Source organism: Henckelia pumila, chromosome 4 (assembly GCF_033568475.1).
Source record: "Henckelia pumila isolate YLH828 chromosome 4, ASM3356847v2, whole genome shotgun sequence".
Classification (NCBI taxonomy): domain Eukaryota; kingdom Viridiplantae; phylum Streptophyta; class Magnoliopsida; order Lamiales; family Gesneriaceae; genus Henckelia; species Henckelia pumila.
Genome location: NC_133123.1, coordinates 53,603,432 through 53,675,520, shown reverse-complemented (window position 1 = coordinate 53,675,520; position 72,089 = coordinate 53,603,432). Strand labels below are relative to the sequence as shown.

Below are 72,089 nucleotides of genomic sequence, written 5' to 3'. Positions count from 1 at the left end.
AAGAAACGCAAGAACACACGCATAAAACCCGCACTGTTCTCGTTTTTTTTTTTTTTTTTTTTCTGAAAATTTGTTGGAGAAATCTGATTCTCATGCACACACACACATAAACACTGATATGGCACATTAAAAACGAAAGAAAACATGCCTTGCACCGTTAAAAGAAGAGGTAGGAGCGTGTAGAACGAATCCGGGACGACGGAACGACGAACAACCTTGAAGCTTCGAAGAAAAACGTCTATGGAGCCTTCTTGGAGGCTGCTGATCGGTCGAAGAAGAATGAAGGAGAGGGGGTGGCGGCTGTGAGAGTGATTGGGTGAGGGGTTTGGGTAGGATAGGTTTAGGTTTTTAATTTAATTAAAAGTAGGTTTTTTAGGATAATTAAAATATCAATAAGGGTTTTTTAAATGTAAAATATATAACTTAAAAACTCTAATTAAGAAGTAAAATCTGATAACATAAATTAAAATCTCGAAATATATAATTAAGGGAATTTTAAAAATAATTAAAAGTCACTATTTTGGTTTATTTTGAATAAAACGGACTTCTAAAATTATATAAAATTAAATACTAAAAATATTGAGGAAATAAAACTCAAAATAATATTTTTGGGCTCTAAAAAGACTCATAAAATAATTTGGATAGAAAGTTGTCATATCGTCCGTCCACGGTCCCGTCTACGCGATCAAAAACAATTAATTTCCATAAATCGTGAAAATCACTAATTATGGGTTAAATTCTTAAAATAACTTAAAACATGCACAAATAATTTCACATAATTATTTAACCCATAAATCTAAAATTCTAAATAAATAAAATTCCTAATTATGCATGCGAATTTATGTATTTAAAATACCGGGTGTTACATAGAAAGGGGTTGATTTGAAGAGCTGGATCAGTTGTTCAAGAGAAGAATATTCAGATGAACATAGAATCAGCTTGATTTATATCAACTCCAGGACTTAGCAAGAAGTTGGTGAAGTTGCCAGAAGAAGTATTGAAATGTTTGGCAGGTAAGTAAACAGAATTGTTTCTTTCCGTATATGATAAAGAAGATAGAAAAGCAGACTTTGCAGAATAGAAGCATAACAACTGTAATGAGTTGATTTCAAGCCAGTAATAAAATAACGAAATCACGAACCGGTAGTACGAGACAGAGTTGAATTTTTATTCACGCCTCTATAATTGTGAAAAACTATGATCATCACCTTCACTATAACTTTCATAGCAGTATAGCTATGAAGCAAGAGATAGTGACAATAGCAACAAAGATCGATTTAGCCTAAAATCCAGCAGATGAAGAAATATAAGCATAGCTCCCATAGATGAAACAGATCAAGAGAAAATTTGAATGACAGATAATGTCATAGGCAATAAGCAAGTATAGAAAATGAGGCTCAAGTTGCACCAGATAATGAGATTGCAGGTAATTGAGTAATTGACTGAATCTGCTTATATCTTGATTGCATAGCATACATTTATAGATCAGTGATTTGTTATGCTACAATCCGTATCTGATGAGCCTTTATTCATCGTATTTGCTGAGATTTTGCCTTTGAGTAGATGGAACACATTTGTAAGATTAGTCATAGAAGATGAAATACAGAATTAAGGAAATAAGATTGAATGTGCTGATATCAGGAGTGAGATATTAAACTAGAATGCATTATTGATATGAATGCAATAATTGAGTATCATATAAGAATTGATTGATCCTGTGCAGTGATTCAGTTCGATCAGCAATAGAAATGAGTATTGATCTATTTGATATGAGTTTTAGAAAATAAACTTTATATTATTTCTGTACTGGTTATACCAAGAGGAAAACGTCGGAAGAATTTTAGTCGATGTACTGAATTAGTATAGAACTAACCTAGAATTGACAGATATGTCAGTGGTTAGAATATACAGAAATATTCAGAAGACATATTCCGAATTTTCTACGAAATGAAAGGAGTTCTATAGAAAGTGATGTCTAGTATGAAAGTCTGATGACAACTCGTATAGAAGAGCATTACTTGAACTGAAGAACTCCAGAAACAGCTAGAAGATTGAGTAGAAAAGAGTTATTTAGTACCGAAATGATGATTAATTCTATGACAATAAGTTAAGTCGAAAAGATTATATTCGACTATTGTTAGCTGAGAATTAATAAATGAACTCATGTCAATAGAGAATAAGAAAAATCAGTTACAGTTGAGCTTTCTCTTCAATTTTGCTGAAGCTATTACATCATAAAAATCATGATTCTTGAATTTCTTGCTATCGATTCTGAGGTTTTTGTATTCGACCTCGATCGAGTTTGATTGACTCTTATTCCTTTGCTAGAGTCTGATTTGATTTACTCGCTTTAAGTTTTGATATGCAAGCGAGTTGTTTTCACTGTGTAGATTTTGTCATTCAGAATATTTGATTTTGATGACCTTGACTTGAGCGAGTTCCTTTGATTTGAAATTTGAGAATTATTGATTATTTGATGTGTCTATTTAGTGTATCTTGAAGTATTTAGTTTGTAACTGATAGAAATTAAGATTCAGGCCATCATCAAGAATTATGGGTTTTAGATAATTGCTTGATTGATTGAGTACAGATCTGTACTTGTTGTATGTTTGTGCTTGAGTTTCGAGATAGATACTCAAATAATCAGAATTGTTGCAATCCAAGCTAAACTCGATTGGTTTGGAAAGATAAAAGCAACATGGATATTAGATCAAGCAATGATATGAGATAAGACAGCAGATCAGAACAGATAAATTTTGCGGTGAATAATCGTTTGAGTATGCCAGATATTCTAGATATGAAATATTAGATTCTGAAATAGACATATGAAAACAGATTGAATATCCATTCAGTTGTCTACACATGTATGACTTATGTAGTCATTACTTGGAAATGAGTATTGGTGAAAGAAATGTAAGCAGATACGATAGAATTGACATTACCAATACAAAAAATTCCAGTAAAAGAAGTAGAAAAGAAGAACCCAAGTGGTTTATGTAACATATTAGTTACATAAGAGCTGAAAGAAGATCAACTTTTCGAAAGAATTGAGTTCGAATCTACTCAAATTGTCATGATTTTGCGATTTAGACTGTAGTAGATGTCGACAGATTCAAGAATATGTTGTATTAGATATAATACAAACATAAAGAGACACTGGTTATGAATTTAACAAGATGATCAGATTATAGGAATTAGTGAAATCTATTGTCGAGATAGAGACTTTAGATTTGTTTTCTAGATTGTGGCATTGATTGTCAGATGTTCTGAGTGTTTGGTTGTATGAGATTTCATTATAACATCCTCCGATTAGTGGGATATCAGATGTGATTATCCAGATTTTCGAGTATATGCTCAGAACTATAGTACTAGATTCGGTATTAATTGATTGATTATGTGCCACTTGATTACCATAATACCTGTGACAGCTATCTGATAGATATAGAGACAATATTTTGATGATTGACTGATAAGGAAAATATAATTGTCTTTATATTGAAATGATATGTCAGAAGTATCAGCTATCAGACCAGATATGAGTCATGAAAAGATAGAGAATGTGAATATTGATTTGAACAGAATGAGAATAGAGCAGCATAGACAGAGCTAGCAAATGAGTAACAAATATAGATTTGAAGCCTGAACAGAATGATCAGCAAAGAAGTTCTTTCCCAAGCATCATTAGGTTCAGAAAGAGATTTCAGAAGCTATGTGTATTTGATCTAGCTTATTGATTAATACTCAATCTCGAATTGTCAGACAGATGACTTGTTATCCATATGCATTGGCTGAATAATATCAGCTAGAATATGTATGTGCATTCAATTCAGATAAAACCAAAGCATATCAGATTTTAAGAGAAGCCGACTAACTTATGCAGAGTTAGATCACGAGAAAGAGCAGCTTAGATATAAGTTGACTCAGTGATTATATGTTCATGTGAATAGATATGATTGCAGAAGCGATCAGAAAGAAGAATAAGATACTATAGAAGAGAAGATATCAGAATAAATATCTAAAGCTCACAGAATTGAAGTAAGTATTACTTCAGTCAGCTATACCGCTATCGAGAATCAGCAGTAAGATCGAATGCGATTTCGAGGACGAAATCATTCCTTAGAAATAGCTTTTTGATAGCCCTCCAACTTCACAACCCGCTCAATCAAGCAAAATTCCTAGATGGGTGGAGTAGGTGTTTTCATGAATATGTTAAAAATCACTCTTTTGCCTTCCACACCCATCGACAATTCACCTTTCTTCACTTCAATTTTGGCATCATCAGTGGCCAAGAACGGTCTTCCAAAAATCAATGGCGTGACATGATCTTCTGCCATATCCAGGATCACAAAATTGGACGAAAATATGAACTTATCAACCTTGATGAGGACATATTCTACCATACCACGTGGATACTTGATGCTTCTATCCGCCAACTGCAGAGTGATCAATGTCGATTTCATCTCTCCAAGCTCCAAGGCTCTGTAATAGAAAATGACATCAAATTAATACTGACCCCTAAATCTCATAAAGCAGTAGTAATATGATATCCACCAATTGAACAAGAGATAGTAAAACTCCCTGGATCCTTAAGCTTTTGTGGCATCTTCTTTTGAAGCACCGCACTGCACTCTTCAGTTAAGTTCACAACCTCGTTCTCTTGCAGCCTCCTTTTCTTGGACATCACCTCTTTGATAAACTTTGCGTAGTTCGGCATTTGCTCCAGAGCATCAGCAAAAGGGATGTTGACACGAATCTTCTTAAATATCTCCAAGAACTTTAAGAACTGTTCATCCAGAGTCTTTTTCTTGAACCTCTGTGGATACAAAAGTTCTGGCTTGTACATCGGTTTTTGCTCAAGGTCGATCTCCTTCTCCTCAACTTTCTTCTCTTCAACTGCAGTTTTTTCAGTTCTATCAAATGTCTGGCTCTCACAGTTGTCTTCTTCATTACCTGCTTGTTTCCCACTCCTTAAAGTGATAGCATTGCATTGCTCCTTGGGATTTATCTCAGTATTGCTTGGAAACTGGCCTCTGTTGTTATCTTTCAAAGCATTCGCCAGGTGCCCAATACTAGTTTCCATAGATTGCAGCACAGCGCCCATATTGGCCACATGAGTCTCCAACCTGTCAAGGCGAGACTCAGTCCTCGCCATCTTCTTGCTCGATTCCTACACAAAATTACTAACAACATCCTCCAAAGATGGCTTACCCTCACCCTTATTTGTATTGTACCCTGGAGGAGGATTCAACACATTTTTATTGTTAGCGTAAGAAAAATTTTCATGATTTTGCAAACCTGGGTGATAAGTATTGGGAACATGATTACCTCTATAGCCTTCATAACCTTTGTAGCCATTAGGATTGAGATAATTCACTTCCTCTGGGGGATGGGATCCTTCAATGGCAACTGAAACTCCAGCTGAATCTGCAACGTTCACCTTATTCAAAGGAGCTACTTGCGTCGTCAGTGCAAATAATTGAGCAGTGATAGAGGTAAGAGGGTCGACGCTATACACTCCCATAGGATTCTTGACATCTATACGCTCAGATGGCCATTGAAAGATATTAATCGTCATTTGTTCTAACATATCATAGGCTTGAACAGGGTCCTTAGCAAATATAGTGCCTCCAGCAGCAAAGTCCACCGACAATCGAATAGGCGCATTCAGTCCATTGTAAAACCACTTGATCTGCTCCCAATCTGCAAAATTGTGGTTAGGACAACATCTAAGTAAATCTTTGTACCTTTCACATGCTTCATAGAGCTGTTCAGAATACATCTGCCTGAAGGTTGTGATTTCGATTTTCAGTTGAGTGGATTTGGCCGGTGGAAAGTACTTCACAAGAAACTTGACCGCCATTTCCTCCCAAGTAGTGATGCTTCCTAGCGGCAACGACTGCAACAAGCTCCTTGCCTGATCCCTGAGAGAAAAAGGAAATAACAGTAAGCGAATAATATCCTCAGGAACACCATTCATCTTTACCATATCATTTATCTCTAAGAAAGTCCACAGGTGTAGATGAGGATCAGCATTTGCACTCCCATTAAACTGGTTCTGTTGAACCATGCTGATCAATGCCGATTTCAATTCAAAGTTGTTGGCATTTATCGTTCCTCAAGCGATTCCAGAGTAGTGAGCATGGATCTTCGGCCGGAACTGATCACTGATTGGCATCAAGGGAGCTTGATTTTATTCAAACATGTTATGTTGTTCTTTTTCTTCTCTCCTTGCTCTTCTCAAAGCACGTGCATTTTGTTTGATTTCTGGATCAAAAAGTAAAGAATTCGCACTTTGAGATCTTCGCATAAACTGCAATGAAGAACAAAAGATTGTTGCGTAATTTTGTGTCCGCAAGTGCACGGTGTCAAGTTTTAATATAGTGATAAATAGAGTATCGTTCCCACGAGGAGTAACGTGAAAATATTAAGTACTTGTAATTAAAATAGTCTTAACTTTATTTAGAAAATAAAAAAACAAAAGATTTGCAGAAAAATAAAAATAAGCAAAAGATTTTTTATAGCACGCACAAAACTTTCGGGAATTATCAATCAGATGAAAAATGGTCTAGAGGTTTAGATTTCACCTGGTTTCGACAAAAATTGCTCCTAAATAATTTATTTTCATGAATTCCTTTAAATTAATAACCAAGAACACTTAAGTGTATTATTCCCTCTTCCGAGTACCGAATAATATATATCAACTACAGTTCAATTCCAATATCCCTACTAAGAATCTAATTGCGGTGAATTGTGTAAAACGATGTTCTTTTTAAGTCTCTATTAAAGTTATGTACTCTTCCGAATTATATAAATAATTAACAGTGTTATTTATATTGGTCCTTTTCAAAATCGCCTCTGTCGAGTTCCAGATTTCAAATAAATATTACAATTCAATTAGTGATCAAGTAATTGAAAAGACAATCAAAACTAGAAAAAAAACAATTAATCTAGAGAAACTTAATTCAATAAAATCAAAAATTCATGAAAGCGTCTACACCAGGTTCCATCCAACCCCTAGACTAAGAAATTTAGTTCATAATCATATTCAAATAAAACCAAAACATATTCAGAAAAATAGACATCAATTCAAAAATTAATAATTCAAAGAAAAAAGACAAAGCCGAATATTCGATGACGTGTTCGGTCTATCGATCTTCAAACTCTGCTGATTGATGTTCTTCAGATTCCTTGCCCAAATTTCTCACGTTCAAATTCTCCAATATTTTCTTTAGGTTGTGGCGGCTGATGCCCTTTTTTTTATAAAAAAAATCCCTTTTATATGGCCTCCAAGTCTTCCAAGAAAAAGCCCATAAAAATCCCCGAGTTTTCTTGTATAAACAAACTCTCAACTTCAGAAAATCCCGTTGCGCAGGCACACAGGAGAGCTAGCACGGGCGCGCCTCACTCACGCACAACAATCTTTCAAAATCCCCTTCGTAGCGCGGGCACAGGTGGACTAGCGTGGGCGCGCATCAGTATCGAATTTCAGCATTTTTCTCACTTGTTCAAGTTTTGATTTCTTCTCTTTTTCCATCATTTTTGGCTTATTTTCACTTGAACTCATCAAATTCCATTATTTTCTACAATCACAAAAACAACAACAAACTCACACAATACTCCCAATAAATCACAAAATTCAAGTAAAATCATAAACAAATTAAGTGCACAAAATGCACTTATCAAGCATAATATACTAAGTATAAGTCAATTGTGCGATAGAGGTTATGAAGTCAAATTCACTCTCCCACACTGCACAATATCACTCACATCTGAAAAATTCATAAATTTCAAAGGATATAGAAGTAAAAGTGTTTACAAGGTTTCTTTAAATAATTTATCTTTGACAAATATAAAAAGCCTTGTATCCTTGAATGTTGATGACAACATTCTTTGGCATAGACGATTAGGTCATGTTGGTCCTAGTACCATTGAAAAACTTTTTAACCTTGATCTAGTTGTTGGTATGCCAAAGATCAATTTAAAATTAGATTCTGTTTGTGATGCGTGTCAGCTTGGAAAACACACAAAAGAATCTTTTAAAAGAAAAAAATTTGTATCTACTTCTATGCCCCTTGAACTTCTCCACCTATGTGGTCCCTCGAGGAAAGCTAGCCTAGGATGAATGTTTTATGCATTTGTTATTGTGAATGATTTCTCACGCTTCACGTGGACATTGTTTCTAGCCCACAAAAATGATTTCTTTGATTATTTTAAAACTTTTGTCAAACGTGTTGAAAATTAGAACAATCTTTCAATAAAACAGATCCGTAGTGACCATGAAACTGAATTTCAAAATGAAAATTTTACAAATTTTTGTGAAGAGAAAGGCATCGGTCACAATTTTTCTTGTCCTAGGACTCCTCAACAAAACGGTGTCGTTGAGAAGAAAAATAGGACACTTTTGGAGATTGCGAGGACCATGATATGTGAGCACTCGCTAACAAAATATTTTTGGACTGAAGCAATGAAAACTGCCTGTTACATCATCAATCGCGTATCAATAAGGTCATTTCTCAAGAAAACTCCATATGACTTATGGAGAGGAAGAAAGCCTAGCATTTCATATTTCGGGCTTTCGGATCAAAATTCTATATCCATAATAAGGGTAAGGACATTCTCGGTAAGTTTGATGCCAAGTCCGACAAGGGCATCTTTCTCGGGTATTCTACTTCAAGTAAGGCTTATAGAGTATTTAATAAACATGCTTTACTTGTTGAAGAATCTATGCATGTTGTATTTGATGCATCCATGTCTTTAGTTTCTCGTACCAATAACAATGATGTAGAGTTACTCGAAGAAGAGGTGACCTCTGCAAGCTTAAACGATGATGTCACTGCAAGTGAGGACACACCACTTCCAAATGAATGGATGGTTCACAAAGATCATCCTATGAATCTTATCATTGGAAGTTCTTTAAAGGGAGTAACCACTAGTTAATCTCTTAATAATATTTACAATCATCTTGCATTTGTTTCTCATGTTGAACCTAAGTGTATTGATGATGCTTTATTAGATGATGCCTAGATTATTGCTATGCGAGATGAACTAAATGAATTTAAATGTAATGATGTATGGTTTTTTGTTCCTAGACCGCATGATAGATCGATCATTGGTACTAAATGGGTCTTTAGGAATAAACTTGATGAGCATCGAACTATCACTAGAAATAAAGCTAGGCTTGTAGCAAAAGGATAAAGTCAAGAGCAAGGCATAGATTACAATGAAACATATGCTCCTGTTGCTAGACTTGAATCTATTCACATGTTGCTTGCCTTTTCATGCTCTAGAAATTTTAAATTATTTCAAATGGATGTTAAAAGTGCTTTTTTGAATGGTGATTTAAAAGAAGAGGTTTATATTGAACAACCTAATGACTTTATTGATCCTTTATTGTCTGATCATGTTTTAGACTACATAAAGATTTGTATGGTTTGAAACAAGCTTCTAGAGTTTGGTATGAAAAATTGTATACATTCCTTCTTTCAAATGGTTTTTCAAGAGGAAAGATTGACATTATGTTATTTACCAAAAATGTTAAAGATGATCTCTTGATTGTGCAAATCTATGTCGATGATATAATTTTTGGTTCTACTAACGAAACTCTTTGCCAAGAATTCTCCAAGATTATGAAAGATCACTTTGAGATGAGCATGATGAGAGAACTTAATTATTTTCTCGGATTGCAAATAAAACAGTGTAAGGATGGTTTCTTTGTAAACCAAGGCAAATACATTAAGGAGATTCTAAAGAAGTTTGGGATGGAGAACTCAAACCATCATCTACACCAATGAGCACATCAATCAGACTCGACAAGGATAAAAATGGTAAATCAGTAGATCAATCTTCCTTTCGTAGTATGATTGGCTCCTTAATTTATGTTACTGCTAGTAGACTTGACATTATGTTTAGTGTTTGCTTGTGTGCACGATTTCAATCATGTCAAAAAGAATCACATTTGTTTTCCTTAAAACGCATTTTTAAATATCTTTCGAACACTCCAAATCTCGACTTGTGGTATTCCAAAAATTCTTTCTTTGATTTAAAAGCTTACTGTGATGTCGACTTTGGTGGATATAAGGTGGACAGAAAAAGCACTAGACCTGTTTCTTTTTAGAAAACTGTTTAGTTTCTTGGTTTTCAAAGAAGCAAAATTGTGTTGCGTTGCTAATGACCGAAGCCAAATATATGGCTTCCGGTAGTTGCTGTGCGCAAATTCTTTGGATGAAGCATAAATTGCTCGACTATGGAATCTCTTTTTCAAAACATCCCTATTTTTTGTGATAACACTAGTGCCATATGTCTTACAAAGAATCCTATTCAACATTCGCACACCAAACATATTGATATTCTTCATCATTTTATTCATGACCACATCGAACGAAATGAAGTAGAACTTCAATATGTTGACACTAAAAATCAAATTTCCTATATTTTTACAAAACCACTAGATGAAAACACTTTTATTCGTTTGCGTGGGGAACTTGGCATGATCGAATTGTAATCACATTTAGCCATATTTTAAAATTTAATGTCATATTAAGGGGGAGCTTAATATCAAATTAGAGCAATTTAATTTTGTATAATACAAATTAATTGTATTTATTCAAAATCATAAGCTCACATTTATGTGTATTACTTGTTAAGAGTCTTATTATTTATAAAACTAAGAGGTAAAAATCCAAATTTTTTTCCCCTTCCAGAACGTTGCATCCGTTCTCTGCAAAGAACGTTGCTTCCGTTCCTAGCACTACCCGCCTTATTTTAAAATTTTTCATCAAAATTTACCGCGAATTTTTACCCGCCTAAACTAGATTGTTGCGTACTTTCGGTGAACGTTGCTTCCGTTCTCACTCAATCCCGCCTAATTTTTTTAAAAAATTTTAGTTCAAAATTCCCGCGAATATTTCCCGCCTAGTTAGATCGTTGCAAACGTTGTAAGTTTGTTGCTTCCGTTTGTAGCTATTCCCGCATTTTTTTCCCGCCTAGGTGCAACGTTGCGTCCGATGGTGCAACGTTGCGTCCGTTCGTGTTGATATCTATTTATATATTCCGAATCCCTTCAGATTTTTCACACCTAATTTATCCTTCTTTCTCTCTTTAGTTCGAAAAATTTCCTCCCAAATGCCTCTTAGACGTCAAGGCGATCCTTCCAATCCAAGGCAATGTACTCGTGCTCGTACCCAAACCCATATCCATAATCCTAACCTACCCGCTATATCTTGACCTATACCCATCGACTACCATGATAGGAAAATTCTTCCAGGTCGTATTCTTGATCGCACATATTTAGTGCAATCCCATCTCCGTGTGTTGGATTTCATTGATTTTCAATAGTAGGGAGCGTTTTTCCAGCCCTATGATCCGGATTTTATTTATACCTCTCGCATCCATGAGTTTTACGCCAATTTCGAACTTGAATTGGGCAGCGATGATATTTATGCTGTTGCAATTGTTCAAAATAGGTATATTCGCTTTTCTTCAGGCGATCTCTCTGCTTGGTTCTCTCTTCCTAGAGATGGACCCAGTTAGTTCTTCTCACTAAAATGGCCTGAAGACAATCCTGATTTTAGTCGAGCGGAAGCTCTTTCTGTTATTCTTGGTCGACCAGCCCATGGTGGTGATGATCGACCAACTCTCAAAATGCCCTGTCCAGATTTTCAAATTGTCCAAAAACTTATCACTTCTTCTATCGTCCCTCGCGCTGGAGACCACTCAAAGTGCAAATTTTTGTACCTTTATGTTCTTTTTCATATTGTCTCTTTGTGATCTTTTAACCTTCCTCGTTTTGTCATTCTTGTTATGCACTATATAGCAAAGAATTCAAAGAAAGTTAGCCTTCCTTTTGCTCGGTCTATTAACCGAATTTTGACTCATTTTGACATAGTTTTTGATGACTTGGACAAAACACCTATCACCGAAACACATACTCTTGATGATACCTCCATTCTTAAAATGAAGTTGTCATGGAATCCAGTATTCTCTCGATGGGTGCATGATCCTAGTCATGCTTTTGCTCGTTTTCATCTTCTTACTCATTTTCATATTCCTTTTTCATCCCCTTCCTCCGTATGTTCAAGATCAAGGATTTACTATTGGTTATACTGACCCGGATATTCCTTCTTCTTTTACGGTTCCTCCATCTTCTTCACCTATGTTTGATTATGGTTATTTTTACTAATCATTTTCAATGAAACTTTGCAGATTATATTTTCATTGACAAATAAAATATTGAAAGCTATTTCGTAGCTAAAAATGAGATTCTGAAGTATTGTAATGCTCAAATAACGGAAGAAACGAAGTCCAGATCGGTAGCAATGTTCTTATCTAAAACAAATCACAAAAATTACGGAAGTTGACGCCGACGGACGCAACGAACTGGAGAACGGACACAACGATCTCAGTCAAAAGCATGATCCAAAAATTAAGGAATAAATTCGTCCGACCAAAGATGCAGTACACCGAACGGACGCAACGATCTACCCAACGGACGCAACGATCTCAACCGAATTTGCACTCTAAATAGAAGCATTCCGAGGTCATTTGAAACCAAGAAACTCACCTTCGAGTCTCTCATCCTTCAAGAAATATTCGAGCAACCTTTCAAGCATTTGAAGCCTATTTTGAGTCCCTCAAAATATATTTGTATCGAGTTGTAATAAACGCTTGAAAGTTGTTGTTGTATTCACTCGAGTGTGAAGTCCGAGTTGTTTCGAGTTGTGAGGCTTACTTCTTCACTGATTCCAATTCCATCTTCCTGCTGAATGGGTGCAACGAGTGCCACCTCTAGATCATATTTTCCTGCATACTCACAATAATCGTGGGCCAAGTAATCCACAATATCAACAGAAAAAATGCAATCATCACTGTCGGGAAATTTCATGGAATCATAAATATTAAATTTTACAACCTCGCCATCAAATTCTTTAGTGAGTGTGCCATTGTGTACATCAATTTTAGTCATGGAAGTTTTCAAGAATGGTCTTCCTAACAAAATAGGACTATTATGATCACCATTTTCCATGTCTAGCACATAAAAATTTGCAGGAAATACCAATTCATTTACTTGCACTAGCACATCTTCTACTACTCCCCTAGGATATGCATTAGACCTATCAGCTAATTGAATAACAATTCATGTTTTGTTCGAAGGACCAAGTTTCAAGGATGCATAGATAGAATATGACATAATATTGATTGATGCTCCTAGATCTAACATGGCCTTCTCAAGTTTAACATTCCATATGGTACATGGGATAGAAAACATACCTGGATCCTTGCATTTTGCGGGCAATTTTCTTTGGATCACAGCAGATACGTTCTCACCAAGTTCCACTTTTTGACAACCCTTTAGTGTATGTTTCCTCTTTGCTGTGCACAGTTCTTTCAAGAACTTCGCGTATCAAGGCACCTGCTTAATAGCATCTAACAACGGAATATTCACCTCACATCTACGAAAAGTCTCATAAAGATCTTTTATCCCTTCATCTTTTCTAGACTCCTTAAGTGCTAAGGGAAAAGGGGAAACATTCTTATATTCAAAAAGTGGAGGGAACTTACCTCTTTGCACGTCTTCCTTGGTTGCTTCACCATCAGTCACCTTCGGTTCTTCTTGTGGCTTCTCCTTGGGTGAAGCCTCCACTTCTTTCTCCTTGATCTTCAACTCTTTCCCATTCCTTAGAGTGATTGCACTTGTGTTTTCTCTTGGGTTCGGAATTGGTTGAGAAGGTAAAGCATTGAAATGCTGTGCTTCTAGTTTATTAATGGCGGTGGCGAGCTGTCACATCTGGGTGTTCAAGTTTTGGATACTTGCTCTTGTTTCCTGTTGAAAAGCTACAGTATTAGTTGCAAGATCCTTAATGATATTTTCAAGAAACTCACCTGGTGTTGGTATCTGAGGTCGCTGTTGTTGTTGAGGGTACGGTGGCCTATAAGCTTGATTGTGCGGTGGTTCTTGAGGCCCCGATTGATTTTCTTGAGGGTTCCCATATCTTAAATTTGGATGATCATTCCAACCCAGATTGTATGTGTTGGAATAGGGATCATATTTCCGCTGTGGTGGTCCAGGAAATCCTCCAGTAGCATTGACTTGTTCCACCAATTCTTCTTGAAGTGTGGGACACATATCAGTAGCATGTCCCACAGCAGCACAAATCCCACATGATTTTGCAGTCTATCCATTCCCTACAGCCATCTGATGCACAAGAGATGTTAATTTAATTAATTGCTGCTCAAGGGAAGAGACATTTACCTCGGTGTTCTTCTTTGGTACATTCTCATTTCTGATGGTGCCAAATTGTTGAGAATTGGCAGCCATACTCTCTATCAAATTCCTTGCTTGTACCGGAGTTTTGTCCACAAAAACTCCTCCACTATCTGCGTCTAGCATACTCCTGTCATGATGTAACAAACCGTCATAGCAAAATTGTATCAATTGATTTTCACTTATCTGGTGCTGCGGACAGCTAGCACAAAGCTTCTTGAACCGCTCCCAGTACTCATGTAGTGATTCTCCAGAGTATTGCTTGATTCCATAGATTTCCTTCCGGATGTTCGCAGCTCTAGATGCTGGGAAATATTTCTCCAGAAAGATCCTTTTCATCTCTGTCCATGTTGTGATAGACCCAGAGGGCAAGTAGTATAGTCATTCCTTAGCAGCACTCTTCAAAGAGAAAGGAAAAGCTCTCAGCTGAATCTGCTCCTCTGTCACTCGATGGCGCTTCATACTCGTGCAAACCACATGGAATTCCATCAAGTGTTTATTCGGGTCCTCACCTGCAAGATCATGAAAGGAGGGTAATAAGTGAATTAATCCAGATTTAAGCTCAAAAGTAGCATTATTTTCTAGTGTAGGAAAAGTAATGCATAAAGGTTGTTGATTGGGATCAGGAGTGCCCAATTGTCTAAGACTTAGGTTCGCATTAGCAGCCATCTCTTCTTCAGGAAAAGCAGCTCGAGCAGCTGCTTCTTGTTGTTGCCTACGAATTTCTATCCTTCGCCTGTGCAAAGCTCTTTCAATCTCCGGATCGTAGAGAAAGTCTTCTTCAGCAAAATCACCTAAAAGCATGAACAAGATAAAACTAGAAACAAAGAAAAAAGAAGAGAGTGAGATAAAACAGAACAAAACAAAAAGAAAAAGAACACAATAAATAAGACACCGTTCCTCAGCAACGGCGCCAAAATTTGGCAGCGCTTAGTCGTGTCATACCCAAATTAACCCAACTCAGAATTAACAATGAAAAAATGCAGTAGTGCGAGTAGGGATCATTCCCACGAGGAAAGACAAATTTTATTGTGTTCTTAAAAATACTGAAAATAAATAAAAGGGGATTTTGAGATTTGAGATTAACTACTGAAAAGTTTAAGCAATTAAAATTTAAATTATCACTATCATGCAAGAATAACAATTCAACTAAAGAAATCAATAAGAGACGAGACTTGGTATCAGTCGACTACACCCTTGATATTCATTCATTCAATCATCGATTTCTTAAAAATAATTAATCCTATCAAATATTCATCATTGGAAATCAAATTCTTGTTTCACCTTAAGTTTAGCTTATTAGAAAACAGCATTCTAGATTAACCCTTACCATTAAATTAACCCGGATTCCAGCGATCTAGATTTAAATTTACGGTAGCATTCAAACTAGTAAAACTGACGAACCTAGACAACACAAACACCAGCGGTTATATTTAGCCTAGTCAATACTTGATCTTAGGATTTAATAAATTCAACAACAGAAAATATCAAACGTAGTTGCTTCGCAAATTAGTTAATTCAAACAATTACGGATTCGAATTCTAATTTAGCTATAGTTATGTAGCAAAATCCTAAGATGGCCAATCCTAAAATCTCGCATACAAACATAAAATCAAACATATCAAATATCGGTACTTAACAAGAATTAAACACTGCAAATCGAATCTCATGAATAAATTATATCAAGGTTTCGTCTCCCTCAACCAAGTATAAAAGTTTAGCTACAAAGATTCATCACAAAATCAATAAAAATTCAAAGAAGAGAAGAAAACTTGAAAGAGAGATGTAAAATAAAACCTAGCCGCCAAGAGAGAATGTCTAAAGTCTGATCAATCTCTCAAAAAAGGAATTCAAAAACCTAAAAAAACCTAGATTCCAAAATAACAAAGTTTCCAAAATTAAAATAAAATTCCCGAACAAGCTAGCGCACTCGAGCGCATGAGTACGTCCGCTCGAGCGCATCAAAATATGCGATCTCACTGTTTTGAAACTTCTCGGCCATGCTCGATCGCGCGAGTACATCCGCTTGAGCGCGTGGAAAATGGAGTGCCCACTGCCTTCATAATTCAGATGCCGCGCTCGATCCTATGAGTACGTGGGATCAAGCGCATGAAAATTCACCAAAAATCTGTCCTTTTCTTCTTCAACTTGAATTCTCCTACACATTAAATCCGGGAGTATGTTCTGAATGTAAATGCATGCAAAACACAAAACTAAGATAAAACATGAACAAAAACAAATAAATGCATGCAAACTACTAACAAAATAACAACAAAATATGCAAACAAAACACAAGTATCACACTCATCTGATCCTTCATTATTTTTTCTCTTGCCGGTACAATGAAAGGGATTTCTCCCTTACTGCTCGGCTAAGCACCCGGTTTTTAACCGATATTCCCTCCTCCTTAAAGGGATGGAAGACTCGGTACTTCTTTTTTAAACCCCAACTCCTCTCCCTTGCCATACCGGATTTCTCACCCGACTTCCCCCCCAACCTGAACTTCCCCGCAATTATACGATCGAGGAGCCCTATCTCCGGAGTCTGGAACTGGATAGGAAGAAATACTTCTCTTTCAGTGTCTTGCTTTTGAGTGAGACCTTGGAGTCTTATGCATTAAGAACCCCGGCTGAAGACCCCATCCTCCAGGTTGTTGACAAATATGCCTCCTCGGGTACTCAATCGGGTAACTTCTCTATCCTTCCTCCCACTTTTAATTATTTATATTTTGTTCACAAGTTATAACCTCTTTTTGTATCTTTGCAGAAGCACCTGAGATGACTCGAGAGGCTTTTGACAAACTCTTGGCAGATAGGCAGACCGCTAAGGAAAGGGTGACTGCCTTGGCCGAAATTAGGAAGAAGGCCCGAGAAGAGAAAGAGGGCCAGGCTTCTGCTCTGTGGAAGAAATCCGGGGGCCCAAACTTTGAGGGCCTCCTCGCCCTGATCGTGGTGCAACAGCCATAAACTACTCAACCAAAGCCAACATCGAAGGTTTCTACTTTTGAGGCTGGTTTAGTACAGTTCTTGGCTCCTCTGCTTGAGGCAACTACCCAGCTGTCCATGTCCTCTAAGGATTTTGAAGATACCTGCTCCATTACTCACCGCAAAAGGAAGGCCCCTTCTCCCTTGGAGGTTTCTGTCTTGAGCGACACTGAGTATCAGGCTCCCGAGGTCCACTCCTTGCATATCCAACAAGAAAAGACACGAGATAAGGTTGATTATTCTTGGGGGCCTCCTGACCGGCTATTTTTGGGCAGGGCCGCTTCTACCAACGTGGCTCTGCTGAAGAGCCTACTGTCTCCCGATGATCGGTCGTATCTGGACGAGAAGAGTATTAGAATAAAGGCGGCCGAAGGAATCTCCCATGTGTACACGGTAAGTCTATCTCTTGATTTTCCTTTCTTTGTACTTTCCTTTTATCTCATGATTTGTTCTTTCTATTTTTAGGGCTTGTGTATGGCGGATGCCCTGGAAGAGACCAGCACCGAACTTCGACTAGAGGGTGAGAATACTTGGGCTGTTAAAGCCTTATATGATCATACAAGGATCAAGCTTGCCCGGGTCCAAGCCACATATGCCTTAGAGGTGGAGTCTTTGAAGAAGGCTCAAGAGATCTCCCGGGCTGATTTGATCCGAGCTCAAGAAATATTCCAGGGGCGGCTGGATGAATCCTTGAGGAATTTGGCCGAGGAGTCCCTTTCTCTCCAGTACCAAGTGAGTGTAGCCAAGGGAGAGGCAAAAACGGCAAAATCAGAAGCTACCACAACTCGATCGAAAGCTGAAGCCCTTAAGGCTGAAGCGAGTCGTCTGTGGATGGTAGCTGATGACACTGTGACCGCTTTGGAATAGCGCATGAAGACTGAGGTGGAATGGAAAGAAACCTTCCTAGCCTTGAAGGAGTTCAAAGAAGTGGTTCTAGACAAATCCTTTGGATTCTTTTCTCATGGCTTCGATCTGTGCATTGCCTAGTTCAAGGAAGAAGGCCTATTGCCTTCGGACCGGGTAGGCTTCCGTGACATCAATAAAGCCATCACCTCCCTCCCCTCCGAAGCTGATAAAGAGGAGCACAAGAAAGAATAAGTGACTAAGACTCAACCCGAGCCCGGGTCATCTCCCAAAGAGACGATATCCGAAGAACCTATGGCGGCAGTAGATGAAATAGTAAAATAGGCTTTTCTTGTAAAAAAACTTTTTTATTTTTATTCAATGAATATTCCCTTTATTGTCTGCTTTGTCCTTTAAAGGGTATTGTTTTGTCAAACATGAGTGCTCGGGTATGGAAATTCCTTCATAAAACCACAATAATTGCTAAGGCATCTTATACCCTATATTAAAATACCAAGGATTATAGATTCTTTTTAGAAATGAATCCCACGGTAAATGCCAGGGTAGGGAATCTCCGGGGATTTTAAATATAAGTGCCCGGGCATTAATCCTCCAGGGCTTTAAGTTAATTTCTCGGGTAGGGAATCTTCTGGGCTTTTAATTAATTGTCAGGTTAGGGAACCTCTTGGGCTTTAAGTAATTGCCATGGAGGAGATTGCCATGAGCTTTTAAATAGATATGCCAAGGCTTAAAATATCTTGGACTTTTGCAATAATTTGACGAGAATATTTTTTACTTTGATAAATGCATTTTGTAGGCATTAGTTCGTGATATTTTTATGCTTATTTTGTGTGCATTTTTATTGTTTTGTATGTTTTTATGTGTTTTATTGCATTCATATGCATTTCACTCTTCGGATTTTATTTGTAGGAAAAAAGGAAATTAAAAGAGATTGAAGCGCTAAAGAATGGAGCTGTTAACGAAGGGCTCTAAAAGTTAGCACTACTTCTAGTGCTATCGCTCTAAAAGTTAGCACTAGATTTAGTGCTATCGCCCTAAAACAAGCGCTATAAACCTGAATAAAGAAGATGAAGTTGCGCTGTTGGTGAGAGGAGAAGTGCTATCGCGCATGGAGAAGAAAGGAACAGCACATGAAGATAGTGCAATCGTGCTAAAATTTGGCGCAATAAAGAGAGCAAACACGCAACAGTTAAGAGCAATGGCGCATGAAAAAATGAAACACGCGCGCGAGTGAGATCCATGGTGCGCGCGCGCAGAAGGAAATTCCAGAGAATCAAAGGTGGGTCACGCGCAGGCGAGCTCTTACCCCGCGCGCGCGCGAGTGTTTATGAAGTTATTGTTTTGTTGAACTGCACGCGCGCGAGATACCTCCCAAGAGCGCGCACGTGTCGCGAAGTTAGAATTTTTTGAGAAATTATATTTCAAGAAGGAATTTAATTGTACGGGATCGGGGGATTATAAATAGAAGTTTTTAATTATTTTGGGGGTTCCCTAGTTCCGAATCGAGACGTAGAGAGACGGAAGGCGGGAGGCTTGGGAGAATTCTTTTCTTTTCTTTTATTTTCTTTTGTCAATTCATGATTTAAACTTTGTTTGAATTATGAATTTGATTCTTGAGTAGTTTTTCTTTTTATTCGATCAAGACAATGTGATTGGGCCAGACAATTTACGTATAAAACTTGATGTGTTTATTTGAGATTTTCAGACTTGATTTTATTTTATTGATTGTTGAATTTATATTTTTCTTGTGAATTTTCTGGCCAGTTATTTGCTTGCATGTTAATTGATTCCAATTTGACAGAGGAGGTTTCGATTTTGATCACTTCGATTGTCAACATAGTGTAAAACTGACTAGAAATAGAATTCGGTTTCATTATGCGGTTTGGGTGTAAACTGAATTTTCACAGTTATTAATTCATTCAAATTTGATTAGAATTACGAAAGATTAATCCGTCAAATTTGAATAGGTTTGATTGTTCAAGAAATAGTCCTTTGAACAAATTAGAAAAATTCCCGTGAATTAAGATTAAGTCTGATGTTTTAGATCGACTACTCGTTACATGAATTGTCTGGTACCTACGTGAGTCCTTGATCGAACTTTTCCCATATTTGAATTAATCCAAATTTTCTTGCTGTGTTTTGCGTAATTTAAGTTTAATTGCAATTTTTAATTATTAGTTTAAAATATGAAATCACTATTTGTGATTAGTCTAGATTAATTAGAAATAAATATATTCTGGTAGTCATAATTATACAGTCCCTGTGGGTTCACATTCGAATTTTATTCACTATCTATAATTTGACCTGGTACGCTTGCCAGTTGATTTTTAATCATACCGATTTAGTCGGTCAAGTTTTTGGCGCCGTTGTCGGGACTGTTTTGATATCAAAATTTTTATTTCGCTTGAGATTAGACTGTTTTTTTTATTTTATTAAAATTCTGAATTTTTTTTATTTTTCTTTGTGATTTTCAGGTACTAGCTTGTTGTGCATGCATAACATTCGATCTAAGGAGCTTCTACCACTTGATTTGGAGATCGAACGCACGCTCAGCAAGATCCGGAAAGCAAGGAAGAATCTTAATCTAGTACTTGAAACAGAATCTGAATCAGAAGAAGAAATGGCGGACAACCGTACTGTTTGGGATCTGATTAGACCGCCAGTTGAAGGTTATGGATCTAGCATAGTTCTCCCCGCTGTTGAGGCGAAAAATTTTGAGCTGAAACCCTCTACTGTTCAGCTGATCCAATTGCAAGCAAGATTTGGGGGCACATCTGTGGAAGACCCCTACGCTCATCAGGAGCATTTTCTGTCGATCTGCGACATGTTCAAAGTTAATGGGGTAACATCTGATGCAGTGCGACTGCGGTTATTCCCATTCTCTCTACAAGGGGAAGCTACGGAGTGGTTAGATGATCTGCCTGCTGGTTCAATTACTACATGGGATACACTTGTTCAAACTTTTCTGAACAACTATTTCCCTCCTACGAAGATGGCGAAATTATTCTCAGATATTATTTCATTCAAACAGAAGGAGGGTGAATCTTTACATGCGGCATGGAACAGATTCAAGAAGATATTGAGGATGTGTCCTCAGCATAATTTATCTCAAATCCAGCAGACTCAGACGTTCTACAATGGAACCGATCAGTCGGTTCGATCTATGCTGGATGCTGCGGCTAATGGATGCGTATTCAGGAAGATGCCGACAGAAGTATGGGAGATCATAGGTAACATGACTGAAAGTAATATTGGGTGGCTGGATGTAAAGAAGGAGAAGAAGACTGGAGTTCTAGAGGTCGATGCTTTGATGGCCCTGAATGCGAAGATCGACGCTCTGACACACAAAGTGGCACTTATGAAAGCAGCTCCAGTAAATCATGCACAAGGGAATCTGCAAGAAGAGCATCAGTTGTTTGAAGTTGAAGTAGCTAATTTTGCAGGAAATCAAGAACGACAGCCATACAACTCCTACAACAACTATAATCAGAACTGGCAGCCCAAGCAAGAGGAGAAGAAGCCGAGTTTTGAGGAAATCATGATGAAGTATGTGGCTGGTACAGAAGCTCGGCTACAAAATCAAGAAGCTATGCTACAGAAGTTGGAGACTCAGGTGGCTCAGATAGCAACCCAACTCTCTACTCGTCCTATTGGAGCGTTGCCTAGCAACACTGAACCAAATCCCAGAGGCGTGAATGCTATCATGGTCGTGACTCGAGCACAGTATGAGGAGCAGCAGAGGGACGAGGAAAAGATTAAGGAGGGGTCGAAACAGTCAGAAATCAAAGAGGATATGTGTGCTGAAAATTCCTCCAAGACAGGTAAGAAAGGTAAGACTTCAAAATTTGAAGTTAATGATAATGTTGATATTTCTACCTTACCTTTTCCCCTTAGAGCTAAGCAACTGTTATTTGATTATCAATTTAAAATGTTTCTTGAAATTTTCAAGAAACTACATATTAACATACCTTTTTCAAATGTTTTAGCTCAGATGCCTAATTATGCAAAATTTCTGAAGGATTTATTGAGGAACAAGAAGAAATTGAATGATCTGACGTAGTTTACAATGAATGAGGAATGCACGGCGGTGCTGAAAGATAAATTTCCACAAAAATCTCAAGATCCAGGGAGTTTTTCTATACCCTGTCAAATTGGAAGTTTATCATTTGATAATGTTCTGTGTGATTTAGGATCGAGCATAAATTTAATGACTTATTCTTTTGCTCGAAAATTAGGTATAGAAAATATTAAACATGCTGCTATATATCTCAAATTTGCTGATGGATCTATTAAATATCCAAGAGGAGTAGTAGAGAATGTCCTGTCAAGATAGACAAGTTGATTTATCCTGTAGATTTTGTTATTCTTGACATGGATGAGGATTATGAGGTGCCTATGATTCTAGGGCGTCCGTTTCTGGCTGCTAGTAGGGCTCTAGTTGACGTTGAGAAGGGAGAGTTAGTATTGAGACTGAATGATGAGCGAGTGGTTTTTAATATGCTTAAGTCGGCTACTAAGAGCCCAACTTTAAAATCTTGCTCTGCTGTTTATTTAGTTGATGATATGCATGATGTTGGTGCATGTCTGCAGGTCCAGATCGCTGCAGGAGTTAGTCCCTTGCACAATTTCTTTAATGGTGTGGCATGCAAGTGCAGGACTGACCTGAGTTTTTCACAGACGGTGGATAAACCACCTTGAATTTTGCCACTCAAGAGACGAGTATAGTCGGGCTATAGACTATAAATTTAGCGCTGACTGGGAGGCAACCCAATGTTTTTGTTTTTGCATTTTATTTTGTTTTTGGTTTTTATTTTTTTTTATTTAAGTTTTGTTTCTTTCCCAAGACAGTTGGTCGTGCCTGCTGATATGTCTTGACTGCTGATACCGTCCCAACGGATACCGTCAAGAAGGAAGAGGATGAATCGAAAAATAGGGGAGTGTTATTTTTGTTTTCATTGTGTTTTTGTTTATCCTGCATTTGTGTGTTTGTTGCATTCTGTTCATCTTTCTGAAGCATTGAGGGCAATGTTTTGGATAAGTAGGGGGGTGGGTAGACTAGTTATTGCATTATTGTTGGTTGTGCTTGTTTTTCATCTGTCGTGTTTCGTATTTGTTTGCATCTAGTCTATTTTTGTTGTTGTTTGTTTTGTCTTGCATGAGTAGGATGAGTCATAATAGCCAATGATGATGAAATTCATTTGAAAAAAAATTGAATTTTTGAAAAAAAATATTGCTCTTGACTGGACATGAGAAACTGTAGGTTGAACCGTGAATATTTATAAGCACTTATGTTAGACCAGTGGAGTGTAACGAAAGATTTGATGAAGTTTCTGTCTGTTTGACCATTGCACGGCAATAGGTGGTTTGTGGATCTTGATTGTGTTCTATGAATTTTGATGAGGCTCTAGTTTACACTTATGATCTTGGGTGCACCTAGAAAATTTTTTTACAACTCCATCTGAGCTTGGACAATGATTGAAATCCTAATTATTGCTCCATATCTAAGTATGCGGGTAACATGGGGTTGATGCTCCATCCAGGCTATAGACGAGGGGAAAAAAAATAAAAAAAATAAAAAAAAAAAGAGAAAATTTTTTAATCCTATCTTATAGCTAAGTTTGCGGGTAATTATTGAGGCTAAAGCAATACAGGGTGCAAAATCCGGAGGGGTGTAATTCATTATCTCAAAGGAGGTGGGTTTATTCTAGAGGTCGTTGGAAGGAATGAGCACTTGAAGAGTGAAACTTGCACTGATTTGTCATAGGTTGCTAAGCAGTTTTGAAACAAATTCGGTCTAAGTTGTATGAAACTGTAATGAAATTTCACACACACACGTTCACGTTAAACCGAAGGTGTATTATGAAAAGTTGAGAGCGGGTGTGATTTTGTTTATGTGATTGAACTTCTCGGAGGCTGTGCACTCTTATGAATTGTCCTTACTTATGTCGTTGTTTGCATATTGTTTTTGCATGTCTTCGAGGGCGAGCAAGGTTTAAGTATGGGGGTATTGATAAGTTCATTTTGTAGGCATTAGTTCGTGATATTTTTATGCTTATTTTGTGTGCATTTTTATTGTTTTGTATGTTTTTATGTGTTTTATTGCATTCATGTGCATTTCACTCTTCGGATTTTATTTGTAGGAAAAAAAAAATTAAAAGAGATTGAAGCGCTAAAGAATGGAGCTGTTAACGAAGGGCTCTAAAAGTTAGCACTACTTCTAGTGCTATCGCTCTAAAAGTTAGCACTAGATTTAGTGCTATCGCCCTAAAACAAGCGCTATAAACCTGAAGAAAGAAGATGAAGTTGCGCTGTTGGTGAGAGGAGAAGCGATATCGCGCATGGAGAAGAAAGGAACAGCGCATGAAGATAGTGCAATCATGCTAAAAGTTGGCGCAATAAAGAGAGCAAACGCGCAACAGTTAAGAGCAATCGCGCATGAAGAAATGAAACACGTGCGCGAGCGAGATACATGTTGCGCGCACGCAGAAGGAAATTACATAGAATCTAAGGTTGGTCGCGCGCAGGCGAGCTCCTACCTCGCGTGCGCGCGAGTGTTTATGAAGTTACTGTTTTGTTGAACTGCGCACGCGCGAGATACTTTCCAGGCGCGCGCGCGTGTCGCGAAGTCAGAATTTTCTGAGAAATTATATTTCGAGAAGGAATTTAATTTTACGGGATCGGTGGATTATAAATAGAAGTTTTTAATTATTTTGGGGGTTCGCTAGTTCCGAATCGAGACGTAGAGAGACGCAAGGCGACAGGCTTGGGAGAATTCTTTTTTTATTTTATTTTATTTTCTTTTGTCAATTCATGATTTAAACTTTGTTTGAATTATGAATTTGATTCTTGAGTAGTTTTTCTTTTTATTCGATCAAGGCCATGTGATTGGGCCAGACAATTTATGTATAAAACTTGATGTGTTTATTTGAGATTTTCAGACTTGATTTTATTTTGTTGATTGTTGAATTTATATTTGTCTTGTGAATTTCCTGGCCAGTTATTTTCTTGCATGTTAATTGATTCCAATTCGACAGAGGAGGTTTCGATTTTGATCACTTCGATAGTCAACATAGTGTAAAACTGACTAGAAATAGAATTTGGTTTCATTATGCGATTTGGGTGTAAAATGAATTTTCACAGTTATTAATGCATTCAAATTTGATTAGAATTATGAAAGATTAATCCGTCAAATTTGAATAGGTTTGATTGTTATAGAAATAGTCCTTTGAAAAAATTAGGAAAATTCTCGTGAATTAAGATTAAGTCTGGTGTTTTAGATCGACTGCTCGTTACATGAATTTTCTGGTACTTACGTGAGTCCTTGATAAAACGTTTCCCATATTTGAATTAATCCAAATTTTCCAGTTGTGTTTTGTGTAATTTAAGTTTAATTGCAATTTTTAATTATTAGTTTAAAATCTGAAATCACTATTTGTGATTAGTCTAGATTAAGTAGAAATAAATATATTCTGGTAGTCATAATTATACAGTCCTTTGGGTTCAACATTCGAATTTTATTCACTATCTATAATTTGACCTGGTACGCTTGCCAATTGATTTTTAATCATATCGATTTAGCCGATCAGACTTCATTCAAAATTCTGAACAATACATGTACAAAGAGTTTCTTCAAAAATAATACTTCTTCAAATATACAGTGTTCCATGGCCTTTGGAGAACCCGGCCTTGATTATCTTCTATATGCCAAGCATTGCTTCCTGTCTTCCGCACCACTTTGTACGACCCTTCCCACTTTGCTTCCAATTTCCCAACTTCTCCAGCTGGATTGACTTTCTTCAGAACCATGTCCCTTATCTAAAACTTCGGTGTCGGACTCTTCGATTATAGGCCTTCATGACCCGGTCCCGGTAAGCTTCCATTCTGATGGCAGCTCTTTCCCTCTTCTCCTCTACTAAGTCCAACTCCTGTGCCCAGGAACTGGATTCAGCCCCTTGATAAGCTTGAATTCTCGGAGAAGCTTGTCCAATTTCCACCGGAAGTATTGCCTCTGACCCGTACACCAGGCTAAAAAGTGTCTTCTTAGTGGCTGCCTGTGGAGTAGTTTGATATGTCCACAAGATACACGGTACCTCCTCCACCCAATCCTTACCAATTCCATGCAAACAAGTCTAGAGAGATCGAATGATGGTCCGGTTAGTAACCCCTGCCTGTCCATTGCTCTAAGGATAAGCCACCGAAGTAAACGATTGAGTGATTCCCATTTCTGTACACCAATCCTTCATCTTCCTCCCCTGAAATTGTCTACCATTATCTGAGATGAGTTTCCTGGGGAGCCCAAAACGACAGACAATGTTCTTTCATACAAACTTCAATACCTTCTCCTCTTTGATTTTGGCCAAGGGCTCAGCCTCCACCCGCTTGGAGAAGTAATCCACTGCCACCAGCACGAATTTCTTTGGGCTTGGGCCATAGGAAAAGGTCCCACAATGTCCAACTGCCACTGATCGAAGGGACAGGCTGCCCAAATTGGCTGCATATCTGATGTTGGGCATCGAGAGAAGTTCCCGAATCTCTGACATCCTTCACATGCTAGGGCTATTCGCAACTCATCACCCTGTACAGTTGGCCACCAATATCCTGCCAACAAGACTTTCCTGGCCAAGCTCGCGCCCTCTCCATGATCTCCGCAACAACCCTCATGGACTTCCCAAAGCACATACTCCGTTTCATCCTCCGCCAAGCACCAAGCAATGGACCCTGATAAGAACTTCGGTACAAAACTTCATTTAACAAAGTAAAGCGAGGTACCTGCCTTTTGAGTTTTCGACTCTGCTGCAACCCTTCAAGGAGCTCACCTGTTAGGAGATAATGTACAATTGGGGCCATCCAAGTTCCCACTCGTGGATCAAGGACCCGGGTTTCCACTGCTGATACCAATTCAATTTGTCCAATAACTCACGGGCCAATAACTTTAGTCAGAGTTGTTGTAACGCCCCAAATTATCTTAATTCACTTTATTTGAGATAATCAGAGATTATAGAGTTCAAGAGCCGACTTGATTTTGATCAGGGTCTATTTTTCAAATTTCGGAATTTTTAGGGACTAAAATGCAAATTTTGGTTTTGTTAGATATTTAAGATAACTTTGACTCTTTCTACCCTCACTTCTCCTTCCCCAACGTCTCCTCCCCCCATTTAAGGCGCCTCAAAGCTTTCCCAAGCTTTGTGATTTCAGTTTTCGGTCGATCCGTCCGTTAGAATTTATTTCTGAAGGCAGATTAGCGATAACGACAGCGAGAACTTCGTTCTATCTTAAGTATTTCTCAGATCAGTTATACTTCTAGTTAGAATCGAATGAGTTTCGGATATGTTTCTCTCGAGATAGTTCTTATCATTTATTCTCAGACAAAATCGAAATAGAACGTCGTTCGGATTTGTTTTGAATTTATTGGTGTTTTTTGAAATATTGGATTTTGAGATGTGTTGGAATTGTATTGGAATAGTTGAATGATGATTGGTATGAGTTTTTGGGATTGATTTTATGTTGTCTGCATTTTCGATTTATCAGAATATAACCGTTGTGCCGTCAGTTTGGGTTTTGTTTATCGTTTTCGTTTGATTGGATCGAACCGAGTTTGAATTGTTGTTTGAAGGTCGTTATTGATCTTGTGACTTCTTCTACAGATTTGTTTGAAGGCCATTGAGTTGCGAGATTTCATATTTGAATCGTTCTGAAGATTAACCGGTATAGTATCGATTTCTTGTCGTTTGAAGAAGATTTGAGGGAGTCATTGAATGAGTATATTGTTGTTGTTTCCTGGTTTGGAGCATCGACGTCTTGAAAAGAGGTATAAGATGACTTAGAATTTAATGGAACAATTAACTCAAATCCTACTTGATTCGAGTGTTCCGGAGAAATCACATACTTGCATGTTATTTGATTACTTGGATTATTGAATAAGTTATGCTTTGCATTTTCATTCATATTGATCCATTTGAATTAATTAATTTTGATTTAGAGATCTGAGAATTATAGTAGGGGGCATTGACAGGCGATTTACTGCAATGACCGACTTAATCCTCTATAGTTGCTCCAGAGTCTAGAGGATTTAATTATACACTATCCACCCCGAGTGGAGGGTCGGTGCGATTTGTGTGATAGTTCATCCTCGGGATCCCAATAGAGGAAGAGAAGAGCTGATTACCTTCTGATTATCCAAACTTGATAATAACAGATTTTAAAGTCATGAATTTCATTTTAGATTCCTTCTTGAAGTACATGATTGAGATTTGTGTATCATTCTTGAGATTATATATCATTAGTTGATATATTGAATGATATTGCATGTTTGTCTCTTTTACTAGGAATATTATTCTCAACAGATTATTCGGTTGTTTTCATGTCTTTGTATGTGTGCTTGGAGACAGGTGGGGTAGGACCGAGACAGAGATCACATGGCTAGGTGGTCGAGTTGATAGAGTGAGGCCTTGGTGTTTTAGAAGTCGAATATGTAATCGAACTTAGATTGTTTTCGAACTCGTTATGTTTTGTATTGATTAAACTAGACTGTATCATGTTCTACTAGTTTGAGATTGTATAACTCTAGAACTACCTAGCATTGGTTTATGCATGTCGATTGGAGTGATTTATGCATGTTGTATATTGATATTTGAAGTGTTGTGTTGCATGATGAGGAGAGCATCTCTGTTTTCTTTTCTGCAGAACTGTGCCGCTCGATCGGTTGATTATTACCGATCGAGCGAGCACCCCTGAGCTGAGGCATAGAGTTGGGAATTTTGTGTTCGCTCGATCGGTAAGATATTACCAATCGAGCGGGGGCCTTTGAATTTTTCGGAAAGTGCTTGGGTTATTGTTTGGCCGCTCGATCGGTAAGATTTTACGGATCGAGCGAGCTCTGTTCTTCAATAAAAAATATATATATATTCGTTCTAATTGCTTTTAATCTTGGATCTTGTTTGCTTATTTATTGTTTAATCCGAGATTAGATGTTTAGAACCGAGGTCCCACATTAAGTGGTATCAAAACGATAAGTTCTTGGTTGAACTAGAAGTGAGTGGGGTAGATCGAGTCCGCTTAAATTGGCTCCTCGCATGTGTTTGAGTTATTTATTTGATTGATTATTACATGCGAGCATGCTTTATTATTTGAGAATTAATTGAATTACATGATTATGTGATTTAAATTTATAAAGCATGATCTACTTGAGATATAACTATTTTGTATTCGGCGGGTATCCGGAATTCTGAGAGGTTGAAGGGGCACCGAATTGTAGCAATTGAGATATCTTGTGTTCTAACCTTTGATTATCAGATGGGTCCTCGTCGAGTAATTAAAAGAAACCCACCGCTAGTTACTTCTCCGAACGAGCAAGTTAGTACAGTAACTGATCAGATGGATGCCACATCGACGCCTATGAAAACCTTGCTGAAGAGGTTTCAGTCATTTAACCCGCCATTGTTGCAGGGCACAGAGAATCCCGTTGACTGTGAGAGCTGGTTGGACGACATTGATCAGTTGTGTAGTACCTAAAATCCAATCTACTAATTCGCATATATATTAAATTAAATAAATGTTATGGTTATTATTTTTTTAGTTTAATTGATTTAAATTAATTATTTGAGTTATGTGTTATTAGAATATTATTTATTTATTCAAATGATTTTATTGTACCAATTATTTAAGTAATGTTTTTAATTGTTTATGTTTACTTGTTTAAATGATTTTAAGTGCTTAGATTATTTATTTAAAACCTTTTATCTGCCCAAAAATCATTTTAAGGTTTTTATTTCCACACGTGTATTTATTTATATGACTTTTAATCGTTCGTTTAGTTTGTTTAAATTATTTTAATCGCTCTGCTATAATTTAAGTATTCTAATTATGGTCGTGACATCAAAATATTTAAAGTGTTGATTTTAATTGCTTGTATTTAATTGCTTACCAACACTTAATTTACCACAGAAATATCTCAAGTATTTTGTAATGAGTGATAACGTGCTTTATGTGCTTATGTGGATTATATGATTGCATTCACTCATTTACAATTTTTCATAGCACATTGAGCCTTGACTCCTTTGATTGTTATTGATATTGATTTTGATATCTTGAGATGTATTGAGTAATCATGGAGCGAGTGAGGCCGGACGTGTAGCTCCTGTCGCCCTCAATGCTACGTGTGTGGATTAGCAGTGATGATTCGAGGTCTGCTGTGTTCCTGGCACGCGTGGCCACTGAGATTATTGTGATACAACTATTTGGACTCCATTTGGTACCCCTTATTCCATTGATACCTGTCACACATTACATTGCATTTCATTGCATTGTACTTGATTTTATTAATGTCAGTTATATTTGTCGTAATTTTTCTAGTTCGTCGTACTGGGGTCCGACCCCTATTTTTTTTTTTATGCTGTGGTTGTTTGTGATTCCATAGAAGGTTATCCAGGGGGATTTGACGCATCTGGTGGAGCATCATCTAGTGGTACCCAGTGAGACGAGCGTGGAGTCGAGTTCCCAGATATATGTATATATCAGTTTGGCGAATTTTATATTTGCTGGGGTGATGCCCAGTGTATCTGTATCGATAGTTTTGGACTTTGATTTGGATTGTTATTTGTGTGATCAAGCCTTGCCGGCTCTGCATGTTTTTAGTCCTGGCCAGTGCGGCTATAGGTTTGTAAATTGGAGTTGTGACTCTATTTTCGAGTATATATTGCTGGTTGTGTTATACAGGTTTTTGGGATGTCCTATTTACGAATAGGTCATGCCGAATTTTCTGTAGGCCCAAAACGCAAATTTTTAACTCGTTTTCGCTATTTACATTAATTAATCCTGGTTGTTTGCTCATTAAATATTAAATCAGGACACGAGCAATAACTCCCCCAGATGCATCTTGTGCCTGATCCTGAGTCAGTGCGGCTATAGGTCTGTAAATTGGAGTTGTGACTCTATTTTTGAGTATATATTGCTGGTTGTGTTATACAGGTTTTTGGGATGTCCTATTTACGAATAGGTCATGCCAAATTTTCTGTAGGCCCAAAAAACAAATTTTTAACTCGTTTTCGCTGCTTACATTAATTAATCCTTGTTGTTTGCTCATTAAATATTAAATCAAGACACGGTCCCTTTCATTTGGTATCAGAGCAAGGGGTATCTGTCGATCCTACTAAAGTTGAAGTTGTTCTTAATTGGTCTAGACCAACCAATGTCTCTGAGATTCGTATTTTTTTGGGTCTGGCTGGATATTACAGGCGTTTTATTAAGGGATTTTCTGATATAGAAAGGTCTATGACTATATTGACGCAAAAAGATCAACGTTTTGTGTGGACTGAGGAATGTGAAGCTAGTTTTCATACTTTGAAAGAAAAATTGACTACGGCTCCAGTACTAGCATTACCTTCAGGCTCAGCTGGATTTGTTGTATGTACAGATGCTTCTTTGAATGGACTGGGTTGTGTTTTGATGCAAAATGGACGCGTGATTGCGTATGCATCTCGTCAATTGAAACCACATGAGTTGAAATAACTCAAACCGGGTCAAGATTTAACCCCGAATGAATAAAAATAAGACACACATTAAAGCAATACATATATAATTAAATTGATATGGATATATATATTCAGACCATTTCTCTCTCCTCCAGATTTTTCCATCATATTTGTCATCTTCTTCTTATTTGTTTTCAAAATTTTCCCAACACTTTAAATGCTCGTATCTTCTTCATTTTTGGCTGGATTTCAAAAGTAAATATAGTTTCGGAATCCTCGCGACGTAAGTTTTCTTTTGATACCAATTTCGCAAGGTTTCGTTGTCGTCTCGAAAACCCAATTCTGACCAGCCGCCGCCGTTCTCCGCCCCTGCTGCCGTCGTTCGCCGCCTAGGATAGAAGGAACATTGTTTGAGTTGTTTGGACCTTTAATTCAAAGCTTGGAGGTATTTTCAGTAGCTAGGGTTTCGAATTTTGGGTATTTCGATTCAATTGACATCCGATAACTGATATTTGATTTATTATTGGTTGTAGGTATTATATCGGAGTCGATTGAAGGTATTGACTATTTTTCAGAAATTATTTGGGATTAATTTCGAATTTCTAGATTTTTAATATTGGGAATTTTTGAATTTTAGTGTTGATTATTCATTAATGGAGTGTTTAGATGCTCTAGAAAATATAAATGCGAATTTTCGAAATTTGTAGGAATTTTCGGAAAAATTCATATTGTTTTAATTTCAGTATTTCGACATTTTAGAGTCGTATATTCGATATTTGGTCATTGATAGGATGTTTTAATATGAAATATGAATTTTAGTATTTATGAGCAATTTTTCTGGAATTACAAATTCTGAAAATTTGGGATTGGAATATCCGAGAAATACTTGAGATATTTTCTGTGGTAAATTAAGTGTTGGTTGAGGTACGTATGAACTGTTTATATTACGACGCCTATAATGACATGTAATGATATTAAGTATTTTGTAATGAGTGATAACGTGTTTTATGTGCTTATGTGAATTATATGATTGCATTCACTCATTTACATTGATTGTTAAGGTGCAAAATTAAGAATAATCCTTATTTTCTTTTAATAAATTAAAATAAATTTCAAATATATTTTTATTGGAAATATTAAGGTATATTCGTCAAATAAGCATGTTAACAATTTTACATAGCACGTTGAGCCTGGACTCCTTTGATTGCTATTGATATTGATCTCTTGAGATGTATTGAGTCATCATGGAGCGAGTGACATTGTTTAGTGCACTCCTGAGATAGCATGAGGCACGGACAGGTAGCTCCTGTCGCCCTCCGATGCTACGTACGACACTCCTGATGATAGCATGAGGCTAGACGGGTCGCTCCTGTCACCCTCCGATGCTACGTGTATGGATTAGCAGTGATGATTCGAGGTCTGCTGCGTTCCTCACACGGGTGGCCACTGAGATTATTGTGATACGATTATTTGGACTCCATTTGGTATCCCTTATTCCATTGATACCTGTCACACATTACATTGCATTTCATTGCATTGTACTTGATTTTATTCATGTCAGTTATATTTGTCGTAATTTTTATAGTTCGTCGTACTGGGGTCCGACCCCTGTTTTTTTTTTTATGTTGTGGTTGTTTGTGATTCCATAGCAGGTTATCCAGGGGGATTTGATGCATCTGGTGGAGCGTCATCTAGTGGTACCCAGTGAGACGAGCGTGGAGTCAAGTTCCCAGATATATATATATATAAGTTTGGCGAGTTTTATATTTGTCGGGGTGATGCCCTGTGTATCTGTATCGATAGTTTTGGACTTTGTTTTTTATTGTTATTTGTGTGATCGAGCCTTGCCGGCTCTACCTGTGTTTAGTCCTGGCCATTGCGGCTATAGGTTTGTAAATTGGAGTTGTGACTCTATTTTCTAGTATATATTGCTGGTTGTGTTATACATGTTTTTGGGATGTCCTATTTACGAATAGGTCATGCCGAATTTTTTGTAGGCCCAAAACGCAAATTTTTAACTCGTTTTCGCTGTTTACATTAATTAATCCTGGTTGTTTGCTCATTTAATATTAAATCAGGACACGGGCCCTTTCATTTACGGTGATAGTGGATTTTGGCGGTAAATTCCAATATTTTATTTTAAAAGTTAAGTAGGGATGAAGGAGGAAATTAGAGGAGAGTTTGAAAGTTAGAAGTTTTCGGGCATTAGAAATCATTTTTTTATCGCATTCTTGGGATTATTCTTTAACTTTTTAAAAAATAAAATTTTCTTAAACCCGGATAAGTAAAACCCAATATAATATTTTAATTTGGGATTTTTAAATTTAGAAATTTTATAAGTGTAAGTTTAGTAGGCAAAAAGTTGTAGTACTTTAAAGTTGTACTTTTAAAGCAACACTCACACCTACTATTATATAATTACACCAATGCATACACACACATATACACCTAACACTTAATTTATAACACAAAATAAACTTAAACCCTAGCACACAACACAACACACTAGCCGCCCCTTTCCCATTTCCTTTCTCTCCATTTCCTCCAAGTTTCGGCCACCCCTTCACCTAGCTTTCCGGTCGCCTCCGTTCCTCCTCCCACTGCGATGCGATCATGGATGGCTTGCATGCTGATCAAGTGCCTAAGGATCCGTTGGAGATACTACGAGGACCGGTTACGAGAGGCCGAGCTCAGAAGTTTAAGGAAGCATTTCAATCTTTGTTGCTGAAAACACAAGAGGGCGTTGGATTTCTTGATATTCAATTTGGAGGAAGTTATAATCTTATTGAGGTCAAAAAAGGTCAAGAAAGTGAAGAAATTGAAGATCCTTCTCGAAGCCAAGGCGCGCCCGCGCACCAGACTCGCGCGCCCGCGCCATTATTTTTTGGAGAAGAAGCGCGCCCGCGCCTTATGATCGCACGCCCATGCTTTCGGATGCCAAATTGACGATGTTTTGCGAACTCTCGGCGCGCCCGCGCTACCTTATCGCGCGCCCGCGCCATGTCCTTTTACATGCACCGAAGGTGTTTGTGTGTGTGTTCGGGATTTTTATTATTTTGGATTTACTTTGTTTATTTTAGGTCTTTTATTCCTACTAGGAAACTTTAGGAGATATCTTTGATATCTTTTTGATTTATTTTGCGTTATCTTTCAATATTTTGGGTTGTAATATAAATACTACAACATTCATTATTTTAAGAATAACTAAGATTTTCAGATTATTGATTATTCAATACAAAATTCTCTTTAGAATTTTATCAAAGCTTTTGCTTTACCCAAAATCAAACTTATCAAAGTTTCATAGCTTTGTGGCATTTGTCAATCTATTTTCATTTGGGTTGTCAAAGACAGGTTCCTTTGAAGGTCTAATTGAATTTTTGATTGTTTTCTATCATGAATTCTCTGTTGCTAGTTACAGGTTCAACTAGAGGTGGAGATTCCAAAATCTGTTACTTGTTTCAAAGTCGGGACAAAATTATTGAATTCTTTGTTATCGAATTGAGGTGCGATTCGTTGAAATCGTGTTGCCTTTCATACATAAGATTCATATCATTTGGTATCAAAGCAAAGGTTTGAAACAAGTAAGTTTTCACATCTTTGTGACTATTTGTTCTTCGTGTTCTTTGCGTTCTTCATCCTTCTTCAAGTTATCTCGAAAAAGCTTCAAAAAAAAAAAATAATAATAGAAGAAGAAAGATAACTTGTGGACAATTTTCATTCTTGTTCATCCTTGGATGCAAGCCAAAATTCGAGCATCCCTAAATTTATTCTTCTTGTTTTTGTCAATCTTCGAGAGTCGATCTTCAAGCGTCTAAAAGTTGTGAACTTGAGAGTTTGATTCACTTTTAAACAAAGAAAAAGCCTACATAAATTAAGTGGAAAGAAAAAGAGTGTTGGAGTGATTCGTTTGGAGTGATCTGTGAGAACTTGTGTGAGGAATTTTACTACTAACCTTTTTCTTGCAGGTACCATGAATCCTAATAAAGATGCTAGTGAAAGTGTGAACCAAGGAATTTCCAAGGTTCAAATGGATGCGTTGTTGGGTCAATTTACTAGGGTGATGAGGTCGGAGTTGGAACCTCTTCATGAGCGGATGAGTAGATTGGAGGAGAGTAGTGGTAGTGGAAAAAAAAATAAAGATAGGAAGGGAAATAATTTTGAAGGAGATGAGGAGAGTTTTGATGAGAATTGGGATGGAGGGAGAAGAGTACATGAGGTTAGACATAGGCGAGAAGCGGTACGAGGAAAACATACGGAGTCCAGTAAGGAGGATAGAAATATTAGTAGTATTAAGATGAAAATTCCAGCGTTTCATGGGAAGTCTGACGCGGAGGCGTATTTGGAATGGGAGAAGCGTGTGGAGTTTGTGTTTGATTGTCATCACTATTCTGACCTTAAGAAAGTGAGGTTGGCAGTGGTTGAGTTTGTAGACTATGCGTTAATTTGGTGGGATCAATTAGTGACCACTAGAAGAAGGTGTGGAGAGCCGACTATTGAGACGTGGGAGGAGATGAAGCGTGTCATGAAGAAGCGGTTTGTAGCTAACTATTATTATCGTGACATGTACAGGCGATTACAAACTCTGAAGCAAGGTCCAAGAAGCATGGAGGATTACTACAAGGAGTAGGAAACCACGATGATCCGGGCCAATATTGAGGAGGATAATGAAGCTACAATGGCCAGATTTTTATGCGGTTTGAATAGAGAAATCCAAGATCAAGTGGAGCTTCGCCACTGTTTTGATTTGGATGAGATGGTGCAGACAGCCATGAAGGTGGAGCAGCAGCTCAAGAGGAGAGGAGCTGGTCGACTTCCTACCGGTGGAGGATCGTCAACTCCTTGGCGTCCAAGCGTTGCAAAACGGGAGGACAACAAGTCGGTGTCCAAGCCAAAATTTGACACCAAATTGGAGGCACCAAAACAAGTGGGTAAAGGTACACCTGAAACTACTAATACTCGTTCTAGGGATATTAAATGTTTTAGATGTCAAGGACTTGGTCATATTGCCAGTCAGTGTCCTAATAAAAAAATTATGATTATGAATGCTGGTGGTGAGATTGAGTCGGACAGTGAGGATGAGAAATATGAAAGTATGCCTGCGTTGGAGGATCCTGATGAAGAGGGATATGATGCGGTGGTTGGAGAATTGCTAGTGACCAGGAGAGTGTTGAATGTACAACAAAAGGAGGAGGAAGAAACTCAAAGGGAGAATTTATTCCATACTAGATGCTTTGTGAATAACAAAGTATGTAGTGTTATTATTGATAGTGGGAGTTGCACTAATGTAGCGAGTTATGAGCTGGTGGAAAAGTTGAGTTTTCTTGTTATAAAGCATCCTCAACCTTATAAATTGCAGTGGTTTAATGATAGCTCGGAGGTGAGAGTGCATAACCAGGTGGTAGTACCGTTTTCCATTGGTAAATATGTAGATAAAGTGTTGTGTGATGTGGTGCCTATGCAAGCTTTTCATATTTTGTTGGGTAGGCCGTGGCAATTTGATAGAAAGGTGATACATGACGGTTTTAAAAATCGTTATTCTTTTACCTTGAAAAAGGAGCCTATTGTATTGTTACTGATAACTCCAAAGCAAGTGTTAAAGGACCATTTGAAAAAGAAAAATAAAGAAGAGGCCGAAAAAAAGAGTGAACAAAAAAGTGAGATGACCTAAGGAAAAAATATTGAGAGAAAAAAAGATGAAAAAAAAATTGAGAGGAAAGAGGCCGATAAAAAAATATTTATGGCCCAAAAGAGTGAGTTGCGAGAGATTTTACATGAGCACACTCCACTTGTGTTGATTTTCTATAAGGAGTTTCTCCTTAACACAAGTGATATAGCCGAAAATCTTCCGAGCAATGTTGTTTCTCTTTTGCAGGAATTTGAAGATCTATTTCCGAAGGATTTGTCTCAAGGATTACCACCTTTGAGGGGGATTGAACATCAAATTGATTTTGTGCCCGAAAGTGCGTTGCCAAACTGTCCAGCGTATAGGAGCAACCCGGAGGAAACAAAAGAGATGCAAAGACAGGTAAGTGAACTTTTAGATAAAGGCTTTGTGCGTGAGTCCATGTCACCGTGTGCTGTGCCTGTTTTGTTAGTTTCTAAGAAAGATGGTTCATGGAGAATGTGTGTGGATTGTAGAGCCATTAATAACATTACCATCAAGTATAGACATCCTATTCCTAGACTAGATGTTATGTTGGATGAGTTTCATGGTTCTAGCGTCTTTAGTAAAATTGATTTAAAAAGTGGTTACCATCAAATTATGATGAAATAAGGTGATGAGTGGAAAACTGCTTTTAAAACCAAATACGGCTTGTATGAGTGGTTGGTTATGCCCTTTGGACTAACTAATGCACCTAGCACATTTATGAGATTGATGAACCATGTGTTGCGTGCTTATATTGGAAAATTTGTTGTGATATATTTTGATGATATCTTGGTATATAGCAAAAATTTGGATGAGCATCTCGAACATTTGAGAATTGTGCTAATCACACTAAAAGCTGAACAATTGTATGCTAACTTGAAGAAGTGTGTGTTTTGTACAAAAGAACTTGTGTTTCTTGGTTTTGTTGTGAGTTCCCAAGTTGTCAGAGTTGATGAGGACACTTATGCAATTCGAGATTGGCCAACGCCTACTTCTATTGGTCAAGTTCAAAGTTTTCATGGTCTTGCAAGTTTCTATAGGAGATTTGTGAAAGATTTTAGTACTTTGGCGGCACCTATGACTGCAGTGATCAAGAAGAACATTTCATTCCATTGGGGCGAGGAGCAAGAGAAGTCTTTTAATATTATCAAGCATAAATTAATTAATGCTCCTTTACTTGTTTTACCTGATTTTACGTACTAACACTTTTGAAATTGAATGTGATGCGTCAGGTGTAGGAATTGGAGGTGTTTTGATGCAAGGAGGGCGACCGATTGCTTACTTTAGTGAGAAGCTTAGTGGGGCGTCTTTGAATTATCCTACCTACGACAAGGAGTTTTATGCGTTGGTCAGGGTACTTGAGACATGGCAACACTATTTGAGGCCAAAGGAATTTGTGATTCATACGGATCATGAATCATTGAAGCATCTCAAAGGACAACACAAGCTAAACAAGAGGCATGCTAAGGGGGTGGCGTTTGTGGAAACTTTTCCCTACGTTATCAAATACAAGCAAGGGAAGGAAAATGTGATAGCGGATGCTCTATCACGAAGGTATGTACTTTTATCTACTCTAGATTCTAAATTCTTAGGATTTGAGTATGTGAAAGAGTTATATACTAGTGATCTTGATTTTGGCGAGATATATGCGTCATGTTTTCATGGTCCAAAAGATAAATTCTTCATGCATGATGGGTATTTGTTTAAGGAGGATAAGTTATGTATTCCTAAGTCATCTATTCGTGAATTACTTGTTAAGGATTCACATGGGGGTGGTTTAATGGGGAATTTTGGAGTGGCTAAAACTTATGAAACTTTGCATGAACATTTTTATTGGCCACATATGAAGCATGATGTTGAGAAAATTTGCGAAAGATGTGTGACTTGTAGGAAAGCAAAGTCTAGACAACAACCACATGGTTTGTATACTCCACTTCCCGTTCCTAATGAACCGTGGGTAGATATTTCTATGGATTTTGTTTTAGGACTACCGAGGTCTAAGAAGGGGAGGGATTCAATTTTTGTTGTGGTTGATAGATTTTCTAAGATGGCTCATTTTATTGCTTGTCATAAATCTGATGATGCTTCTCATGTTGCTGAATTGTTCTTTAATGAAGTTGTTAGATTGCATGGCATGCCTAGGAGTATTGTGTCTGATAGAGATACTCGTTTCTTGAGCTACTTTTGGAAAACATTATGGTGCAAACTTGGTACTAAACTACTGTTTTCGACTACATGTCATCCTCAAACGGATGTTCAAACTGAAGTTGTTAATAGAACGTTAGGAACTTTGTTGCGTGCTATAATTAAAAAGAATTTGAAGAGTTGGGAAGAATGTTTGCCATTTGTTGAGTTTGCATATAATCGTAGTGTGCATTCTACTACAAATTTTTCAATATTTGAAATTGTGTATGGTTTTAATCCTTTAACCCCGTTGGATTTGCTGTCTTTGCCTATGAGTGAAAGAGTTAACATGGATGGTAAGAAAAAGGCGGAATTTGTGAGAAATTTGCATGAAAAAGTGAAGGCGAACATTGAGAAAAAGAATTTGCAGTATACAAAGAAAGCAAATAAGGGAAAGAAGAGAGTTGTGTTTGAACCAGGAGATTGGGTGTGGTTGCATTTGAGGTAAGAGCGGTTTCCTGAAAAACGGTGCTCAAAGCTTCTACCTAGAGGCGATGGACCATTTCAAGTATTGGAGCGCATCAACGACAACGCTTACAAATTAGATTTGCCAGGTGAGTATAATGTCAGTGCTACTTTTAATGTTTCTGATTTATCTCCGTTTGATGTAGGTGATGATGAAGATTTGAGGACAAATCCTTTTCAAGAATGGAAGGATGATGCGATCATGGATGGCTCGCATGCTGATCAAGTGCCTGAGGATCCGTTGGAGATACTACGAGGACCGGTTACGAGAGACCGAGCTCAGAAGTTTAAGGAAGCATTTCAATATTTGTTGCTGAAAACAAAAGAGGGCGTTGGATTTCTTGATATTCAATTTGGAGGAAGTTATAATCTTATTGAGGTCAAAAGAGGTCAAGAAAGTGAAGAAATTGAAGACCCTGCTCGAAGCCAAGGCGCGCCCGCGCCCGCGCCATTATGTTGCGGAGAAGAAGCGCGCCCGCGCTTACGGATGCCAAATTGACGATGTTTTGCGAGCTCTCGGCGCGCCCGCTCTACCTTATCGCGCGCCCACGCCCTTGTTTGCGCAACTTCGGCGCGCCCGCGCCATGTCCTTTTACTTGCACCGAATGTGTTTGTGTGTGTGTTCGGGATTTTTAATATTTTGGATTTACTTTGTTTATTTTAGGTCTTTTATTCCTACTAGGAAACTTTAGGAGATATCTTTGATATCTTTTTGATTTATTTTGTGTTATCTTTCAATATTTTTGGTTGTAATATAAATACTACAACATTCATTATTTTAAGAATAACTAAGATTTTTAGATTATTGATTATTCAATATAAAATTCTCTTTAGAATTTTATCAAAGCTTTTGCTTTACCCAAAATCAACTTATCAAAGTTTCATAGCTTTGTGGCGTTTGTCAATCGATTTTCAATTGGGTTGTCAAAGACAGGTTCTTTTGAAGGTCTAATTGAATTTTTGATTGTTTTCTATCGTGAATTCTCTGTTGCTAGTTACAGGTTCAACTAGAGTGGAGATTCCAAAATTTGTTACTTGTTTCAAAGTCGGGACAACATTATTGAATTCTTTGTTATCGAATTGAGGTGCGATTCGTTGAAATCGTATTGCCTTTCATACATAAGATTCATATCACACCGTTGTCGTCGCCGAAAGTCCTCCATGGAAGGTCACCTCTAGCTGCTGGCCGATTTTCAGCTTGTGTCCCATCTATTTTCTATGAGTTTTGGTCAAGTGAGGCAAGTATAGACTTTTCTTGGGCATTCAAGCTAGCAATTATGTTCTTGTGCTAAACCTTTTTTTAAAAATTTCGAAATGCCTATGTTTATATGACATGTTGGGTTCGAATTTCTCAAGTTTTCAGCCAAGTTTATTGTAAAAATTCGAAATATGCATATGTTGAAAGAGTGGGTGCCCTGCTAGCCAACTTGTGGCTAAGGGCCTTTTTGACTCTATTTGTAAACGATCTATGTTTAATATAATTTACACTCTTTATTGGAATTTACTTTATCTTTTATCATATTGTTATGTTGTGACATGCTATACGACGTTTAGATAAAGACCTTGAATATACCAAAGTGCATGCAAGATGTGATAGTGGATATGGATGACTATCATGAAACACATCTTGTAATCACTGTATATTCTAAACCAGTTCCTAGTCAATTGAGCCGTCCGCAATAAGGATAAGGATCGCTCAAGATTGAGACTAGCATTTGCGATGCCAAGTACCACGTTTCATTGGTATGGAACATGGAGATGTTCGAAGCATTCAAATGGATATTCATTGGATGAATGATCGAACCACCCTATTCGGACTTTCCAAGTGGTTTTCACTAATTGAGTGGAAAAGTTCGTGGTTTTGGTTGTACATAATTAGTCCTTACTACTTGAAACATCATGGAGACTCTATATGCTAGTACTATACTTTGACTTGTTTACCGACTCTATGAAGGTCATCAGGTATCGGGATTGGGTACAGTTACGACACATACAGGAGTCAATGATTTGTTGTCAAGGATTCACCACACGCTTGCGAGTGCGGATATCCTATGCGATATGAGGAGATATTAGTGTGACAAATCTCTGGTCAGAGTACATGATGTGCTTTAGGTTACTTGGTTTCCTAGTTGCACATGCGATGTCACTATTTGATCTTCAAGATGCATTGCATAGTTATCGAATCTTGAACAACTCTCGATATACCAATGGTTGTTGATTCGATCAGGATATATGGATGAAGGGACTGTACTTTACGCTAACCGAAACCCACTGGTTTTTGCAGGAACTATCAGTGATACCTAGGGAATCATGGGGGGATGTTGCTAGGCGCTCTTACCATGATTCGATGGGCAAGTCGGAAATTGTTGTTTCGAGTCACAAAGGAGTTGTGGGCCCACGTCTAGCTGTATCCCTGAACCATTGAGGGTTACACAAGTAATAGATTTCTAATCCCCATTGAGATAATTAAATTTAATGAGTTAAATTTAGTGAATGAGAAGTAGGACTTCTTATTAATGAGTAGATGAAGTGAGATTTCCTAAAATGACATATGGATGCTATTTTTGGAAACCACTGAATTCGGATTCAGAAAATTTATCTTGACTTTAAAATATGCAGAAAAGGTTTTTGTACATATTGGATAAATTGGTTTATCAATTTGAGTCACGATGAATTTTATATTAATTTCTGAATATGCGGGCTTTGCTTGTTAGGCTTAAACTTATGACTAATGGGCCCTAAGCTGTTAGCAGCCCATATTATAAATAAGTTATTGCAGTACAGAAATTGAATATATAGCTCATAATTTTCAAAACGCTAGAGAGTTTTCTCTCCAAGGTGGCTGACCTCTCCCCTCCTCTGTGTTCGAAATTTTCAGTCTGCAAATTTTTGAATTTGCAGTTTGGTTTAACAGATCAAATCTGTTAATTCTCTTCGTAGAAACTTCTAATAGACTTTTTAGTGCAGTTTGTCAGAGGGTTTTAGAATTCTATTCGTGGACCTAATTCAGGAGTTGATCGATCGAGTCATCAGTTCTTGGGATATACAAGAAGAGCAGATTTATCTGTTGGCGTCCATAACCTCAAGTTGAGACTTGAGAGGTAAAATTTATATATGGAACGATTCCATAACATGGGTATCAAATCCTAACGATTAAATTATGCAAATAAAATAATAATAACAATTAATATTTTACCTCTTCAAGCTATGGCTTGATTATGGACTCCAACAGATTAAATCTGCTCTTGTTGTAAATCCCAAGAACTGATGACTTGCTTGATCAATCTCCGGAATTAGGTCCACGAACAGAAAACTAAAACCCTCTGATTGATTGCACTATAAATCAATCAAATGTTTATCGAAGAGATTAAAAAGATTTGATCTGTCAATTCAGAATGTAATTTTTCATAAAAATCACAGACTGAATTCTCTCAAAAAGGGAGAAGGGATTTCGAAAATTCTCTTGAGACACTCTCTCAAATTTTCGAAAATTCCTTTTAATATTTAGATGTGATTTTCGAAAATTGCAAGATGGAATTGTGTTGTTTTCGAAAATTACACACATATATATATAATTTCTAGACTGGATTAAGTTATATGTCTATTGGGACACTAACTCCTTAGGGCCCATAATCCATAACTTAAGCCCAACAAGCCAAGCCTGTTATTATAGAAATTAATATAAAATTCATCATGACTCCGATTGATAAACTGATTTCACCAATGTGCACAGAAACCATTTCTGCACCTTTTAAAGTCAAGATAATTTTTCTGAATCCGAATTTAGTGATTTCCAAAAATGCCCATCCCTATGTCATTTTAGAAAATTCCACTTCCTTTAGTTTAGAAGTCCAACTTCTCTTTCATTAAATTTAACTATCTCAACGGGGATTAGTAATCCATTACTTGTGTGACCCTAAATGGTTCAGGGATACAGCTAGTCGTTGGCTCACAACTCCTTGTGACTCGTAACAACAATTTCCGACTTACCCATCGAATCATGGTAAGAGCTCCTAGCAACATCGCCCCATGATTCACTAGGTATCACTGATAGTGCCTGCAAGAACCAGTAGGTTTTGGTTAGCGTACAGTACGGTCCCTTCATCCATATATCCCGATCGAATCAACAACTATTGGTACATCGAGAGTCGTTCGAGATTCGATAACTATGCAATGCATCTTGAAGATCAAATAGTGACATCGCATGTGCTACTAGGAAATCAAGTAACCTAAATCACATCGAGTACTCTGGCCAGAGATTTGTCACACTAATATCTTCTCAGATCGCATAGGATATCCACACTCGCAAGCGTGTGGTGAATCCTTGACAACAAAGAATCGACTCCTATATGTGTCGTAACTGTACCCAATCCCGACACCTGATGACCCTCATAGAGTCGGTAAATGAGTCAAAGTACAGTACTAGCATATAGAGTCTCCATGATGTTTCAAGTAATAAGGACTAATGGTGTATAACCAAAACCGCGGACTTATCCACTCAATTAATAATAACCACTTGGAAAGTCCGAATAGGGTAGTTCGATCATTCATCATATGAATATCCATTTGCATGCTTTGAACATCTCTATGTTCCATACCAATGAAACGTGGTACTCGACATCGCAAATGCTAGTCTCAATCTCGAGCGATCCTTATCCTTATTTGCAGACGGCTCAATTGACTAGAAACTATTTAGAATATACAATGCTCATAAGATGTGTCTCATGATAGTGATCTCTCTTTATTCACTATCTCATCTTACTTACACTATAGTATATTCAAGGTCTTTATCCAAACATCGTATAATACGTCACAACATAATAACATGATAAAAGATAAAGTAAATGCCATTATAAAAAGTGTAAATTATATTAAACAAAAGATTGTTTATACAGAGAGTCATAAAATTCCTTTATGTGTTTGGATCTTTGATGAGACCTTGGTTCCTTTACCTGAGCAACGGCACCAGTGTTGTCACAGTACACCGGGACTGGACCAATAGTTTCAGGAATTACACCCAACTCTTTGACGAAATTTCTCATCCAAATGGCCTCTTTTGCAGCAGCTGATGCTGCAATGTATTCTGCCTCAGTGGTGGAATCTGCTGTGGTGTTCTTCTTGGAACTATTCCAAGAGACAGCACCGCCATTGAGCATGAATACAAATCCAAAGGTTGACTTCGAGTCATCCACATCACTTTGGAAGCTAGAGTCGTTATAGCCTTCCAATTTCAATTCTCTTCCTCCATAAACCATTAATATATTCTTAGTCCTTCTCAAGTACTTTAGAATATCCTTCACAGCTTTCCAATGCATTTGACCGGGATTGGCCTGATATCTGCTCGTGACACTCAGAGCAAAGGCTACATCCGGTCTGGTAGATATCATCTCATACATGATACTACCTATGGCTGATGCATATGGTATGTGTGTCATTTTCTCTATCTCTTCGTTAGTCTTGGGAGACATAGACTTGGATAGAGAAACTCCATGACACATAGGTAGATGTCGTCTCTTGGACTCATCCATAGAAAACCTTTTCAATATGGTGTCGATGTAGGTTGCTTTAGTGAGTCCTATCATTCACTTAGATCTATCTCTATAGATCTGTATTCCTAGAATATAGGACGCCTCACCCAAATCCTTCATCGAGAATCTACCTGATAATCATATCTTTGTTGACTGCAACATCCCTACATCATTCCCAATGAGTAGGATGTCATCAACATAAAGTACTAAGAATGTCACAGCATCCTTAACTACTTTCTTGTACAAGCATGGTTCCTCCGGGTTCTTGATGAAACCAAAATTCTTTACTATTTCATCAAATTTTGGTTCCAACTTCTTGATGCTTGTTTGAGACCATAAATTGATCTCTGAAGCTTGCATACCTTATGCTCGCTTCCCATGGATGTGAATCCCTTGGGCTGCATCATATAGATTTCTTCCTTAATGTTTCCATTAAGAAATGCAGTCTTCACATCCATTTGTCATATCTCATAGTCATACCAAGCTGCTATGGAAATAAGGATTCTTATGGACTTGAACATTGCGACTGGTAAAAAGGTTTCATCATAGTCAACTCCTTGTCTTTGAGTATAACCTTTTGCGACCAATCGTGCCTTGTAGGTCAGTACCTTACCATCAGGCCCAAGTTTTCTCTTGTAGATCCATTTACACCCTATTGGAACAATTCCATCGGAAGGATCTACTAAAGACCAAACTTGGTTTGTATGCATCGAGTCTATTTTCGACTGCATAGCTTCAAGTCATAAGTTCGAATTCGCATCAGAAATTTTTTCCTTGAAGTTTCTTGGATCACATCCAATGTCGGGTTCATTTTGATCCCCTTCAAGAAGTAGACCATATCGAATAGGAGGTCTAGAAGTCCTCTCAGATCTTCTAGAAAGAGGCGTGTCGTTTAATGGTTCCTGAGGTGTGGGATAGTTATTTTGTATCTCGGGTTCTTCTCGAATTTCTTCGAGTTCCATCATCTTGCCTTTCTTATCAAGTAAGAACTCCTTCTCCATGAAGGTGGCGTGGCATTCCTCAAAACAAACACTTTTGTTTCAGTAGGATGATAGAAATAATATCCGATTAAGTTTTTCGGATACCCTACAAAATAACATAAGGTGGATCGACTATCAAACTTATCTCCCACTGTCCGCTTGAAAGAGTGGGTGCCCGGTGAGCCAACTTGTGGCTAAGGGCTTTTATGACTCTATGTATAAACAATTTTTTGTTTAATATAATTTACACTTTTATAATGGCATTTACTTTATCTTTTATCATATTATTATGTTGTGACATACTATAAGATGTTTAGATGAAGACCTTGAATATACTATAATGTATGTAAGATGTGGTAGCACATGGGGATGGCTATCATGAAACACAACTTAAAGTCACTGTATATTCTAAACAGTTCCTAGTCAATTGAGCCGTCCGTTAATAAGGATAAGGATCGCTCGAGATTGAGACTAGCGTTTGCGATGCCGAGTATCACGTTTAATTGGTATGGAACATAGAGATGTTCAAAGCATGCAAATGGATATTCATATGATGAATAATTGAACTACCCTATCCGGACTTTCCAAGTAGTTATCACTTATCGAGTGGATAAAGTCCGCGGTTTTGGTTGTACACCATTAGTCCTTACTACTTGAAAAATCATTGAGACTCTATATGCTAGTACTTTACTTTGAATCATTTACCGACTCTATTGGGGTCATCAGGTGTCGGGATTGGGTACAGTTACGACACATATAGGAGTCGATGCTTTGTTGTCAAGGATTCACCACATACTTGCGAGTGTGGATATCCTATGCAATCTGAGGAGATATTAGTGTGACAAATCTCTGGCCAGAGTACATGATGTGTTTTAGGTTACTTGGTTTCCTAGTAGCACATGCGATGTCACTATTTGATCTTCAAGATGTATTGCATAGTTATCGAATCTCGAACGACTCTCGATTTACCAATGGTTGTTGATTCGATCGGGATATATGGATGAAGGGACCGTACTGTGCTAACCAAAATCTATTGGTTCTTGAAGGCACTATCAGTGATACCTAGGGAATCATGGGGCGATGTTGCTAGGCGCTCTTACCATGATTCGATGGGCAAGTCGGAAATTGTTGTTCCGAGTCACAAGGAGTTGTGAGCCCACGGCTAGCTGTATCCCTGAACCATTGAGGCTCACACGAGTAATGGATTTCTAATTTTCGTTGAGATAATTAAATTTAAAAAGTTAAATTCAGTGAATAAAGAAGTGGGACTTCTTATTTAAAAGTAGAGGGAGTAAGATTTCCTAAAATGACATAGTGATGGACATTTTTGGAAACCACTGAATTCGGATTCAGAAAATTTATCTTGACTTTAAAAGATGCAGAAATGGTTTCTGTGCACATTGGTGAAATTGGTTTATCAATCTGAGTCACGATGAATTTTATATTAATTTTTGAACATGCGGGCTTTGCTTGTCAGGCTTGAACTTATGACTAATGGGCCCTAAACTGTTAGCAGCCCACATTATAAATAAGTTATTGCAGTACAGAAATTAAATAACATAGGTCATAATTTTCGAAAACCCTAGAGCACTCTCTCTAGAGAATTCGGCCGCCCCCCTCCCCTACTGTGTTCGAAAATTCAGTCTGTGAATTTTTGAATTTTCAGACTGATTTAACAGATCATATCTGTTCTATCTCTTCGTAGAAACTTTTGATAGACTTTCTAGTGCAGTCTATCAAAGGGATTAAATTTCTGTTCGTAGACCTGATTGAAGAATTGTTCGTTCATCAGTTCCTGGGATATACAACAAGAGCAGTTTAATCTGTTGGTGTCCATAATCTCGCTTCGAGATTTTAAGGTAAAATTTATATTGTTTAAATTTTATATTATCAATTTTAATCGTAGGAATTTGATACCCATATGGAATCGTTCCATATAAAATTTTAAAACTTCCGCTGCACCGGGTATCACTTTCTTTTTTGATCCGGAGAACGACCGTGTTCCAACAGTGGTATCAAAGCCAGGTTGCTCTCGGATCATACGATTAAAATTTTATCAAAATTGTACCATGCCTCAATTTTCAAATAATAAATAAAAAAAAAAATTTTTTTTTTTGGGGTGGGGCTGCCGGCTGCCCAGAAGGGCAGCGGGCAGCCGCCGCCCGCCGGCCGGCGCGCAGGGCTAGGGCAACAGTTGCCCTAGCCCATCACCCAGCTGGGCCGCGTAAGGCGGCCCAGCAGCCTGGCGGTTGGGCCAGGGCAAATGTTGCCCTAGCCCAGCGCGCAACTGGGCCACAGGTGGCGGCCCAGTAGCCCAGCGCTCGGCTGGGCCGAAAGCTAGGCTGGGCTATGGCCAAGCCTAGCAGGGCAGGGCGGGCTGCCCGGGATTGTCCCGGGCAGCCCCAAAAATTAAATTTAAATTTTTTTTATATTTTATAATTTTAGAAATTATAAATTTTAGACCAATTGAAAATTGTTTGGATTAGTCCATGAGGCAATGGGTCAAAATTGTTTGAGCCCAAAATTTTAAGAAAATTAATTTTTGGATAAATTTTGAATTTTGGAAATTTATAAATTTAATTCAATAAATTAAATCTTTAATTAATAATTTTGGTACAATTGATAATAAAATATGATTTTATGTATAAAATTGGATTTTATATTTAAAATATGATTTTATAGATAAACTAGATAAAATATGATTTTGTATATAAAATAAGATTTTATATGTGAAATATGATTTTATCTATTTAAATTTATTGCCACTGCATGTTATCCAATTAAATTAATGTGGAATTAAATATTATTGGATAAGGATGATCGATTGCCATGACCAATATTATAGGTGTATGTTAGGTTGTTTATATTTGGCTTTATTATTGATTGTTGGGTTTTATTAATGGGTCTGGTTTATGGCCCAAATTTGATTTTATCATTTGTAATAAAAGTGGGCCTGGTTTATGACCCGTTCCCACCCCTATAATATATCCCTTTATTTGTCATAGTAATTTATTGTAAATTCACTAGAAATAGTGGGAGATTTTGAAGATGGAGGTGGGACCAACAAGCAATGATAAAGACTGAAGAAATGTAAATTGGAAGCACAATGTAATAGGATTGCATTGAATACTTGCATATTACCTAGGATTGGACTTAGACTCGTGATTGGCAACTACGGGTCGATTAGTAATGGAATCGATCATCCTAAAATATAATATATGATATTATCGTTGTATGCATGTTTAGACTAAATTGTATGAATCCCGCAAGCATACAAATTTTAAATGATGAGACAAATTTTCAAAATTAAAATCCCTCATTTTAAATATGATTTAAAATTTATATTAAGATAAATAAAGGAAATTTAAATATTGTTTAAATGTTCCTACCTTCCATCAACGATCAATGTATGAGATGCTACCCGCGGATACGGTCCGGCTCATATTATTGGGAGGGCCCGTTCGTTGGAAAGCTGTACATTGGATCGACACATGTTGTAAATTGGATGGAACTCCCATGGGATTGACTCATATTATTGAGGATCCACATGGCGACCGTCCATCACAACTTAATATTTATGGGTCATCTTGACATGTCACAATAAACGGCGTCATATTATTGGGCCCTTATTGGACATGAGGTAAAAACATGGAGGTTGCTTTGGAAGCAATTGGGCTCTACCTTTTGAAAATTATGGTTGGTTGATATTATTCGAGACTATAGTTTGTCAATTGGACTCCATGTTCCCACTAAAGAAAATGTTTCTCATTTTTACTAGAGGGTAGTGAAATCGTTAAAATAGTGGGAGTGAGATTCATAAAATAAATTTCGCCTATTTTATGTCTTAGTAAATTAATTAAACAATCACTGATTATTGTCTGTTTCTTTTCAGTATTTCATTAAGATGAATTCGCGCAATCCACTATTCTCTATTCACGCAAACTATACGGAATGGTTCCGTAAGTTGAAGATTGTCTTGACCTCGGAGAAGATGTTCTACGTGTTAGAAAAATCTCCTCCGAAGGAAGCACCAGCTGATATAAGTCCGAAAGAGTTGGCCAAACTTGATAAATGGTGGGACCATGATATCAAGGCCAAATGCTATATACAAGCTTCGATGTCTGATGAACTCCAGAGGTGATTTGAGGATACCGTGAATGCTGCTGACATTCACGTACAACTCAAGGAACTTTTTGGGGCTCAATCGAGAGCTGAAAGGTTCGCTACTGTAAAAGAGTTAATGACGTGTTGCATGCGTGAAGGGACTTCGGTCCGTGATCATGGGGTACACGTGATTTGGCTCATTCAGAAGTTGGTAACGCTTGAATTGGTATTGGAGCATGAACTCAATGTGGACTTATTACTTCTCTCTCTTCCTTCATCGTTTGACGGTTTTGTGGTGAATTTCAATATGAACAAGATAGAGGCCTCCCTTGAAGAGATGGTCAATATGCTTGTAACTTATGAAGCCACTTTGAAGAAGGATAAACCGATTCTCTTGGTGGGCTTCTCTTCTTCTGCTAAGAAGGGGCCAAGTACAAAGGGTAAGAAACGTTCTGCCCCATCCAAGAAAACCGGACCCGAGAAGAAGAACAAGACAAAGGCTTCAAACATGGAAAAGTCCAAGGATGTTTGCCATCACAGCAAGAAACCCGGTCATTGGAAACGTAACTGCAAGGAATATCTAGAGCAGTTGCGAACTGCAAAGGGTATGTTTTATATTGAAATAAATGTTTCACTTAATACTACTTCTTGGGTATTGGATACCGGATGTGGATCTCACATTTGCAATGATTTGCAGGTGATGACAAGAAGTCGCAAGCTTAGAATGGGTGAGACCCAGCTGAGGCTCAGAAATTGTTCTAGAGTTGAAGCCAAAGCTGTGGGAGACGTTTATTTAATTTTGCAGAACGATTTTAAGTTACTTTTGAGAGATGTTTTATTTGTTCCAGACTTGATTAAAAACATTATTTCTGTTTCTATGCTTGATAGAGATGGTTTTTCTTGCAATTTTGTGAATGGGATTTGCAATATTTACAAGAATGAATGTTTGATTGGAAATGGACAACTTGAAAACGATCTATATAACTTAAAATTAAAAGACGTTCCAATAAATTATGTTGATAAACCGGTAACAACGAACAAAAGGAAAATCGATAGTCAAAACCGGCAAACCTTTGGCATGCTAGGCTAGGTCATATTTCCTCAAGGAGGATGAACAAGCTAGTGGGAGAGGGCATGTTTGATATGTCTGATATTAACTCTCTACCTACTTGTGAGTCCTGGCTGAAAGGAAAAATGACTAAATCTCCTTTCAAAGGAAAACCTGAGCGTAGTCAAAATCTATTGGATTTGATCCATACGGATGTTTGCGGACCATTTAGTATTGGTACAAAATTTGGTCACACCTACTTCATTACATTTACTGATAATTATTCTAGGTATGGGTACTTATATTTGATGAAATATAAGTCTGAATCATTTGAAAAGTTCAAAGAATTCAAGGCTGAAGTAGAAAACAAACTAGGTAAGAGGATTAAAGCACTTCGATCGGATCGAGGTGGAGAATACTTGAGTACCGAATTTTTGAGCTATCTAAAAGAGAATGGGATTCTCTCTCAGTGGACTCCTTCTATGACATCTCAGCTTAATGGTGTTTCGGAGCATCGCAATCGAACTTTGTTGGACATGGTTCGATCCATGATGAGCTTCACTGAGCTCCCACCTTCGTTTTGGGGCTATGCTCTTGAAACGGCGGTATTGTTGTTGAACAACGTCCACACTAAAGCAGTGAACAAAACACCATACGAGTTATGGAATGGCAAAGCTCCTAAGTATTCGTACTTGAGGATTTGGGGATGTCCTGCTTACGTGAAGCAGACAGTGGGAGATAATTTGGATAGTCGATCCACCTTATGTTATTTTGTAGGGTATCCGAAGAATTCAATCGGATATTATTTCTATCATCCTACTGAAACAAAAGTGTTTGTTTCAAGGAATGCCACCTTCTTGGAGAAGGAGTTCTTATTGGATAAGAAAGGCAAGATGATGGAACTCGAAGAAATTCGAGAAGAACCCGAGATACAAAATAATGATCCTACACCTCAGGAACCATTGATTGACACGCCTATTACTAGAAGATCCGAGAGGACTTCTAGGCCTCCTATTAGATATTGTTTTCTTCTTGAAGGGGATCAAAGTGAACCCGACATTGGATGTGATCCAAGAAACTTCAAAGAAGCAATTTATGATGCAGATTCGAATTTATGGCTGGAAGCTATGCAGTCGGAAATAGATTCTATGCATACAAACCAAGTTTGGACTTTAGTAGATCCTCCCGATGGAATTGTTCCAATAGGGTGTAAATGGATCTATAAAAGAAAACTTGGGCCTGATGGAAAGGTACTGACCTACAAGGCACGATTGGTGGCAAAAGGTTATACTCAAAGACAAGGAGTTAACTATGATGAAACTTTCTCACCAGTCGCAATGTTCAAGTCCATAAGAATTCTTATTGCCATAGCAGTATGGTATGACTATGAGATATGGCAAATGGATGTGAAGACTGCATTTCTTAATGGAAACATTAAGGAAGAAATCTATATGATGCAGCCCGAGGGATTCACATCCATGGGAAGCGAGCATAAGGTATGCAAGCTTCAGAGATCGATCTATGGTCTCAAACAAGCATCAAGAAGTTGGAACCAGAAATTTGATGAAACAATAAAGGATTTTGGTTTCATCAAGAAACCGGAGGAACCGTGCGTGTACAAAAAGTAGTTAAGGATGCTGTGACATTCTTAGTACTTTATGTTGATGACATCTTACTCATTGGGAATGATGTAGGGATGTTGCAGTCAACAAAGATATGGTTATCAGGTAGATTCTCGATGAAGGATTTGGGTGAGGCGTCCTATATTCTAGGGATACAGATCTATAGAGATAGATCTAAGAGAATGATAGGACTTACTCAAGCTACTTACATCGACACTATATTGAAAAGGTTTTCAATGGATGAGTCCAAGAGAGGACATCTACCTATGTGTCATGGAGTCTCTTTATCCAAGTCTATGTGTCCTAAGACTGACGAAGAGATAGAGAAAATGACACACATACCATATGCGTCAGCCATAGGGAGTATCATGTATGGGATGATATCCACCAGACCGGATGTGGCATTTGCTCTAAGTGTCACGAGCAGATATCAAGCCAATCCTGGTCAAATGCATTGGAAAGCCGTGAAGGATATTCTTAAGTATTTGAGAAGAACTAAGAATGTATTCATGGTTTATGGAGGAAGAGAACTGAAATTGAAAGGCTATACCGACTCTAGCTTCCAAAGTGACGTGGATGAGTCGAAGTCAACCTATGGATTTGTGTTCATGCTCAATGGGGGTGCTGTCTCTTGGAAGAGTTCCAAGCAGGACACCACAGCGGATTCCACCACTGAGGCAGAATACATTGCGGCATCAGCTGCTGCTAAAGAGGCCGTTTGGATGAGGAATTTCGTCCAAGAGTTGGCGTTATTCCTGAAGCTGTTGGTCCAGTCCCGGTGTACTGTGACAACACGGGTGCCGTTGCTCAGGCAAAGGAACCAAGGTCTCATCAAAGATCCAAACACGTACTGAGGAAATACCACATCATCCGGGAGATCGTGGAAAGAGGAGACATCACTGTCGAGAGAGTGGCCTCTGTAGACAATATCGGTTATCCACTTACTAAGCCCTTGCCAGGACCATTATTTGACAAACATCGCAAAGCAATGGGACTACGTAGTATGACTAGTTGGCTTTAGGGCAAGTGGGAGATTGAAAGAGTGGGTGCCCGGTGAGCCAACTTGTGGCTAAGGGGTTTTATGACTCTATGTATAAACAATTTTTTGTTTAATATAATTTACACTTTTATAATGGCATTTATTTTATCTTTTATCATATTATTATGTTGTGACATACTATAAGATGTTTAGATGAAGACCTTGAATATACTATAATGTATGTAAGATGTGGTAGCACATGGGGATGGCTATCATGAAACACATCTTAAAGTCACTGTATATTCTAAACAGTTTCTAGTCAATTGAGCCATCCGTTAATAAGGATAAGGATCGCTCGAGATTGAGACTAGTGTTTGCGATGCCGAGTACCACGTTTCATTGGTATGGAACATAGTGATGTTCAAAGCATGCAAATGGATATTCATATGATGAATGATTGAACTACCCTATCTGGACTTTCCAAGTGGTTATCACTTATCGAGTGGATAAAGTCCGCGGTTTTGGTTGTACACCATTAGTCCTTACTACTTGAAACATCATTGAGACTCTATATGCTAGTACTTTACTTTGACTCGTTTACCGACTCTATTGGGGTCATCAGGTGTCGGGATTGGGTACATTTACGACACATAGAGGAGTCGATGCTTTGTTGTCAAGGATTCACCACATACTTGCGAGTGTGGATATCCTATGCAATCTGAGGAGATATTAGTGTGACGAATCTCTGGCCAGAGTACATGATGTGTTTTAGGTTACTTGGTTTCCTAGTAGCACATGCGATGTCACTATTTGATCTTCAAGATGTATTGCATAGTTATCGAATCTCGAACGACTCTCGATTTACCAATGGTTGTTGATTCGATCGGGATATATGGATGAAGGGACCGTACTGTACGCTAACCAAAATCTATTGGTTCTTGCAGACATTATCAGTGACACCTAGGGAATCATGGGGCGATGTTGCTAGGCGCTCTTACCATGATTCAATGGGCAAGTCGGAAATTGTTGTTCCGAGTCACAAGAAGTTGTGAGCCCACGGCTAGCTGTATCCCTGAACCATTGAGGGTCACACAAGTAATGGATTTCTAATTTTCGTTGAGATAATTAAATTTAAAGAGTTAAATTCAGTGAATAAAGAAGTGGAACTTCTTATTTAAAAGTAGAGGGAGTAAGATTTCCTAAATTGACATAGTGATGGACATTTTTGGAAACCACTGAATTCGAATTCAGAAAATTTATCTTGACTTTAAAAGATGCAAAAATGGTTTCTGTGCACATTGGTGAAATTGGTTTATCAATCTGAGTCACGATGAATTTTATATTAATTTCTGAACATGCGGGCTTTGCTTTTCAGGCTTGAACTTATGACTAATGGGCCCTAAGCTGTTAGCAGCCCACATTATAAATAAGTTATTGCAGTACAGAAATTAAATAACATAGGTCATAATTTTCGAAATCCCTAGAGCACTCTCTCTAGAGAATTCGGCCGCCCCCCTCCCCTACTGTGTTCAAAAATTCGGTCTGTGAATTTTTGAATTTGCAGACTGATTTAACAGATCATATCTGTTCTATCTATTCGTAGAAACTTCTGATAGACTTTCTAGTGTAGTCTATCAGAGGGAATAAATTTTTGTTCGTGGACCTGATTGAAGAATTGTTCGTTCATCAGTTCCTGGGATATACAACAAGAGCAGTTTAATCTGTTGGTGTCCATAATCTCGCTTCGAGATTTTAAGGTAAAATTTATATTGTTTAAATTTTATATTATCAATTTTAATCGTAGGAATTTGATACCCATATGGAATCGTTCCATATAAAATTTTAAAACTTTCGCTGTACCGAGTATCACTTTCTTTTTCGATCCAGAGAACGACCATGTTCCAACACCGCTTCACGTAAGCAGGACATCCCCAAATCCTTAAGTACGAATACTTTGGAGCTTTGCCATTCCATAACTCGTATGGATTTTTATCCACTGCTTTAGTGTGGACATTTTTCAATAACAATACCGCAGTTTCAAGTGCATAGCCCCAAAACGAAGGTGGGAGCTCAGTGTTGCTCATCATGGATCAAACCATGTCCAAAAAAGTTCGATTGCGACGCTCCGAAACACCATTAAGCTGAGGTGTCATAGGATGAGTCCACTGAGAGAGAATCCCATTCTCTTTTAGATAGTCCAAAAACTCGGTACTTAAATATTCTCCACCTCGATCCGATCGAAGTGCTTTAATACTTTTACCTAGTTTATTTTCTACTTCAGCCTTGAATTCTTTGAACTTTTCAAATGATTCAAACTTATATTTCATCAAATATAAATACCATACCTAGAATAATCATCAGTAAAGGTAATGAAGTAGGTGTGACCAAATTTAGTACCAATACTAAATGGACCACAAACATCTGTATGGATCAAATCCAACAGATTTTGACTACGCTCAGGTTTTCCTTTGAAAGGAGATTTAGTCATTTTTCCTTTTAGGCAGGACTCACAAGTAGGTATAGAGTTAATATCAGACATATCAAACATGCCGTCTCCCACTAGCTTGTTCATCCTCCTTGAGGAAATATGACCTAGCCTAGCATGCCAAAGGTTTTCTGGGTTTTGACTATCATTTTTCCTTTTATTTGTTGTTGCCGGTTTATCAACATAATTAATTGGTACGTCTTTTAATTTTAAGTTATATAGATCGTTTTCAAGTTGTCCACATCCAATCAAACATTCATTCTTGTAAATATTGCAAATCCCATTCACAAAATTGCAAAAAAAAAAACCCATCTCTATCAAGCATAGAAACAGGAATAATGTTTTTAACCAAATCTAGCACAAATAAAACATCTCTCAAAAGTAACTTAAAATTGTTCTGCAAAACTAAATAAACGTCTCCCACAGCTTTGGCTTCAACTCTAGAACCATTTTTGAGCCTTAGCTGGGTCTCACCCATCCTAAGTTTATGACTTCTTGTCATCACTTGCAAATCATTGCAAATGTGAGATCCACATCCGGTATCCAATACCCAAGAAGTAGTATTAAGTGAAACATTTATTTCAATGTAAAACATATCCTTTGCAGTTCGCAACTGCTCAAGATATACTTTGCAGTTACGTTTTCAATGACCGGGTTTCTTGCAATGATGGCAAACGTCTTCAGATCCGTTCACGTTTGAAGCCTTTGTTTTGATCTTCTTCTTTGGTATAATTTTCTTGGGTGGGGCAGAACGTTTCTTACCCTTTCCACTTGACCCTTTCTTAGAGTTAGAAGAGGAACCAACCAAGAGTACCGGTTTATCCTTCTTTAATGTGGCCTATAAGTCACAAGCATATTGACCATCTCTTCAAGGGTGGCCTCTATCTTGTTCATATTTAAGTTCATCACAAAGCCATCAAACGACGAAGAAAGAGAAAGAAGTAACAAGTCCGCGTTGAGTTCATGCTCCAATGTCAAATCGAGTGTTACCATCTTTTCAATGAGCCCAATCATGTGTACCCCATGCTCACGGACCGAAGTCCCATCTCGCATGCGGCATGTCATGAGCTCTTTGACGGTGGCATACCTCTCCGATCTTGACTGAGCTCCAAAAAGTTCCTTGAGAGTATTGTGAATGTCAGCAGCATTCACTGCATTCTCAAATCGCCTCTGAAGTTCATCAGACATCGAAGCCTGCATGTAAAATTTGGTCTTGATATCATGGTCCCATCATTTGTCAAGTTTGGCCAATTCTTCCGGACTCACATCAGCCGGGGCTTCTTTCGGAGGAGGCTTTTCTAACACGTAGAAAACCTTTTCCGAACTAAGAACAATCCTTAACTTACGGAACCATTTCGTATAGTTTGCGCCAGTCAGTTTGTTTTGTTCGAGGATTGAGAATAGTGGATTGCGTGAATTCATTGTAATGAAATACTGAAAAGAAACAGACAATAATCAGTGATTGCTTAATTAATTTACTAAGACATAAAATATGACGAGATTTAATTTTATGAATTTCACTCCCACTATTTTAACGATTTCACTACCCTCTAGTGAAAACGAGAAACCGATTTCCTTAGTGGGAACATGGAGTCCAATTGACAAATCATAGTTCCGAATAATATCAGCCAACCATAATTTTCAAAAGGTAGAACCCAATTTCTTCCAAAGCAACCCCCATGTTTTTACCTCATGTCCAATAAGGGCTCAATAATATGACGCCGTTTATTGTGACATGTCAAGATGACCCATCAATATTAAGTTGTGATGGACGGTCGCCATGTGGATCCTCAATAATATGAGCCAATCCCATGGGAGTTCCATCCAAATTACAACATGTGTCGATCCAATGTACAACTTTCCGACGAACGGGCCCCCCCAATAATATGAGCCGGACCGTGCCCGCGGATAGCATCTTATACATTGATCGTTGATGGAAGGTAGGAACATTTAAACAATATTTAAATTCCCTTTTGTTTATCTTGATATTAATTTTAAATCATATTTAAAATGAGGGATTTTTAATTTTGAAAAATTGTCTCATCATATCATATTTGTATGCTTGTGGAATTCATGCAATTTAGTCTAAACATGCATACAACAATAATATCATATATTATATTTAGGATGATCGACCCCAAAACTAATTGACCCGTGGTTGCCAATCACGAGTCTAAGTCCAATCCTAGGTGATATGCAAGTATGCAATGCAATCCTATTACATTGAGCTTTCAATTTATATTTTTTCGGTCTTTATTGTCTGCTGGGCCCACCTTTGTCTTCAAATCTTTATCTCCCGCTAAGTCTAATAAATTTACAATAAATTTTGATTACAAGTAGGGTATACATATTTAAGGGTGGGAACGGGCCATAAACGAGGTCCACTTTTTATTACAAATGACAAATCAAATTGAGCCATAAACCAAGCCCATTAATAAAACCCAACAATAATAATAAAAACCAAATGTAAATTTTCTAACATACACCTATAAAATTGGTCATGGCAATCGATCATTATTTATCCAATATTTAATTTAATAATTAAATCATTGGATAACATGCAATGGCAACATAATTAAAAGATAAAATCAAATTTTATCTAATATATACATAAGATCATATCTTATCATCAATTGTACCAAAATAATTAATTTTATAAAATCTAATTTAACGGATAAAATTTATAAATTTTCCAAAAATTCAAATTTATCCAAAAATTAATTTTAAAAATTTCGGACTCAAACAATTTGACCCGATCCTTGGGCAGCGGCGATCGCTGCCCCGGTTTGCCCATCAAATTTAATTTTAAAAATTTTTGTTTTTGTTTCTAAAACCCGAGGCTTAAAAATTTTGTACAATCGATTAATTTAATCGTTTGATCTGAGAGCAACCTGTCTCTGACGCCACTATTGGAACACGTTTTCAGATCATAGATCTGATACCCAGTGCAGCGGAAGTTTAAAAAAAAATTTATATATGGAACGATTCCATATCATGGGTATCAAATCCTAACGATTAAATTATGCAAGTAAAATAATAATAACAATTAATATTTTACCTCTTCAAGCTATGGCTTGATTATGGACTCCAACAGATTAAATCTGCTTTTGTTGTAAATCCCAAGAACTGATGACTTGCTCGATCAATCTCCGGAATTAGGTCCACGAACAGAAAACTAAAACCCTCTGATTGATTGCACTAGAAATCAATCAGATGTTTATCGAAGAGATTAAACAGATTTGATCTGTCAATTCAGAATGTAATTTTTCATAAAAATCAAAGACTGAATTTCCTCAAAAAGGGAGAAGGGATTTCGAAAATTCTCTTGAGACACTCTCTCAAATTTTCGAAAATTCCTTTTAATATTTAGATGTGATTTTCGAAAATTGCAAGATGGAAATGTGTTGTTTTTGAAAATTACACACACATATATATATAAGTTCTAGACTGGATTAAGATATATGTCTATTAGGACACTAACTCCTTAGGGCCCATAATCCATAACTTAAGCCCAACAAGCCAAGCCTGTTATTATAGAAATTAATATAAAATTCATCATGACTCCGATTGATAAATTGATTTCACCAATGTGCACAGAAACCATTTCTGCACCTTTTAAAGTCAAGATAATTTTTCTGAATCCAAATTCAGTGATTTCCAAAAATGCCCATCCCTATGTCATTTTAGAAAATTTCACTCCCTTTAGTTAAGAAGTCCAACTTCTCTTTCATTAAATTTAACTATCTCAACGGGGATTAGTAATCCATTACTTGTGTGACCCTCAATGGTTCAGGGATACAGCTAGCCGTGGGCTCACAACTCCTTGTGACTCGGAACAACAATTTCCGACTTACCCATCGAATCATGGTAAGAGCGCCTAACAACATCGCCCCATGATTCCATACGTATCACTGATAGTGCCTGCAAGAACCAGTAGGTTTTGGTTAGCGTACTGTATGGTTCCTTCATGTAGTAACCCAGAACTCATTTTAAGATAATAATATGTTAAACATGATTAAGGGTTGGTAATTAATTAATTTCGGAGTGTTATTGGACTTCGGAAAAGAATTTGGGCTTTTGAATTTGGGCTGGATCGGAAGCTCCGAACCCAGATCGGAAGCTCCGATCCCAGTCACTTCGGAAGCTCAGCGAAAGCACCGAGATCGGAAGCTTCGATCCTGGAATGGACGTTCCGATCTTCGGCTGCCAGCTTTACCCGATGACTCAGCCACAAGTTTTGACAAGTGTTGATCGGAAGCTCCGATCGTCGAATCGGACGTTCCAATCCCGGTGTGTCATGCATGCAAGGCGTGAGCTGGATCGGAAGCTCCGATCCCAAGATCGGTGGTTCCGATCCTGGCCGGAAATTTTGCCTATAAATAGGGCTTCCTAGCTTCATTTCTAAATACGAATTACGAGTTTCCTTCTTCAGTTATATAGTGTGAGATATACACTTGAGGGCCCTATCGGTTATAATAGAGGTTCTGGAATAACCAAGTTGTGGTTATAGTCATCAAGGACTAGCGTCTCCAAAGGGCTATCTACGGACGAAGGTATGGTCCGAGAATCTATTTAAGTTTTGGGAGTATTATTAGCTTAGTTAAGGCTTATAGAATTTATGTAGTGATACGGTGAACTTTTGAATATAGGCTTCGAACCTAGGATCCTACTATACTTGAACTAGCCTAGAGGTACGTACACATTGACTGAGATTGCCAGCGAGTATACATGTTTATATGTTGCATTTATTTGGCATTATTATATGGCATGATATATGATTTACCGCTTTCTATATTCATATGTCATGTGCATATACACGTTGAGCCTATACCTTGTTATACCTGACTATAGAGCCGCTCATCTCTATACTCGATAGTCTATCACTGAGAGTACTGCGACGGCGGGGGCATTTATGTCTGTCTACTCTGGTGTACTAGACGAGTGTGGTTGCACCCAGAGGTTGATCCGTGCGGTGGCATCACTCATGTGGCGCCGGTACTGAGCATGACTTTTCAGATGACCCTTTACCAGTCATCATGTTGCATGCATTATATACATATGTTTACTCATGTTTATGTACTGGGCGTTAGTCCTCACATCCTAGTTGTTATCTTGGACACCCTATTCTATGGGGCAGGTCGCAGGATGGACGGAGCTGGGGGTTCAAGGCAGGATTAGGGAGCAGGCTTTGAGGAGTTAGTTATACAGAAGGATTCGATATAGCTGTATAATGTTTACTTTTAAGTATTTCGATATGGTTGTATCACTACTGATGAATAAGCTTGACACTTTTATACTAAGCTGATATGTAATTTATGATTATGTTTTCGCACGTTTTACTCTATTAAGTTATTTTGCTATATTAAGTTTAATGCATGTTTTTGGTGGGATGCCAAAGCTACTCAGGCACGTACTGAGAGAGGACAGGTGACTTGGGGAGATTTCTGTCAGCAGTTCCAGAAACTGTATTTTCCTCCAGCTGTTCGCCAAGCACGATCGATGGAGTTGCTTACTCTGAGGCAAGGATAAATGACTATTGATCAATATCAACAACAATTTCTTGATCTGCTACCTTTCAGTCCTCATATTAATGAGAGTGATGCACCGAAGTATGATCTCTTTCTACAAGGTCTGAACCAAGATATCTACTCACAGGTTGTTGTCTGTGATGACCCAGTATCGTATGAGACTTTGGTGAACCGTTGCCGTCTTGTGGAGACCAGCAACAGGCGTGCTCAGTTGTTGATGCCAGCACATCCTAGTGGATCTTTTGAGCCTCGAGCTCAATCTGTTGTGCAATCTGGACCTACGTCTTCTTCTACTCATACTACTTCATCAGGATCTCGTGGTTCACGAGGTATGTTCCGTTTTGGGAAGAAGAAGAAGAAGGAGGAGTTTTGTAGTCACTGTGGAGGGAAGCATCCTGCAGCTTCATGTCGGAGAGCTACTGGTGCTTGTTATACTTGCGGTCAGCAGGGACATCTGCGGAGAGATTGTCCTTAGCGCATGGGTTCTGCTAGTGGATCGGGATCACAGGTTGGATCTCAGGCTTCTACTTTTCCACGACAGCTACCAGCACCACAGAGTTCTTCTGGTTACCGTCCCCAGACTCAAGGGCAGGTATTTGCTCTGTCTCAAGAACAGGCTACTGAGGGAAGCGATCGCATGTTGGCATGTACCTTTTTGTTATGTGGTATTCCTGCACTTGTTTTAATTGATACTGGAGCATCGCATTCCTTTATTTCTAGTCGCTTTGTTAAGAGACATAGATTACCTTATGTATCATTAGATATGGATTTAGTTGTATCTACTCCGCTAGAACAGGAGATAGTAACTAAGCGTCTAGTGATGGGTTGCCTTCTAGAGTTTGAGGGTAATACGTTGTCGGCTAATTTGATGATATTAGCGATGGCAGATTTTGACTGTATTTTGGGAATAGATATGCTGACTTTGTATCATGCTACTGTGGATTGTTATCAGCGTCTGGTACAGTTTCATCCTGCTGAGGGTGATAGCTGGTATTTTTATGGTGAGGGTGCGCGACCTCCGATGCCACTTGTTTTGGCTCTGAAGGCATGTCATGTTTTGGAGTCAGGTGGGGAGGGCTACCATATCTATGCAGTTGATATGTCCATGAGTAGTACGGGTATTGATCAGTTACCGGTAGTCAGTGAGTTTCCTGACGTATTTCCTGATAAGATTCCTGGTTTTCCTCCGGTGCGAGAGGTTGAATTTGGTATTGATCTAGTACTAGGAACTACGCCTATATCCCGAGCACCTTATCGTCTGGCACCATCAGAGATGAGGGAATTGAAACAGCAGTTACAGGATCTGCTTGATAAGGGATATATTTGTCCGAGTGTTTCTCCGTGGGGAGCACCTGTTTTGTTCGTCAAAAAGAAAGATGGATCGATGCGATTGTGTATTGATTACAGGCAGTTGAATCGTGTCACCATCAAGAATAAGTATCCTTTGCCGCGGATTGATGATCTATTCGATCAATTACAGGGTACTTCTGTTTATTCCAAGATAGATCTGAGATCTGGATACCACTAGATGCGGGTACGAGACTCAGATATTTCTACGACTGCTTTTAGGACCAGATACGGGAATTATGAATTTCTGGTGATGCCATTCGGTTTGACGAATGCACCGGCAGTCTTTATGAATCTGATAAATCAGGTATTTCGAGAATATTTGGATAGATTTGTCATCGTCTTCATTGATGATATTCTTGTCTATTCTCATGACAAGGATGAGCATGCACAACATTTAAGGATTGTTTTACAGACGTTACGAGATAAGCAGCTGTATGCGAAATTGAGCAAGTGTGAATTCTGGCTTGATCGGGTAGTGTTTCTCGGTCATGTGATTTCTAATGAAGGGATATCTGTTGATCCTAGTAAGATAGAGGCAGTGCTAAACTGGTCTCGTCCGATGACGATTGCTGAGATTCGTAGTTTCTTGGGTCTAGCTGAATATTATCGTCGGTTCATCGAGAATTTTGCACAGTTGGCCAGGCCTTTGACACAGCTTACACGGAAAGATGTTGCCTTCATATGGTCCTCGGATTGTGAGAAGTCATTTCACGAGCTGCGTGGACGTCTTACTACTGCACCTGTGCTAGCTTTACCTTCTGGATCAGGAGGTTATGTTGTCTATACTGATGCCTCTGGTCAGGGGTTAGGATGTGTTCTGATACAACATGGACATGTTATTGCCTATGCTTCTCGACAGTTGAAGAAGCATGAGAGTAATTATCCAGTACATGATCTCGAGTTAGCCGCCATTGTATTTGCACTCAAGATCTGGAGGCATTATCTTTATGGCGAGAAATTTGAGATATTCACGGATCACAAGAGTCTGAAATATTTATTCACTCAAGCAGAGTTGAATATGCGAGAGAGACGCTGGATGGATCTTCTGAAGGATTATGATTGTGAAATCAAATATCATCCAGGTTCTGTTAATCTTACTGCTGATGCCTTGAGTTGGCAGGTGAGACTTTCTTCACTTCAGACTAGTGAAGTATCTCATATGATTCAAGAGTGCTGTTCATTGAGTTTTACGCTCAAGCACAAGAAAGGGAGAAATGGGATTCGGTTGTATACCATTTTGTCTGAGCCAGCATTATATTCTCGGATCAGAGATGCTCAGATATCTGATGTTAAGACTCATCGTTTGGCACGTTTAGCCAATGGAGTTAATACATCAGGATTTCATTTTCAGGCAGATGTTTTATTGTGCTTATCTAATCGAGTGGTTGTACCTAATGTTGCGGAGCTCAGGAACGATATTCTATCTCAAGCTCACAGGAGTCGATTATCAGTTCATCCTGGAAGCATGAAAATGTATAAGGACTTGCGAACTAGATTCTGGTGGAAAGGGATGAAGAGGAGTGTGTATCAATTTGTTTCGAGATGTTTGGTTTGTCAACAGGTCAAGGCTGAACATCGATGACCAGGTGGATTATTACAGAATCTTGAGATTCCCGAATGGAAGTGGGAGCACGTAACTATGGATTTTGTTACCCACATACCTATGAATTCACGTCAGTGTGATGCTATTTAGGTCGTTGTTGACCGTTTGACGAAATCAGCACACTTTATTCCTTATAACCGGGAGTATTCTTATGATCGCATGGCACGTTTATACATCCAGGTTATAGTGCGATTGCATGGGATTCCAGTAAGCATAGTCAGTGATAGAGACCTGCGATTTACCTCACGTTTTTGGGGTAGTTTTCAGGAGACGTTGGGTACCACTCTGAGTTTGAGCACTGCATATCATCCGGAGACTGACGGACAGTCAGAGCGGACGATTCGTACATTGGAGGATATGCTGCGTTCTTCTGTCATGGACTTTGGCTTATCTTGGCAGGATCAGTTACCTTTGATCGAATTTGCCTACAATAACAGTTATCATCGTAGTATTGATATGGCAACTTTCGAGGCATTGTACGGTCGACGGTGTCATACTCCGTTATTCTGGGATGAAGTCGGGGAACGACAAGTCGAGGGTTCTAAATTGGTGCAGCAGATTGTAGACAAGGTAGATTTGATCAAGCATAGGATCAAAGTTGCTCAAGATAGACAAGCATGTTATGTTAATATTCGTCGCAGACCACTTCAGTTTGAGCCTGGTGAATATGTGTTTCTACGAGTATCACCTTTCAGGAAGGTGATAAGATTCGGCGTGAAAGGCAAGTTGTCTCCTCGTTTTATTGGACCTTTCCAGATACTGGAAAAGATCGGAGATGTTGCATATCGTTTGGCTTTACCGCCAAATCTTTCCAGTATACATAATGTTTTTCATGTATCGTTACTTCGACAGTATATAGCTGATGAATCTCATGTGATTCAGTCTACTGATATTCAGCTAGAGCCAGATCTGTCTTTTGTTGAACGACCAATCCGTATATTAGACAGAAAGGAGAAAGTTCTTCGGAACAAGACTATACCACTTGTGATGGTACAGTGGCAGCACCGAGGCGTTGAAGAAGCAACTTGGGAAACTGAGAGTCGTATGCAAGCAGAATATCCTGAGTTGTTTGCTTTGTATTTTTGATTATCATGTAGTTGTAATTACAGTTGTTGTAATAAAACGTAGTTTGATATTTCATATTGTTATCTTGATTTGTCTTTAGATATTATTTCACGAACAAAATATCTAAAGGTGGGGAGAATGTAGTAACCCAGAACTCATTTTAAGATAATAATATGTTAAACATGATTAATGGTTGGTAATTAATCAATTTCGGAGTGTTATTGGACTTCGGAAGAGAATTTGGGCTTTTGACTTTGGGCCGGATCGGAAGCTCCGAACCCAGATCGGAAGCTCTGATCCCAGTCACTTCAGAAGCTCAGCGAAAACACCGAGATTGGAAGCTCCGATCCTGGAACGGACGTTCTGATCTTTGGCTGCCAGCTTTACCCGATGACTCAGCTACAAGTTTTGACAAGTGTTGATCGAAGGCGAGATCGGAAGCTCCGATCGTCGAATCGGACGTTCCGATCCCGGCGTGTCATGCATGCAAGGCGTGAGCTGGATCGGAAGCTCCGATCCCAAGATCGGTGGTTTCGATCTTGGCCGAAAATTTTGCCTATAAATGGGCTTCCTAGATTCATTTCTAAATACAAATTCCGAGTTTCCTTCTTCAGTTATATAGTGTGAGATATATACTTGAGGGCCCTATCGGTTATAATAGAGGTTCTGGAATAACCAAGTTGTGGTTATAGTCATCCAGGACTAGCGTCTCCAATGGGCTATCCACGAACGAAGGTATGGTCCGGGAATCTATTTAAGTTTTGGGAGTACTTAATAGCTTAGTTAAGGCTTATTTTAATTTATGTAGCGATACGGTGAAATTTTGAATATAGGCTTGGAACCTAGGATCCTACTATACTTGAACTAGCCTAGAGGTACGTACACATTGACTAAGATTTCCAACGTATACATGTTTATATGTTGCATTTATTTGGCATTATTATATGGCATGATATATGATTTACCGCTTTCTATATTCATATGTAATGTGCATATACACGTTGAGCCTATACCTTGTTATACCTGACTATAGAGCCGCTCAACTCTATACTCGATAGTCTATCACTGAGAGTACCGCGACGGCGGGGGCATTTATGTCTGTCTACTCTGGTGTACTAGACAAGTGTGGTTGCACCCAGAGGTTGATCCGTGTGGTGGCAGCACTCATGTGGCGCCGGTACTGAGCATGACTTTTCAGATGACCCTTTACCGGTCATCATGTTGCATGCATTATTGTTGGAGAACGCGGCGATCAGATCAATCAGGATTGATACCCGGTGCAGCGGAAGTTTAAAATTTTTATATGGAATGATTCCATAATGGGTATCAACCTTACGATTAAATTGTGTGTGTGTAAAAATTAAATAACTATTATAAATTTTTACCTCCAATCTCGAAGCGAGATTATGGACACCAACAGATTGCTCTGCTCTTGTTGTATATCCCTGGAACTGATGGACGAACTGTTCTTCAATCAGGTCCACGAACGGATATTTAATCCCTCTGATAGATTGCACTAGAAAATCTATCAGAAGTTTCTACGAAGAGATTAACGAATTTGATCCGTTAAACCAGACTGTAATTCAAAATTCACAGACTGGATTTTACCGAGCAGAGGGGAAAAGGGGGCGGCCACTTCAGAAGAAAAAGACTAGGGTTTTTCGAAAATTTTGTGACCTGTTGTGTGTAATTTCTGTACTGCAATAACTTATTTATAATGTAGGCCACTAACAGCTTAGGGCCCATTAGTCATAAGTTCAAGCCCGACAAGCAAAGCCCGCATGTTCAGAAATTAATATAAAATTTATCGTGACTCCGATTGATAAACCGATTTCACCAATGTGCACAGAAACCATTTCTGCACCTTTTAAAGTCAAGATAAATTTTTCTGAATCCGAATTCAGTGGTTTCCAAAAATGTCCATCCCTATGTCATTTTAGGAAATCTTACTCCTCTACTCATAATTAAGAAGTCCAACTTCTTTGTTCATTAAATTTAACTCTTTAAATTTAACTATCTCAACGGGGATTAAAAATCCATTACTCTGTGTGACCCTCAATGGTTCAGGGATACAGCTAGCCGTGGGCTCACAACTCCTTGTGACTCGGAACAACAATTTCCGACTTGCCCATCGAATCATGGTAAGAGCGCCTAGCAACATCGCCCCATGATTCCCTAGGTATCACTGATAGTGCCTGCAAGAACCAATAGATTTTGGTTAGCGTACAGTACGGTCCCTTCATCCATATATCCCGATCGAATCAACAACCATTTGTATATCGAGAGTCGTTCGAGATTCGATAACTATGCAATACATCTTGAAGATCAAATAGTGACATCGCATGTGTTACTAAGAAACCATTTCTTAAAACACATCATGTACTCTGGCCAGAGATTCGTCACACTAATATCTCCTCAGATCGCATAGGATATCCACACTCGCAAGTATGTGGTGAATCCTTGACAACAAAGCATCGACTCCTATATGTGTTGTAACTGTACCCAATCCCGACACCTGATGACCCCAATAGAGTCGGTAAATGAGTCAAAGCACAGTACTAGCATATAGAGTCTCAATGATGTTTCAAGTAGTAAGGACTAATGGTGTACAACGAAAACCGCGGACTTTATCGCAAATGCTAGTCTCAAACTCGAGCGATCCTTATCCTTATTATCGGATGGCTCAATCGACTAGGAACAGTTTAGAATATACAGTGACTATAAGATGTGTTTCATGATAGACATCTCCATGTTCTACCACATCTTACATACACTAGAGTATATTCAAGGTCTTTATCAAAACAACAATAGTATATCACAATATAACAATATGAAGAAAGATAAAGTCATTGCCATTAATAAAAGTGTAAATTATATTAAACAAAAGATTGTTTATACAAAGAGTCATCAAAGCCCTTAGCCAAAAGTTGGCTCACCGGGCACCCACTCTTTCAATTATATACATATGTTTACTCATGTTTATGTACTGGGCGTTAGCGCTCACGTCCTAGTTGTTATCTTGGACACCCTATTCCATGGGGCAGGTCGCAGGATGGACGAAGCTGGGGGTTCAAGGCAGGATTAGGGAGAAGGCTTTGAGGAGTTATTTATACAGCAGGATTCGATATAGCTGTATAATGTTTACTTTTAAGTATTTCGATATGGTTGTATCACTACTGATGAATAAGCTTGACACTTTTATACTAAGCTGATATGTAATTTATGGTTATGTTTCTGCACGTTTTACTCTATTAAGTTATTTTGTTGTATTAAGTTTAATGCATGCTATTAGTTACCAGTTAGTAGGTGATACCATGCAGGGTCACTACACTTCATCCATATATCCCAATCGAATCAACAACCATTAGTACATCGAGAGTCGTTCGAGATTCGATAACTATGCAATGCATCTTAAAGATCATATAGTGACATCGCATGTGCTACTAGGAAACCAAGTAACCTAAATCACATCGAGTACTCTGGCCAGAGATTTGTCACACTAATATCTCCTCAGATCGCATAGGATATCCACACTCGCAAGCGTGTGGTGAATCCTTGACAACAAAGCATCGACTCCTATATGTGTCGTAACTGTACCCAATCCCGACACTTGATGACCCTCATAGAGTCGGTAAACGAGTCAAATTACAGTACTAGTGTAACGCCCAGAAATTCGTCACGTAAATCCGCATGCATAACTAGGAGGTTTAAAAATTTTAGAATAATGTGAAAATGTGTTAAATTAATTTTATATGTTATTATGTGAATTATGTGATTTACTGGCATGTTTTAAATATTGTTTCGGCATTTAAATCTGTATGATGTGATTTATGAATTTATTTGAGAAAGTTTATTTTATGATCGCGTAGGCGGGACCGTGGACGGACGAGATGTTAGTTTTCACCCAAAATATTTTATGAGATTTTTAGGAGCCTTATAATATTATTTTAAGGTAATATTTTAAGAAAATTATGGTATTTTTATATATGTATATTTATATGTCCGTTTTTACCCAAAATAAGTCATTTTAATGACTTGTATTAAGCTTTAAAAATCCCATTAATAATAATTTCGGAATATACTTAGTTTTAGCAAATTAGAATGTATTTTAAATTTTAAAATTAGAGTATTTAATTATCCTAATTATCTATTAATTATTTAACCTAGATTATCCTAAATATTATACCCTAAATCCCACCCAAACCCACGCCTCACCTCTTAGCCGCCTCCATCACCATCTTCTCCACCATTTTCACGTTCCATCAGAGTTTTCCCAGCCCCATAGCCGATATTTGAAAGTTTTTGGATTATTTAGAAGATCCGTTCGTCCCGGCGAGCCCGATACGCGTCGTTTATGTCGTTTCGTCTAAATAATTATCAAGGCACGTCTCGAATCCATTCTTGGCCACCATTTAAATCATATTACAAATATTTTATGCTTACAAGATCTGATATTGCATGTGTTATGATCTAGAAAAAAAAACATTAAAGTTCATGCATGTTCCTCACGTTTTTGCACTTCATGGCTCGGTTTTGCACGATTTCTGGACATGGCTTGGTTCGAACTGCTAGATGATCATTCATGGGTCTAGGTGGGTTCATAGGGGTCGGTTTAGGCAAGGTGGTTCACGGCTGGAAGGGCTGGAACCAAGGGAAAAGGGGCTGGGACAGCAGCTAGGCGGGCAGAGGGAGCTGTCTGGTTTATGGGCATTGGCCGAGCCATGCAAGGCTTGGCTCGGGCCAGGCCTGGTCCAAGGAATGCACTTGGACCCTGGGGTGGTCCAGGTGCCGGAGCTCTAGCCTTTGGTGGCCGGAGCTGGTTGGAACATGCAAATTATCATGGGCTGTCCAGAAAAGGGGCCTGCGCAGGTTGCATGGGGTTTAGGGGCCTTGGCCGAGCCATGCAAGGCTTGGCTCGAGCCAGGTCTGGTCCAGGGGTTGTAGCTAGACCCTGGGGTGGTCCAGGTGTCGGAGCTCTGGCCATGGGTGGCCGGAGCTGGTCAGAAAGTTAAGGGGAGTAAGGGCTGTTCCATGGGAGGGGCTGCGTGGGGTTTTCTTGGGATTTAGGGGCTGTGGCCGAGCCATGCAGGGCTTGGCTCGAGACAGGCCCCAGGCTGGGATTTCACCTGCACCCTGGGGTGGTCCAGGTGCCGGAGCTTTGGTCGGTGGTGGCCGGAGCAAGGTGTTTAAGGGGCTAAGGCGGCAGCTGCCGCAACGTGGTTTGAGGATAGGTTAGGGTCGGGTTCTATGGTTTCAAGTGAGCCGGGCTCGGGTCTTTGTGTCCGGGTCCGGGTTGGGTCAAGTCTTGATGGGTCAAAATATTTTTAGTCCGGGTCTAGATTTTATTATTTGGGCTTGGGTCTCTTATTTTAATTAATTAAGAGTTTAAGTAGTTAATTGATGGGTTGATCTTGATTAATTAATTAATTGGACTAATTTAATGGGCTTTATTAATTATTGAGGTGAGCCCACTAATTTTTCATGGGCCGTGTGATCCATAAGAATTATTGGGCCAAGTCGTGTTGGATTTAGTAATTTAATGGGCTAATTTTTAGGTTAATGGGTCGGACTAAGAGTTAATGAGATAATTAATAATTATTAAATTAATATTGAGTTAAGCAATTTAAATGGGCTTAATTAATGTTTTAAGTGAGCCCATTAGTTTGCCATGGACCTGGGGGTCCATGAGAATTGATGGGTCAGGTCATGTTGGGCTTAATGCTTATTGGGTCAGTCTAGGAATTTATGGGTTTAAGTCAAGTGGTCAGCAGCTCGAACAAGTTCTTGGAAAAATAAACGTTCGTAAATATATATTTAACACATGCATGCATTTTTATTAGATATATAAGTATGATTTTTAAGAAAATAAATTAAATATATAATTACGGACAAATTTTTATGAAATAAAGAAATAAATGAGAATT

The 72,089-nt window shown here is 38.2% G+C and overlaps 1 non-coding gene and 1 pseudogene across 1 annotated transcript; one reads left to right on the top strand and one right to left on the bottom strand.

The window, feature by feature from the left end:
* Window positions 1–21,111: 21,111 nt before the first annotated feature.
* LOC140870223 (small nucleolar RNA R71) lies at window positions 21,112–21,213 on the bottom strand. The gene has a single exon (XR_012147194.1). It is a non-coding gene; the product is annotated as a small nucleolar RNA R71 (small nucleolar RNA).
* A 14,391-nt stretch (window positions 21,214–35,604) lies between these two features.
* LOC140861020 (uncharacterized) lies at window positions 35,605–71,401 on the top strand (annotated as a pseudogene).
* The last annotated feature ends 688 nt before the right edge of the window (window positions 71,402–72,089 follow it).